This window comes from Mastomys coucha, unplaced genomic scaffold, assembly GCF_008632895.1.
Source record: "Mastomys coucha isolate ucsf_1 unplaced genomic scaffold, UCSF_Mcou_1 pScaffold16, whole genome shotgun sequence".
Classification (NCBI taxonomy): domain Eukaryota; kingdom Metazoa; phylum Chordata; class Mammalia; order Rodentia; family Muridae; genus Mastomys; species Mastomys coucha.
Genome location: NW_022196898.1, coordinates 44,710,867 through 44,782,955, shown reverse-complemented (window position 1 = coordinate 44,782,955; position 72,089 = coordinate 44,710,867). Strand labels below are relative to the sequence as shown.

Here is a 72,089-nt window from a genome sequence, read left to right as displayed (position 1 = left end):
ATTTTTAAAATTGTATCCATGAATAAAGCATGCTAATGTTTTATTGATAAGGTAAATTCTGATTTATACGTTCACGATAAAAAGTCTATAGGAAGTCGGTGAGGACTAGATATGATATTGGAGAGAGCACGCACTTGCACACTTGTGTGAACCGTAAGAAAGGAGGAGCTGCTGTGCGAGGGGAGCCTGCATGAGAAAGCTCCCAGGAGAAATAGGAAGTAAAGAGCTAAAGCAGGAAAGGTAAAAAGCTAATAAGACAAGCATGGATTGGGGAAATGTCACAGGTCCCACTTCTAGATGAAGAGCTACAGGCAGCTAAGGATTGCTGACAGAGGGGGAGTTGGAATCCCCAGGGAAGAGTCTCTAAATGCTCATCTGATCCAAGTGGTCAGCCTTAGAAACATGTATACAAACGACATGAAACGAACTCAGCAGGTTGCATTTATGCATTAATTCACACACACACACACACACACAGATACAGATAGATACATACTCTCTCTTTCCTTCTAACACACACACACACACACACACACACACACACACACACATACACACACACACACACACACACACACACACACACACACACACGCACCAAGAATAATTAAAGAAACCCTGAATCTGAGAGGGCGGGGAAGGGACACTAGTTAAGAAAGCTGCAATCAGTATTTACAGATAAAGCACACGGAAGAGAGTGTGTCCGCAGTGCAATGGTTTACAAAATATGCACAGCAGAAACTGGGTGCAATTAATCTTTGTTGGGTGTTTGCCACAAGTCAGGCACTCCAATAGTTATTTCTTCCTTTCTTGGCTTCTTTACTGCATTTCCATTTATTTAACAGAAGAAAAATTACAGCATCTTTCTGCCATGAGTCCAACCTTCTCCCATTGTATTATACATAATTGCATAAAAGTATATTTTTTAAATATATCAAGGCCCAGCCAGGATGTGAATGTGGGTGCTTTCTCAAAATAACTGAAAGTTATTTTTTGAATGAGTGGTACCAACTTTTTGTCTCAGCCCAGAGCATTTTCTCTGAATTTAATTCTGGAAGGCACTGCTTTCTTCATTTTTAAATGTTCAGGTGACCCTTGGGTGAGCTCTGAGAATCGAGGTAATCACATTCCCTTGTCCGCACCTCCCAGGATTAGTACAATTTTGTCAGCCTGTGTTGTAGGCCGTGTTCTTTCAACTCACTTTCCATGAGTTCATTTGAACGGGCACGGTCAGGATTGAAAGCTTTAAACTGTGACCCCAGAAGAGGTCAAACTGTGGACTCACTTGCTTTTGTCTCCTTGCGATCTTGAGGATCAAAGACCAGAGATTAAGTTGTTTAAAAGAGCAAAGGTTTGGAGATAAGGTTGTTTGAGACACATTCAGCCCCATCTGTAGATGGCACCACCACCTAAGGCAGCCTTAAGTCACAGGGAGGTCGGTCAAGGGGGGGGGCGGGGGCAGCATGTACTTTCTCTTTGATGTGAAAGCGTCCCGTGTGGTGGTTGGCAACAATAGTCTTTCCAGATTTCTGTCGTCACAGGGTTTTATCATGATGTCCCCAGAGAAAATGAGCTTTTGTGGCTTAATATTTAATAAGACTCAAAGCTTGGCAGAAGCCCCAGAATCCATGTGATATGGACCTGTGACTTCCGGGGCTTATCTGTCTGTCTGACACACACAGTGCCTGAAGAACAGCCATGATGTTATCTTTGAGTTTGTTTCATTCTTCTCTGAATCCAGTACATCACTAGAACCCGGATTCTGTAATCCACAGACACAAAAATGGAACGGGATGGGCCCGAGAGAGGCACAGTCTTGTGGTTCTGGCTCAGACAATTTTCTATTGAGTCATTTTCTGTCTGTTTCAACTCTGTCAACACACCAGGGCCACTGGGGACAGCCACTTGACTCTTGGAACCTGGGCTAAGGGTGTGGTTGCTGTGGCAGCTGCTGCCAGAGTGGGACTAGATGGGGCACAGCCTCAGCTCTGGTGGAGGTGACCGGCAACTGCTGTGGCCCCGCCCACCTTCCTATTCTTTGAGCATTCTAGCAAAAGATCCCGTGTGTGTGTGTGTGTGTGTGTGTGTGTGTGTGTGTGTGTGTGTGTGTGTGTGAGGGAAATGCAGAGATGAGGCGCTGGCTGGGACCTCCTGTTAATTCTTCTCATTTCTTCTGTTCAGAGTAATTTGCTCCTGAGAAGGGGTCCAGCCAGCGGCGGAGCCTTGGAGCAGTACCTCATATAGCTTACCAGGATGATTTACAATCATGAGAAGTCATCCCTGGATCGAAGGAGACTTGTGGCTGATGACAGTAAATCCTTCAGACCTGGAACAAGAGTTAAGAGGACATTTCCATTTTAGTCACTCCAGAGCCTATTTCATAGACTATACGACCAAGTGTGCATTTATTTTTAAAGTCCTTTTTGGAGAACTTCACACGCAGTCCCATTGTCCCAGATGAGTATCATCATACCCCGTATTTTTTTACCTGTCTGCCACGGACTGGGATTTCTTACAGGGTCCCTTGCTCCGTGGGACAATGGGTTCTGGCCAGGTGTGCACGGGATTCTGCTTTGACAAACAAACTCGACACGAGTGGTGTAAGGTATGAGTGTATTTCTTTAAAAATGACATGAGGCTTTTACAATCACTGCAAAAGAGAGATGAAAAATCTGGCAGCTCAGTAGTCGAGGTACCTCTGAGGCCATCTAAAACACACTGGATCTAAAACATCAGCCATCTCCTCTGGACTGGCGCAGCACCCCCGGGCTCCAAGCACGCTCGGACCGCATGGGCCCGAGGAGGCTGCGGGTGCGCCAGCCAGGAGGGTAGAGGCTCGAATCTCGAATCTTCAATGCTGGATGCAGAATCTCGAATGCTCAATTTCTCGAATCTCAACTGGTGCTGCCTTGTCCTGGGATAAGTCTCTCATTCTGTGAGCTTCAATGTCCTACCCACAATGCTGGAGGCAATTAGTTTGGATGGCTTAACATTCCAAGCCAGGGTTTACTAGGACTTTGGGACATTGGTGAAGGTCAGAGAGCAATGTCTGAATTTTCTCTTTCTAGCTGTTAAGAAATGATATTTTGGTGGGCCCCTAGCACACAAGTACGAGGACATATCTGGGCTACCTCTGAGTTTGGGGTGCCAGGCGACAATGCGGAGGCAGGAGACCAACTTTCCTTGAAGTTTACGCCTCAAATACCACTGTCATACATACAAAGTGTGCGTGGCACCTGCCAACAATGGGACCTTGGGCAAATAGTTTATCTAAAGGGTCGTTTCCTCACCTGGGAGGCATACACGTCAACCTGCCTCAGAATGTTGAGAGATTATCCCAATGGCGCATTCAGCAACACTGGGTGTGTTAGCTGCTATTATGATGTTTGCTTAAGAGTTTGTAACAAGTAATACACTTGTGTGATTTTACTGACAGAGAAGTAATCATTGTCTACATTTTTTTAAAAAAAAATGACTATTTTTATCATTTATAATTATATGAATCTGTATGGATCTGTGAGTGCAAGTGCCTTAGGGTTTCTATTGCTGTGAAGAGACACCATGACCACAACAACTCTTATAATGGACAACATTTAATTGGAGCTTGCATACAGATTCAGAGGTTCAGTCCGTTATCATTATGGCAGAAGCATGGCAGCGTCTAAGCAGACATAGTGCTAGAGGAGCTGAGAGTTCTACATATTCATCTGAAGGCTACTAGGAGAAGACTGGCTCCCATGTGGTTAGGAGGAGGGTCTCATTGCCCATCCCCACAGTGCCTTCCTCCAACAAAGTAACACTTACTCCAGCAAGGCCACACCTCCTAATAGTGCCATCCCTGGGCCAAGCATATTCAAACCACCACAGCAAGTATCAAAAGAATTCAGAAAATGGTGTCAGAGTTCCTGCATCTGGAGCCACAGGTAGTTGTGAACTGTCCACTGTGGATTCTGGGAACTGAACTTGGGCCCTCTGTAAGAACAGCGCCCGCTCTTAGCTCCCACTCTTAGCTCCCAAGCCATCTTTCCAGCCTCCACTCTCTACATTCTTATAAATGGGATAGACAGTAAATGTTAACCAATGGGATCCCAAAGAAAAAACATCAGTCAGAACTCACCAAGATCCTTCTCCTGAGTCATTTCCAACCAGACATCGTTCATATCAGATATCAGAACCCAACAACCAAGTCAGGGTAATAGAGGATGCTGAAAGTGGCACCAGGTGGTTGCAAAACAAATCACTCACGCATGGCTGGCGTATTGATTAACCTAATGTACTAGTATTCTTCAAGTGGCAATGTAGACAAATAGCCTAACCAGGAGAGGACAAAGGCAGCCACTAGAGTGAGCTGCATCATGACTACTCCCAAGATGACCCTTAGCTCTCTCCATCCCCCATGGGTAAAGAAAAAGCTTCTCTTTCCACTCTAACAGATACCTGAGGGTGTTTCTGGTGTGTTCCTTGATGCAATTTTCTTCTTTGAAGCTCAGAACCCCCCTGGAGATCAGCCCCTCTTACATGAATACAGAGAGCGCATGTTTTCTACTGCCTGTCTTAAAAGACATGACACAAAAGGCAGAAAAGACAGAGGATCAAATGTCAACAGTCTCTATGTTGGATTGGCAGCCATTTTGGCTCCAATATCCCATAATCATGCTAGTAAATTTGAAAAGAGGGATAAAAGGCAGTTGGAGTTGGGAGTAGAGGAAACAGAGTTCCCATTTATACAGTGTTTGCAGTTTATAAAGATTTTGTAAGTATATTCTCACTTGAACCTCCCAGAGGCCCTGGAAGTAGGGGAGCCATGGCCATTCCATCTCAGATGAGGAAACTAGAGTTGGGGACGTAGCTCAGAATGAGAGCGTTTGGGTGTCACGTGTGAGTCCTGGGCTCAACCCCAGCCCTACAAAAAACAAAGGCAAAATATGCCTGAACTCAGAGTAACCAGCTCCATGGCAGGTCTTCTGGGCTCCCAGCTGCACTGTGCTATTGAAAGGCTGGAGAATCTTAGAATTTAAAATGAGGGCATCTAATAGAAATGTATGGTATATAACCTTTACCTAAAAGGACATGGAGGCCACTGTAGCCAGCCAGGAATGTAGACTGGCTAGTTCCAGGAACCTGGCTAACTCAGAGCCTCAGGGCTCTGGTTCCCGATACCCACCCCTCCTGAATGATCCACAATGAGGGCAGAACTAAGAATGAAGGTCTACTGGTTTATGAGACTCTCCACCCTGTCGACCAGTAGATGAAGATTACATTCCTAGAATGAATATGTTTCCCTCCCTAACTGAATACCTTGGGTTGGGTCCCTCTGAATGTTTCCTTGGTAACCCTCTCTCCGCCCCCAGCTTGTGGATGTTCCCTTAAATACCCAACACTTCTTGTGTTTGGCGTCGAACTCCACTGGCCAGCATGGTCACGAGATCGACCCCGGGGTTGAACTCCTCTGACTGGCAAGGTCACGAGATCGACCCCGGTACCGGTATCCCCAATAAACCTCATGATTGCAGCAAGTTCGGTCTCTCGTGAGTCATTGGGTGGTCGCATCGTCCCGAGACTTGAGTAAGGATCTCCCCAGTTCTAGGGGTCTTTCACTGTGAGCTCTGTGCACTGTGCCGTGAGCTCTGTGTAACTGTGCATTGTGCTGTGAGCTCTGTGTAACTGTGCATTGTGCTGTGAGCTCTGTGTAACTGTGCCCTGTGCCGTGAGCTCTGTGTAACTGTGCTGTGAGCTCTGTGTAACTGTGCCCTGTGCCGTGAGCTCTGTGTAACTGTGCCGTGAGCTCTGTGTAACTGTGCCGTGAGCTCTGTGTAACTGCACACTGTGCCATGAGCTCTGTGTAACTGTGCACTGTGCTGTGAGCTCTGTGTAACTGTGCACTGTGCTGTGAGCTCTGTGTAACTGTGTACTGTGCTGTGAGCTCTGTGTAACTGTGCACTGTGCCATGAGCTCTGTGTAACTGTGCACTGTGCCGTGAGCTCTGTGTAACTGTGTACTGTGCCGTGAGCTCTGTGTAACTATGCACTGTGCTGTGAGCTCTGTGTAACTGTGCACTGTGCCATGAGCTCTGTGTAACTGCACAGGCAGGTATGGAACTTTTTGGTGTCCTTGCCTCCTGGATGGTTGGATTCATAGACTGCACGTGAATCTTAGTGCTTCCAATGATGTTAGGGACCTTTTCACCTCTAATACCATATAACTCCATCTAGTTAGACACAGGGATCAGCCCTCCCGTCAATGACTCCGGCCAAGGACCCTCATTTCTGAATGAAGATATTAACCCTCCTCCATTCTGCTGATACATCAGCACCCACTCCTAACACTGGAAACTCCAGGAACCCTCCATCCCATTTATACTGGTGGACAGAGCAAGAACATTTTTGTTCTTCACAGTACTTTTGCTGTGGGGTGGAGGGGCCTCATGCTTGGGGCTGTGGCTGTGGCTGAACTCAGAAGAGATGGATGGATACAGAATGCCTTTTCCTCCACGAGTTGGGTTTTAAAGGTGCCCGAGTCCTGTAAGGTTAATATACTGCAGTTAGGGGCACTCTGTGTTGAATGGGCACAGCCTGACTCTCTGTCTTAGTTGGAGTTTCTGTTGCTGTGATGAAACATCATGACCAAAATAAGCAAGTTGGGAAAGAAAGGGTTTATTCAGCTTACACTTCCATGTCATTGTTGATCGCCAAAGGAAGTCAGGACAGGAACTCAAACAGGGTAGGAACCTGGAGACGGGAGCTGATTGATACAGAATCCACGGGGGAGTGCTGCTGGCTGTGTTGTTTCCCACATCTTGCTCAGTCTGCTTTCTTATAGAACCCCAGAACCCCCAGCCCAGGGGTGACCCCACCCATAATGGGCTGGGTCCTCTTGCAGTGATCACTAACTGAGAAAATGCCTTACAGCTGGATCTCATGAAGGCATTTCCTCAGCTGAGGCTCCTTCCTTTCTGATGACTCCAGCTTGTGGTCAAGTTGACTCACAAACCCAGCCTGTACACTCTCCGATTCTTTGGTTCCTCCAAAGCAGGAGTTTTAAGTTTCGTCAGATGTAGGTTAAAGAACACAAGCTCACTTTAGCTGCAGACTGTCTCCTCTTGGCCATCATTCCTAACTCTGCACTCACAGTCCTTAGCCCAGAGGCTGGCTATAGCATTGCTCAATCAGTTACTGCAGATAGCTGCTCTTTGGACTTATTTCCATTTTCCTCCAACATCTTCACAGGCTTAGCAGCTTCAGCCTCCAATACTGGGGCCAGAGCAGCAGTAAATGGCGTAAAGTGTCAGTTGTGGTGGATAAAGTCCTGGTGTTTTGATGCTGACACAAAACTGCCAGCCCAGCTCTGGTATTAGACACAACACTGGACTGGGAGGGGTGTGGGAGATTTTGGCTACTCAGGGTGGCATTTCTTATCTGGTGCTGACCTCACTAATAGAGCGAGGGGGGGATTGTGTGGAACTTGAAAGATCAGCACACCCTGGCCTCAGGACTGTTTGGTTTTTGAACATTTGTAGAACCATTTAAGAAAAAAGTTCCATAAACTCAACTAGCAAGTATGGGAAATTCACCAAGTTCTTATTTTTTTGTTAATTCTGTGTTTGCTTTCTGTGAGCTCACACCATACTGGGAGAAAAAGGCATTTATAAATAGCTTGTATAGTAGGCAGACAGATAAGTGCCAGAGGAGACACATCACATACAAATGTGTTGCCTCAAGAGACAGTTTCATTGGGAAGTCTCGAAGAGCATTTTGGAAGGGGTATGAGATTAGACCTGGGTTGTCTTTTTTAAAATGTAGGTTTTCCACATAGGCTCAGAGAAAGGGAAGGAGTTCTGAAGAGGGGGAGAAACCAGGTACAGGTGCAGCTTGGGTCAGCCAGAGGTGGGGAATGGTAGAAACATCCAGTGTAGTGTGTTAGCTTCACTCTCCATTGCTGTGACCAAGTGCCTGACATAAGCGACCTGAAGGAGGGTTTACAGTCTTGAGAAGATGCAGTTAGCCATGGCAGGGGGAACGAGGTAGCTGGTCGGTGTGCCTCCTGTGTGAGAAAGCAGAACACAGATGCTGGGGCTCAACTCAGTTTCTCCTACACATTCCTTCTGGGACTCATAGACTAGTGCCATGGACATTCAGGGTGGGTCTTCCATCCTAGACATACCCAAAGGCTTACCTCCTACATGATCTTAGATCTTGTCAAATTACTGCTATTAACCATCTAGTGTAATGAAGGACAAAGCTAGGGTGAAATCCATAGGGCAGTGTGGGGAAAGCAAGCTTAGGTCTCTGCCTTTCCTTCATCCGTCCTCCCTTTCTCTTTTAGACAGGGTCTTGAGTAACCCAAGCTGGTCTTGAACTCCTCCTGCAGCCAAGGATGACCATGAACTTCTGTTCTTCCTGCCTCCCCCTCCAGAGTGCCGAGCTTATAGAAGCGTACTACAGAGCTGGAGATCCAATTCAGGGCTTCCTGCAAGCAAGGCACACATTCTACCAACTGCGCTACATCCTCACCACACACTGTAGGAGTTTTGACTTTATTCCATGAAGATCCAGTGAGGGAGTTGGAGGAGAAGGTGGCAGGTTTGTGTTTCAGGAGGATCACAGGGACATCAGAGTATTGGATGGACTCATTTTTGGATGGTGAGAGATAGGTGCAAAAGCACTAGGCAGAATGCGCAGGCACCAAGACAGACAGGAGCAAGGGAAGCCTTCAGGAGCCAGCATGGAGTGCCTGCTAAAGATTCTTTATCTGACACACAGCTCTTTAGAGCTGACTCTATGTTAGTACAGATGCTTTTGCTGCTCTTGCAAGAGTTTTAGTGGTTCCCTGTGGCCTATTGGATCACACCCAAGCTTCCTGGACTGTCTTTCCAGGATCCATTAGCTCCCTCCTTTATGGTTCTCCCTACTGCAGTCGACAAACTCTCACACTGAAAACATTTAGGTCTTTTTTAGACCAAGTCAAACTGCTCACTGTCTCCGGCTTTGCCTTGGTTCCTGGTCCTGAAGGCCTCTCAGCTGAGGCGATCTGATAGAACGTCAGTCACTTGGTCACTCAGCCGCTCACATACAGGTAAACACTGTCTAGAATGCTCGCCCTGGCCTCCCCCTCTAAAGTTCAATAATGTTTCATCCTTTGAGGGCTCTGTGGGCCTCACACTGCTCCAAGCCATGACAGATTGTTATAAGCTTATGCAGGCTCCCAGGGGAGAGACCAAGATGAAACAGAATGGGTGAGGCTCAGCCACACTCCCCTCTCTGCCTCTAACTCAACCACTTCTGCTTAGCTTCAGGGGCTCTATATATGAGTTTATGGGAGAATTCATTTGAACAGTTTCAATGCTGCGAGAGAGGGCTGTGAAAGCAGTCACACACAGCAACTTCCTTTTGATGCTTTCTGGTCTATTTGTTTCTAGACCGGCACCTACAGGGGCACAGGGGCACGGCGGCGGGGGCTTAAGCAAAACTAGAGGGGAGAGGAACCTTGCCCTAGGGCCTCTCAATGCCTGTTCCCGGGTACAGCAGTTGCTCGGTGTTATTTATTTTGAAATTTTGGAATCCTTGAGTTGAAAGGTGGTGGCCCTGGGAATCTTTATTGGGCAGGAGATGGTGAGGAAACTCAAGAAAGCCACGATGGGGATGTGCCGTGGGTGAGGACGAAGACCGTGGGTGAGGACGAAGACCATGGGTGAGGATGAAGACCGTGCGTGAGGACGAAGACCACGGGTGAGGACGAAGACCACGGGGTGAGGACGAAGACCGTGCGTGAGGACGAAGACCGCGGGTGAGGACGAAGACCGCGGGTGAGGACAAAGACCGCGGGTGAGGACGAAGACCGCGGGTGAGGACGAAGACCGTGGGTGAGGACGAAGACTGCGGGTGAGGACGAAGACCGCGGGTGAGGACAAAGACCGTGGTTGAGGACGAAGACTGTATGGCTGGGAAGACTTCAAGGACCCACAACAGGAAAGCAACCTTCCCTACTACCACCCCGGACCCAATCTCCTTTTGAAAAGATCTAACGGAGGATTCGTTGCTCTCAGAAGTTGAACAGTACTTCTAAGACATCTGCCTGCTCCTGACAGACAATGCTGGCTTCAGTGTTCATTTTTAGCTTTAGATGGGGGCAAGCCTGCTCCATCCTTGGCACAAGTGGAAAGAGTCTATAAGCCAAAGCCGCAGTAGGAGTTTGCCTCATGGGAGGAAAACACCCAGAACTGCTATGCTCTCAACCTCTCCTCATCTCTAAGACGGTCTCCCTCATGCCAGGCTGAAAGAAAGCATGCCCAGGAGTGCAGAGGGGGTTCCCAGGAGTACAGAGGGGGTTCCCATGAGTATAGAGGAGGGTGCCCATGAGTATAGAGGAGGGTGCCCGTGAGTGCAGAGGGGTGCCCACTAGTGCAGAGGGGTTGACATCAGCCTAGAGAGCTTCCCTTCCTACTGATCTCAGTGATTGCTGAGGTTGCCTCACCCCAGGTGCATTCAGTCAGTCAGCTTCATCTTATCACACAAGCCACACTATATGACCCCTTCTTCTCCTGACCCGAGGCTCGCATCTGATATGCCAACCTGTAAGAGCAATGACATGAGATCGCCTGTGTCAGAATATCTATCAGGGGTAATGGAAGCCTGCTTTTCCCTCATCCACAAACCAAGTGTTTATTGGTGTCTTTCATTCATCCTGCGGGTACTTATTTATTGTCTTAAATTATTGTGTGCTAAGCACTGATCTCAGTGGTGAAATATGGTAATAAGAATGCCAATGCTACACAGTAGGATTTATATAGTAATGGGGAGACACACAGTATAAAAATCATAGCTGTTCCCTATGGATTGCTGAGGTGATCAGGATGCAGGGCTCCATTAACAAGTGAAAGGTGAGAGGGGCAGTAAATAAATACAGATATGGTGGAGTTGGAAGAATGACGAAAGTTAAGATGGAAATTATGTTTATCATGGCCTATTAAAATTTTAGTTGTGGGGCTGGAGAAATGACTCAGTGGTTAAGAGCCATTGCTGCTCTTCCAGAGGGCCTGGGTTCCATTCGCAGAACCTACATTGGGTGGCTCACAACTCCAGCTCCAGTGTATCTAATGCCCTCTTCTGGCCTCTGTTGGTACCTAAATGCATGTGTGCATGCTTACACACACACACAGAGACACACACACACACACACTAAAACTGAAAATAAATCTAAGAAACTACATTTTACTCACATGCAAGGATACAGGCTATGAAAAAGATCAACTTGAATTATTGTTTTCTCATTTGAGTTTGTGGGTATTCTGGTGGTCTTTGAGCAGTCTTCAGTATGTTGGGAGAAACATATGAATAAGAAAGGAAGGGAGGAAGGAAGGAAGGAAGGAAGGAAAGAAGAAAGGAAGGAAGGAAGGAAGGAAGGAAGGAAGGAAGGAAGGAAGGAAGGAAGAAAAAAATCAATCTGATGTCTAAGAAAAACTTGTGGGCTACTGATGAGGAACCAGGCATTTATTAAGTCTGTATGTGGTGTTTTTCACAGGATAGTGGGCAGAGAAGGGGAAAATCTATATCCAAGTGGACATCTACTCCAATAACCAAACTGTGTCCTCCATGATAAAGAATCCAACACAATCAGCCTCCTGGGCTGTGTTAAGAGTGGTGCCTTTAGTCTATAATACCGTATTCAAGGTTAGTTACTGTTCTGGGATGACCTGCTTAGCCCAGGGAGTGGCACTATAAGGAGGTGTGGTCTTGTTGGAGTAGGTATCTCACTGTGGGCGTGCACTTAAGACCCTCATCCTAGCTGCCTAGAAATCAGTCTTCCACTAGCAGCCTTCAGATGAAGGTGTAGAACTCTCAGCTCTGCCTGCACCATGCCTGCCTGGACACTGCCATGCTCCCACCTTAATGATAATGGACTGAATCTCTGAACCTCTGAGCCAGCCCCAATTAAATGTTTTCCTTTATAAGACTTGCCTTGGTCATGGTGTCTGTTCACAGCAGTAAAACCCTAACTAAGATATACTACGAGGATGCTGAGTTCTCAGCAGAGATGTGGTCAGGTCAACTTGGATATAGGGATGTTTGTGTCCTTGAACCTGTCAATCTTAATCTCAGATGAGCATAATTCCACTGAGAAGATATCATGGTGATGAGGAAGAAGATCACAACTCACAGAGCAAAACACTTTGTTCCCTGCTAGAGAAACTTGCACACTGTGGATACTTATGAGAGCATTCTCATGGAACAAATGGATTTGTACCTCCTGGACCCATTACAAGTATTCATAGACTGTTTTCCCACAAACCCTTCAGTTAATTCTTTCAAGTTTCCCCCATCCAAACCACTAGCTATTGTCAATGGATTGGCTTAGATCCACTTCGCAGGGCATTCTCTTTCTAGATAAGAGATGTATTTCACAAGTCCACTCCACGCTCTGACAATGGAAGGATTTCCCTTTCCCATAGTTCCTCAGGGCTGCCCTTTATGCAGGTCATAGTAGTTCATTCACTGCTGCTGTCTGCATACTGCATTGGATCTGTCTGTAGCCAGGGTTTTTAAGTTGAGACCGAGGGTAGGAGCTGCTGCAACTGAAATGGCCTACCTGGCCATCTATAGGATGTGATTAGGTCTAGATGCTATAGCAGTGCTTAGCCACCAGAGGCAGAGTGGGAACAGTAACCATGAAGGGCATCAGGGCCAGAGACAGAGTCAAGTTTGAGCCCTCAAGAGTCATTGAATTTGGGGCTAAAGATATGGATCAGTGGTTAAGAGCATTAGCTGCTCTTCCAGAGAACCTGGGTTTGATTCCTAGAACCCACATGGCAGCTAATAACCATCTGTAATTCCAATTCCAGAGGTTCCAATGCCCGTGGACACCAGGCATGAATGTGTTGCAGACATACGTGCAGACAAATGGTGATACATACTCACTTTTTAAAAAATTCAATCAATGGTTAAACTCAATATGGATCCCCCAGAGCAACCTATAAGAGCAGCTTGATAAATTCCTTCCTGACATCACCTCTGTTACACTCTCCTTTCCCTGCCCCTCCATCACTGGCTCCCTGCTCCCTTCCCAAGTAGTCACCTGTCTACTCTTATGTCTCATGTAAAAAGAGAAAACATGTAGTAGTTCTTTCTGAGTCTGGATTGCTTCACTGAATACAATGGTCTCCAGCTCCATCCATTTTTTTTACAAATGACAGAATTATACTCTTCTTAAAGGTTGAATTAAGTTTCATTGTGTCTTATATCACATTTTCTTTATCATGTAAAATGATAGTGGATACTGAGACTGACTCTATAGCTTGGCTGTTGTGACTATTGTCATAATAAACCTGGATGATCCAGCATCATCTTTAGCTGACTTAGATTCCTTTAGGAATATTCTCTGTTGTTACCTGGATCGTAAGATAATTCTATTTCTAGCTTTTTGAGGAACCATTGTACTGACTCCCACAAAGAATACTCCCACCAGCATTGCATAAGGACTTCACTTTCTCCACATCCTCACTGACCTCTGTAGCATTTTTTTTTCTTGATGGTAACTATATTAGTCAGAGTTCTCTGACAGAACAAAATTGATTGTGTGCTCATTCACACATGTGCACATGTGCAAGTGAATGTGTGTGTGTGTGTGTGTGTGTGAGTGGACACGAATGTGTGTTATTTTCTGGTTGGCAGGATGTGGTTCAAGTACTCCAACAATGGCTGCCTAATGATAAGTAAGCCAAAACTCTAATAGTTGTTCAGGCATGGGCTGGGTGTCTTCAGTCCCAGTCGGGTTCTGGAGTCTGGAAGATTCCTGGAGAACTGCTGGTCTTCAGTTTGAAGTGGAAGTTTCCGGATGTGTCATGTAATGCAGACTCACGTGGTGTTTTGCTGAGACAACACCCGTAGGAGGTCATGTGATGTCTGGATAGAGTATAATTAGGACTCAGTGGACAGTGATATCGCGCTTGCATAGCTAGTCTTGCAACGCTTTGCTGATCTTCACTTTGTTGAGAGAATTATGGCAGAGAACCTCTGGCATTCCAGACTGGTCCTGGTTTCTCCAGCGGACTTGTGCCAATTTGGCGGAGTCCTGGCAGTTTCTGCTGGATCGTGCCACTGCTGCTGTTTCGTGTTTGGTATCCTGACACTACTGAACTGGACTGCTGGTATTCTGACAAATGGAGATTGGAGTCGCCCCAAAGAACTACTTTTAAACAGGTCCACATGTTTGTCTCCCCTACCTTTGGACAGTGGGCTAAAAGGAGAGTCAAAGCATATGAGAACCCTTATTAAAAGTAGGTTTTTAAAAATCTAAGCCTACATCAGTCTCCATTAGAATTTTGAAGAAGTTGACTTCATGTTGGCTGAGGCAATAGGACAGACAAAATTGCCAGTGAGGATGAGGGCGTCAGGCAAAAGCATAGTTTTCTGTCTGCCACCAGAAGGTAAGGCCCAGATTTAGGGTGGGTTTTCATGCTTCTAATAGTTTTATTAAGAAAATCCCTCACAGGAGTACTTAGAAGCTTGGTTTTAATATATTCCAAATGCAGTCAAGTTGAAAACCAAGATTGACCATTTATTGATTGGATTTAAAGGGTATATTATTTTTTTGATCTCTTAATATAGTCTGCATACGAATCCCTTGTTTTGTTTCTGGCCAAGATGTCATCTCCATCTATAAGCTGTGTTTTCATTATGAAGACGTTCTCTCTCTTATGAAGGAATTTTTAAATTTCATGCAATCTCATGTGTCAGCTCCTGGTATTATTTCCTGTGTCCCTGAAATACTTTCCAGATAGTCCTTGGCTATGGTCGTGTTTTGTAGTATTTTTACCTATGTTTTCCTCTGGAAGTTTCAAACTTCTCAGTCTTGCAAGTAAGGTCTTTGATCTAGTTTGAGCTGCTTTTTATGCAGGGTTAGCCACTACACCACATGTACCCCTGGACTATGATGACTTCGTTGCACCAGTGTTCTTGTGTTTCAATGAAGTACCAAACACATGCTCTGTTTGATATTTTCTCAAGCTTTAGGTTCTAAGAATATAGACAGGCACAGGGCTCTGAACTCATTGCAAAAGTTTGTGTCTGAGTACTATCTCAGTGTCTTTTCTTCCTTGATGACTCTTAGGTACCCTGTTTCTGTATTCTGCTCCAGCAGCAGTTCCCCAGGAGGCTCCCACATGGGCAATCTGTGCTTCAGGCTACCATCCATCTCTCCAGGACAGGCTCTCAAGAGGCAGCTTATGTTTGTGGTGTTGATGCAGAATGTTATACAGAACCAGAGGATCAAACTTGTGTCCCCAGGACACTTGCTGGTCAGAGCCCTTCTGTGCCTTCTTCTTTAGCATATTAAGATGTCCGTAGGGAGATGGGGACAACTTACAGCAGGCCACTGCTTAGGTTCATCATCAAATCCCTCCCTCTCTGACCTGCTAAAATAGACAAAGCAGAGGGGACCTCATTAAAGCTGGACCTATCATAGGTCAGAACATCAGACTGGAAAGGGATGTGAGAGTCTAACTGCCTCTGCCTCGACCCTCAAATAGCTCTAAGGCTTTAGAAAACACACTTTGTCGTCTCAGTTTCTGAAAGGGGAGTAGCAGTCACAGCAGTTTACCCTGCTGTCATTTCATCCCTGCAGCATGTATGTCAGGGCACCTGGCCTGGGCAGTAATGAGGTTTCTGATTGCAGCTCTGCTGCCGACGCTAATGCACTGGGATGTTTCGGGCAACTCGTGCTGGGTGGAGACTCCAGGAGCAAAGGTCTCAACTGGGGGAAAACTGTTAACTAAAAATTAAAATAAGATAAAACAAACAAACTAGGAGGTGTGATACAAAAGCTTTATGCAGATGATCAGTGAAACAACCTGAGTGCCTGGACGCCGTTAGGCCACCATGGGGTCAGGGAACCAGGGTGACATAGATGCCTTCCCTAGAGGAGTTAGATACTGCTCCTCTGTCTTACAAAGAGACAAGAACTCTAAAAAGTCACATAAAGACCAAAGCTGGACTCTGCTACCAGGTCTGTGAAGCCAGGACAACTAAGCCTAAGCACCCTGCTGCTGTGAAGCCAGGACAACCAAGCGTAAGCACTCCACTGCTGTGAAGCCAGGACAACTAAGCCTAAGCCCCCCACTGCTGTGAAGCCAGGACAACTAAGCCTAAACACCCTGCTGCTGTGAAACTAGGACAACTAAGCCTAAGCACCCTGCTGCTGTAAAGCCAGGACAACTAAGCCTAAGCACCCCACTGCTGTAAAGCCAGGACAACTAAGCCTAAACACCCTGCTGCTGTGAAGCCAGGACAACTAAGCCTAAGCACCCCACTGCTGTGAAGCCAGGACAACTAAGCCTAAGTACCCTGCTGTGTTGGTGGGTAGAAATGCTCAGAAGCTGGACAACCACAAGGCAGAGGTTCCAGAAGTAAGTGGGAACTAAAACCAGATGATGGCTCAGCACCAGAGTTCTAGAAGTTTTGTTATTTCCTGGAAAATAAGTGTTCCATTTTTATTGCTAGTAGTCCTTCCCAGTTCCAGAAGTCTATGGCCCCTGGGTGAGGGAGAGAGGGTGACTGTAAGAAATGTCAGGCGTGCTGACTGTCCAGGGTTCACTTGGTGAGTCATGGCCATTTAACTCAGCTGCCTGGCTAGGTGGGAAAGGAAAGCCAGCCCATGGATGGAGAGTGCTGGAAGCAAGAGGGACTCAGATTGGCAGGGTCTAAGTAGGTGCCAAGGGAGAGGAAACAGAAAAGGCCTTGTTGGAAAAGCCAGAGGTGTTTCCCTTTGAAAGCCTAGCTGCCTCACAGAGCCGTTCTATCTACACCCTGACAGCTCCCAGACCAGCTGTCAGAGGGCACCTTTCACTCTCTCTCACCAGCTGAAGTGCCTTGGCCGTCCTGAACTCAACACCTCCACACTCTTAGCCCTCCTGCCAGAGCCAGAGGGGAGGGAAAAGCTACCATGACCTTGGCCACTTTCCACGGCCAGAAACCACTCCAGGTAAAAAGCTAATGCATGGCTCAGCCTGTAAAAGTCCTTACCATGAAGCCAACACCTGAGATGCCATCCCCAAGATCAGCATGGAAGGAAGGAACTATAGAAAGCCGACTCCCCCCCCACACACACATACACACACACACACACACACACACACACACACACATGCATGAACACAAAAAAGTAAATGCGTGCTTTAAATACCTAAAGGCTGATATAAATATTAAAATAGAGCCCCAATAAGTGGATGTGGATGTATGATTTTTAACTTAACTAAATTTTTGAGACTTTCAGGGGTGAAGCGGGAAGGGGAGAATCACTTCTTTTATACCTTTACCCCCTTTCCAACTGAAAATTAGAAAGGAAAAAGCAGCCACCGAGGGCTATCAGTATGGAAGGGGGTATGAGAGCACAGCATATCCCCCAAAGTCATGATAACAGCCACAGGCTTAGTCAGTCCCCAAGAAAGTTGATTGAAAAGTGGACCTGAAAGTCCAGGTCCGCTGCTAGGAACAGAAGCTCTTCAGAGGAACCATTGCACAACCCAAGTATGCTCTGGATCCTGCGCATACTCTGGGTTCTGTGGGAGTTTCCATCCATGCCACGTCAGTAGACATAAGCAGCCAGAGGCAGGAAGGACATGCCATTTTAAAAACGAGTCTGCTGGGACTCGGTAGATGGCTCAGTGGCTAACAGCTTGTACTGCTCTTACAGAGGACCCCAGGTCGGTTCCCAGCAGCACACCAGTGGCCCACAGCCACCTGTAACTCCAGCTTTCAAGGGACTCAGTGCCTCTGGCTTGCACAGACACCTGCACTCACATGTACATGCAGACATACCTCATACATGTAACTAAGTCTTTAAAAAGAACTAGCTTGTGTACAAAGTGAGGCAGCAGAGAAACAGAACCTAGGGAATTGAGGACAGCTTCAAGCTGACAGAGGTTTGCAGGCATCGCTTACCAGGCCCCTCTTGTCCTAAGTGCTGTGTAACACGGACTCCTATAAAGCTGCAGTCACGCGAACTAACACAAGACATCATGAGAGCCGGACAGATACTCCAAACATCAAAACTATGTTTTACCCGCACATATATACTTGTCGTTGAAGTGAGGTGATAATTTTCTGACCTTGGCCTGATGGCATACTGAGAAGAGCTAGATTCCAAAAAGGTCCAGCATTTGGGACAGAGACTGAGGCAGAGGCCGGTGTGTTCATTTATCATTAAGGTATGTAGTTCTAGAGACAAGGATGGGCTCAAGAGGAGAGAGGCCAAAGCAATAGGAAGATGCAGTTCAGCCAAGTATGTCCAAGTGGGGTTAGCTGATCAGTCCAAAGGCTCTGCACCCCAAAGAAACCCTATGGGCCAGAGTTAGTATTGCCAGGGCAGTGGGACCAGGGGTAGGATAGGGTTCTGTGCCCAAGTAGTTTGACCAAGATAGGTTTGACCCATCTTGCTTTGATTCCTAGACGTTTAGGTTGCTTGTGTGTAATACAAGCCCTGATCTGTGCCCTACCACCGTGACAAGGGAAAAGTTCTGGGTGAGGATAGGATCAATCCCATTGCTCCTGTGTGAGGTTGGATCAGGTAGCTAGAGCAGGAGCCGGGTAAGGTGGAAGGACAGGAAGTGAGACTGAAAGGGGTCTGTCATACTTATTACCCTCTTGATGCATAGTGAACAATTTGGCTTTTAGCTCTGAATCTCCATGACCTGGTGGTGCTCTGAGGCACAGAGCAAGCTCACATCTAGTTTTTGTTGAATAAGTGAGTGGATTCAGTTTTACTGAGTAAATGATCACAGACTCCTAAAAACTCCTTCTTGTCTCTGTCTGGCCTTCTTCTGCTCCCATTCCCACCCCATACCCAGCCAGCTCCTGGGTCTTTACAATTGGACCCCTGCCTTTGTCCCTAACTCTTCCAGCCTCCGGGTCTGAAAGGCTGTCACCTTAGTCTCTCTGAAGCATAGCTCCCTACAGCCCCCAGAGAAAGTCAGTTTCTAGTCTTTCAAAAGCACATTATCCTCCTGGCCTCAGAATCTCCTTTAGTTCCTTTCAAAATTTCTCTCAGATTCTGAAACAAACCATACCATTCTGTCATTTGTTCTGCTGGGGTGTTGTATGGCATGTGGCATGTGGTATGGCGTGGTGTGTGTGCTGTGTGGTGTGTAGTGTGGGGTGTGTTGTGGCATGTGAGGTGTGGGGTATGGGGTATGTGAGGTGTGGGGTGTGTGTGGTGTGGAGTGTGTGGTGTGTGAGGTGTGGGGTGGGGTGTGGTGTGTGTGGTGTGTGTGATGTGTATGGTGTGGGGTGTGTGGTGTGTGAGGTGTGGGGTGTGTGTGGTGTGTGGGGTGGGGTGTGTGGTATGGGGTATGGTGTGGTGTGGTGTGTGAGGTGTGGGGTGTGGGGTGTGGTGTAGTGTGTGTGATGTGTGAGGTGTGAGGTGGTGTGTGTAGTGTATGTGGTGTGGGGTTTGGTGAATGGTTTGGTGTGGTATGGTGTGGTGTGGTATGTGTGGTGTGTGAGGTGTGGGGTGTGGTGTAGTATGTGTGATGTGTGAGGTGTGTAGTGTGGGGTGTGGAGTGGTGTGTGGAGTGTGTGGTGTGTGAGGTGTATGGTGTGTGGTGTAGTGTGGAGTGTGGTGTGATTATGGCATGGTGTGAATGGTGTGTGGTGTGGTATGTATTGGGGCAGTGTGAAGAGATATACTTGTGTTATTTTCTCCAACTCAAAAGTCTCCTTTGATGTAACAAAATCGTATTCCTTTTTCCACCCAAGTACAACCCCCTCTTTAGAGCTCTTCCTGAATATGTGTCCTTCCCAGGTATCCCCCTTGCTCTGAGGACCAGCAGGTACCCTTTCCCCTCTGGCCCCCCTGGGCCCTTCTCCCTTGTAATGCAATCAATCCTGACAAGTCCTGAGTGGCTTAGGTCAGACTGCCATCCTCCCAGGTGATGGCTGCCCCCACACCCTGACCCATGGTAGAGTAGGGCGCTGTTCACACTCACCACATGGAAGGTGTGCAAGACCAAGGGGTGGAAGTCGGCTCCCACCCACTCCAGCGCACAGCCATTTCCAGAGTGCACAGCTGGTAGACCATCTGCTGCCACAGTCGCAGCCTGGATCCCGGATGGCGCCTCTTGCTAACCTTATTCCATTTAAGGGCGCGGTCAAAGCTCAAGCAAAGAAAAATGTTCTCTAGTCTAAGTTTGGTGGAAGTGAGGAGAGGCAGCTCCTGGCAGCCACCCCAGGGTGGCACCAAATATAGTCCAAAGGTTGAATATAAATATATGAAAATTTTATTTTAAAAATAACATTGGCAACACTAAAATAGCTCACAAAGGAAAGAGAATGAAAGCAACCTCCCCGTACAGACCCCATCACAGCTGCCTTCACTCGCGTGGCTCCAGAGCCTTTGTTGTTATAAGTGCATACTTTGACACTTGACACATGCTGGACACATAATGTTCTGGCTTCCCTTCCCCCCTGAGAATATATGACGAACACTTAGGAGAAAGACAACGTAGACAGAGATGTGGGCTGTGGTGTGGGCTGGCTACATAGGTTTGGATCTTCCTTGAGTCTCAGCTTTGCTCATCTGTGAAGGTTCAGTGAGCTCATGGGATTATGGTGAGGATGAAATGGTCACACGGAAAACCTCACCCCAGGCCCTAGCAAACCACAAGGGCTTAGCTGCAAGTTGCTTTCATTACCATTACCAAAATCAAGTTGACCGTCGCCCAGCCAGCTGTAGCCTGTACAGGTTTTTATGCTGGTTTTCAAGTGCCTACCTTCAAATCAAATACTTACAAGCTTAAGGCTCTCCAGACTCTGTCCCAGCCCACTTAAAGGACAATCTCAGGAAGGTGTGACGTAACTCCCCACCCGGTCCTGAGCCCCTCATTGCTTGGTAGCACCTTGAGGGCCTTGGCTAGGCTATAGAGCTCGATAAGACATTCCCAAAAGCCTTCAGACACGAGTCTTCTCTCTGGGGAAACCCTTGTTATCAAGTGTCATGACCACAAGGGCCTTGAGTTGGGGTAATGGAAACGGCCAGGTAAGGGTGTGAACAGAGGAACCTGTGCCTTGTTACCAAACTGTGACCTCCCCAGGGCTGTAGGTGAAGGAGTGAGTTCAGAGTAACATTGGGCTTCATGACAAAACGGTTTCCCCATCGGCTACCATGGCTTGTTGAGGTGCCCGTAGCTCTCTCACTATTGGTCCCCTGTTTAGTTTGAAGGCTCAGCAGCATATTACAGGCAATTCATCTGCATCTTGCCAACATCCCCACCTTGTAACTGCACTGAGGCTCTGAACTGGTGCCCTTTTGAATGACCTAGCTAGCCCTCAGGAGGATGCTTAGCTTTGCCCACATCAGTCTTCCTCCACTGAATCTGGAGATGAGCCTACAAACCCAGATCAGGGGCTGTGGTCCCCGGCTGCTGAGGTATATTCCAGACGTGCCTGCCTGCCTGGTGTCATGTACAGCTCCTATAGCGTGACTTCCCTGATGCACCCACATCCCCACTGCCCACTGTGTGCTTGAGGTCTCATGCTTTGACTTCTCTGATGCCAAGGCTACTCTGGAGCACACAGTAGGTTCTTTCCCATCTCCTTTCTGCCAATCGGTCCTGGCATCACCCTGGGCCTGTAGCTATGTTTGCCTTGGAGCAACCCCATCTCCCCTCCTATGCCCACTCCAGGGAACAAGCCTAGCTTTGAAGACCCAAGGATGTAGTAAAACACCGGTAGAAATAACCATCACAGCCTTGCGCGAGATGAATACCAACCTGATGTTGGTATTTAGTTGCTTTCATTCAAATCTTTTCTAAAGGTTCCTTTATTTGCTTCAGTGAAACGCTGTCTGTCCCTTGAGGTTTTTCCAGGAAAAGGAACGTGTATTTTGCAGGAATGGAGGCCAGACAGCTCTGGTGTCGGTGCCACTTGAATTGTGTGTCTTTCAAAAACAGTAGGCTTAACTGAAATAAAACACAACTTTATTTTGGAATTTCCTAGAAGGAATTTGGATTCCCTACCCGGCTTGTCAGCAGCTGGCTTTTTCAGCTGCCAGATGTGAGTTTTCACACTACTTCTTCAGAAAGGACTCCCCACCCCTTCTGTCTACGCCAACTCCACAGCCTTGGTCTACCAGCAGTTTGTTTCCTTCGTGGTATTTAACATGATTGGAAATTCTGCAATCTCTCTGTTCACTTGCGTTACAGGGCCTTCCCTTGTTACAAGCTAGAAAAGGCGTGGGCCATGTTTGCCTTGTGAAGCTGTATTTGTAGATCCTGGTACAAGGCCTGGTCAGAGCAACTGTGAGCTCAGCACTCAGGTGGTAGAAGGAGGAGGAGGAGGATCAGGAATTTAAGTTTGAAGCTAGCTAGTGTGAGCTCCATGAGACCCTGCTTCCAATGAGTGGACAGCCATACATTGTTAAATGTAAGTTTTTCTCCTTCACAACTAAAATAGTGATACAAATTTGTAGTTTCTACCAATGTCTGATGACTATCAAGTGACCAGCAAGAAAAACCTCACCCCCACTCCTGCTTATCTTTCATTTTCAAGTTCTGCTAACTATCAAGGGCCACTCTGACCACAGGGCTTGCAGGGCCTTCTACAAGGGGCACTCATTTTGGAAGCTTCCCCCAGGCTCACTATTGTTCTCATGTGCATATGATGAAAATAATTCTTCAAAGAATCTCCAAAGTGTCTCTGGCCTCGTTCATCTCTCTGCTATCACATCTGCTGTCACCAAAACCAAAACCAAACCAAAAACCCCTGAGACTCATCACACTGTGACTCATAGGAGTGAGGCTACCATCTAATCACCAAGTACTCACTGGCCAGTGAAATGAAACACCAGAGCTAGGAATTATTATTTTAAAGATATTTTATTATTTATTTCTGTGTGTATTGTGTGTGTGTATGTGCACACATGTGTGATTGCCTGAAAAGACCAGAAGAGGACATCATATCCCCTGGAGCTGGAGTTACAGATGGTTGCAGCCACTCAGTGTGGGAACCAAACTTAGCAGCAGTCACTCTTAACTGCCGAGCCATTGCTCCAGCCCAGGTAGGAACTCTGACATTCAAGGAAGAAATTAAGGAAAGGGACCTGAAGCACTTGAACTCAGAATGTGTTTGCTGTGTTATTAACCAGCTTGTACTCCTGCTGATGAACCACTGGAAGCTGCTGAGAAACTTAAGAATAGCCAACCACAAGGTTGAGATTTTACAAAAGCCACCCAAGCTTTTGTGGTCTGAGTACCATCTAAACCATTCTGTGCAATAGTCACGATTATAGCGCTAGGAGGTATATTATAGATCCTTTTCTGTGGGAACTGTCCCTCATCCATGGACAGGTGTCAGCCAATACTAAGTCTCAGTATGCACGTGATAAGGACGTATCTGCAACATCTCTTCAAAGAGCTTGACTGCGATCCGTGGACGATGACGATGATGGCACTTCAGTTTGTTTTCCCTAGCCCTTGTTTCTTTCTTTCAGAAACAGTAGCCTATCTGGTGACAAAGGGCTAGGATGGCCTTTGACCCTTGTTAGGAGCATGAATTATTTCACCATTTTCAGAGACGTCCACTTCACGGTTAGAGACACCTCCCTGTACCCCAGTTTCCATGACTACAAAATGGTGGGAGGAGGTGTTAAAACTGTTCACAAAGTTACCTTTCAGGTCCGTGCTTTTCTCCTTTCCTTCTTTTTCTCTCCTCTGTGGGGTGTGTGTGCAGGTACACATGCACACGTGTAGAGAGAGGACAATCTCAGATGTCATTCTCCAGGAACTGTTCACCCTGTTTTGTGAGACACAGTCGCTCACCGGCCTGGAGCTGGCCAACAGCCTAGGCTGTCTGGTGGGTGAGCCCCAGGGGTCTGCTTATCTTCACTGCTCCAGCACGTGGATTACAAGCACTTGCCACCGTGTACCATTTTTCTTTACAATAGAGGATATATGGTCCTCTCAGGTCCTCACACTTGCAAGGGAAGCACTTTACCTGAGCCAAACTATGTGCCCCGCTCAGGCCCTTGAGAGCAGGTCTAGTCTCTTCCGTGGACATTTGTTTGTTTGTATTACTCTCTGGAGACTTACGGTTCTTAGAATCAATAGAAGTTAATATTCTAATTGTATCAGTGTGTGAGTGTGTGGTGTATGTGTATTATATTTGGTATACATGTATGAGTGAGTGTGTATGTGTGAGTCTATGTGTTTGGTATATGTACATGAATGTTTGGTATATGAGTGTGTGTATATGTGTTTTGTGTATGTGTGATATATGTGCGTTGAATGTGTGTGGTGTATGTGTTGTATTTGTGTGGTGTGTGTATTATATGTGAATGACTATGCAGTATGTGTGTGTGTGTAACTATGTGGTTGGTATGTGTGGTATATGGTATATGGTACAGGATACACATACATACACTCAGGCGAACATAAGGAGAACATAAGGTATCCTGCCCTATCACCCTCCGTCCCCTAAACCCAGAGCTAGGCTTAGCAATCTTTGTTTCTACCCCTTCGCTCCCCCTACCCCCCCCCCCCCCCCCCGGACTAAGTGCTAGGTTTACATACCAGTAATGGCCATGCCTAGCTTTTTATGCAGGTGCTAGGATTTGAACTCAAGTCCTCATGCTTGCATATCAAATGCTCTTATCCACTGAGCCATCTCCTGGGTGCACCCTAATTGTGTCCTTTATGTGAGGTCATTTGTTCCCTTCAGGAAGATGTTGTGAGCTCCAAAAGAGGAAGGTCTAGAATTATCCCACAATATTTTGGGTTCTCCATCAATCTGTATTGAAAATAATAATTGCTCCTCGATTGCAAACTCTTCTGCCTGAGAGAACCTGCTCTCCTCTCCCTTCGGAGCCTAGTGGAGTGGACATCACTAGACATCACCATTTACAGGTGAGTAACACAACTTCAGATGTGAAGTAACACAACTTCACTGCTGGCCAGGAGGAGCCCAGCAGCTGGGATCTGAACCCTTGTGTGTCTGGCGCCATGCTCTCTCTTCCCCATCAAGTCTGCCACCCTCCGAAGGAAACACAAACCAGGGCCAACATGTAGAGACAGATTTTATTTAAAACCAGTCACACATAGTATTTCCTCTTTCTCTTCCGAAAACCTCACCATCAGATTTTCTAATTTAAAAAACCCCACTTCAGAAAACAAACACACATTCCATAACTGGAAGAAGAGAGAATCGATCTTAGTGCCGTTGTTGGGAGTTGATGAAATGCATCGAGTCTTCCTTTCCCAGGTATCCCCAGCCATTTCTTTCTTTCAGATACCAGCAGAGGGACTCAGAGATAGGTCACCGGGGCAGGGATTGACCTCTAAACCTTCACCCTCCTCCACTGACTTCTCATGCCTGACCTTTAGGCTGATTGGGAAGCAAGCTCAGCCCTCACGCCAGACAACTGAGAAGAACGCAGAAAGACCCAAGTTTCTCTACATGTTTCCTTACCATTCTTCAGGGCTCCTTTTCACCATTCTCTCTGCATGCACACATGGGCACACACATAGATGGTTAACATGCACACATGCGTGCGCGCGCACACACACACACACACACACACAGATGGATGAGCATGCACACACACACACAGATGGGTGAGCATGCGCACACACACACACACACACAGAAATGGGTGAGCATGCACACACACACACAGAAATGGGTGAGCATGCACACACACACGTAGCATTGTGTTTATGAGTCTTGGTATCTGATGCTGAACATCTTTCATCCTCATAAGGAGAAAGACACACACCTATTATGGATCCACTCAGTAGATACCCCAGGATAGACCCTGAGGAAGGTAGGAATTTTCTACAGTCCTCCTCTGTTGTATCTAGGGGTACCAAGGAAACAGGAATATCTGCACTAAATATGGGCCTTGCCAAAACCAACTGGAGATTCCTTTCTGCTTCCATGTCTCCTTTGATGCCTCTAAGAGAGAGATCTCAGGCCTCAATTGCTATCACCACACCTCTTGGCATTCAAACCTGGCAGACAGTGGGAGGCATACACAGAAGGGAAAATAGTTTCTCAGTGTCCTCCCCCCACCTTTTCATCTTCACAGTAGAATTATTCTCCCCCAGAAGAACCTGAGAAGCACAATGCTCTCTTTGTTTTGATTAAATCCTGGGAAAATTCCACTGGACTTGGTGGCTGGTAATCTGGCCAGGGTCCAAGAGAGGATGGTGACTTTGGACATTCCTGTTAATAAAGATTTTAGAAGAGCGTTGGATGAGCCTGCCAGGGTGGCTTCTATCATTAGGTGGAACTGTAAAGGACCTCAGGATGACAGCTGGTGGCAATTGCAGTGGTGCTTGTATGCACGGTGACTTTTAGAGGTCTTGGCAGCCTGATGAGCTGGGTGTCTAGCCTGGCACTAAGGCTGTGACATCATCAACGTGAAATGTTTGCCAAAGGCACATACCAAGGCAAGCATACCAAAGGGGATGCTGGCCAAGGACCAAGGATACCCCTTTAAGACTGGGAAGAGGGAGATGCAGCCAAGAGCAGCCCACAGTTACCTCACCAGCACTTCGAGGTATGGCACATGGAAACAACGGACTCAAAGGAATGATACGAGGCAGATTATTTGATGAATACTCTCATCCTTGGGCTCTTAAAAAAAAAAAAAGAGGATGGGCGTAGTACCAAAGAAGACAAGACTTGGGGTGGGGGTCTATCTGGTATGTAGCTGGTATTGAATCTTCTTTTTTTTTTTTTTTTTTTTTTTTTTTTTTTTTTTTTTGGTTTTTTGAGACAGGGTTTCTCTGTATAACCCTGGCTGTCCTGGAACTCACTCTGTAGACCAGAATGGCCTCGAACTCAGAAATCTGCCTGCCTCTGCCTCCCAAGTGCTGGGATTAAAGGCGTGCGCCACCACCGCAGTGGTGTTGAATCTTTATGTCTGTCCTCCCCAGACCAGATTTTGCCATGGTTCCTGCCTCTACTATATTCAATAAATCACTTGAAAGGCTTCACTGTGAATACTGGTAGAGGATAAGGAGGGATGGGACTTGAGAAGTAACCCAGTCTTTGAGAATACTCAGAACTGTAATTTTGAGGATAATGAGCGATGCCATCCAGACCCAGGACAGAAGGAGCAGAGCAGAACCAAGGAGAGTACACAGTCTCGCGCGAGAGACTGCTTCTTTCCTGCCTCACACTCCTTAGATCCCTCCTGGGACTGGCCCTCCCTAAGAGGAGGGTCACACTGACAGGTCGTCTGACCTTGCTTTGCTGCTGGCCTTACTAAGGCGGCGCTTGTCACTAGGGTAGCCCTGAGGAAGGCGGTGGCCCGCAGAGGCTCCACTGGGCTGCTCCGGTTTCTGGCTATAGTGCATGTGGATGAAACCTTCCCCAGGAATCTGCTCCTGGCTTGGCACTTCCTCAGTGGCCAGAGCATCTGGATTCTTCTGGGAGCCCATGTTACTACTGAAGTCACTGAAGAATTTCTCACCACCGGGGCTGTTCTTCAGACATTGATTGAAGTCAGGGGGAGGAGTGAGACTCTGGACAAGGCTTGGGGAAGGGCCAAGAAGCCGGTGCTTGTCAACACCCTGCCGAGACTTGACAAAGCGCTGTCGGATCTTCTTCCAGCCCAGGTGGTAGAGTTCAGCCAGGCTGAGAAAAAGGGACAGCCCAGCCACAGCCATCATAAAGACAATGAAGACGTTCTTCTCTGTGGGCCTCGAAACATAACAGTTGACTGGGTGGGGACAGGGACTCCTGCGGCAGACATGCAGGGTGTCCAGGAAGACCCCATAGAGGAGGTACTGGCCTACAATGAAGGCCACCTCCATGGTAGTGCGGATCAGAATGGTGCAGACGTAGGTGTTGAGGAGGGTGCCCTGGAGGACGATCTTCCCGTCCACTTCCTTCCAGCAGGACAGCTCGGCCTTCTCGGCTACCGGGTACTCATAGGCACCAGTGCCGTGAGCCTCTTTGGCTTTCTCAGCATCCCGCAACTTCTGCTTTTCCTGCATGCGCACAGTGTGCATGGCGTGGCCCATGTACACTAGAGATGGTGTGGACACAAAGATGATCTGCAGTACCCAATAACGAATGTGGGAGATGGGGAAGGCTTGGTCGTAGCAGACATTTTGGCAACCAGGCTGAATGGTATCGCACCGGAAGTCAGCCTGCTCATCTCCCCAGGAGGACTCAGCAGCGGTGCCCAGGACCAGCATGCGGAAAATGAACAGGACAGTGAGCCAGACCTTGCCGATGACTGTGGAGTGCTTGTGGACCTCCTCCAGGAACTCCCCCAGGAAGCTCCAGTCACCCATCTTGCCAAGAGTAGGAGGCTGATGCCGAGCCTTCTGCAAACAGAGCAGAAACACAAAGATGTTCACGAGGCACGCTTCAAGAGGTTAAGAAAGTCCCATCATGCTCTGAGCCACTGACCCACAGCAATGTGTTCTTTAAGAACGTGTAACTTTTGCTGGGTATGGTGGTGCACCCCTGTAATCCCAACACTTGGGAAAGGGAAGCAGAGAATGAGGAGTTCAAGTTTCCCGTGGGCTCACAGGGAGTTAGTTGGCGGCTAGCTGGGCTCCACATGAGCCTGTCTCAAAAAACAAAAATGATTTGTGGATGGTTTAAAATAAAATTACATGTCTAAAAAAGACCCTCTACTTTCTAGAGGCTGTTTGTGTCTTTTGTGATGTGACCTGGGCCTCTGGACTTAGAGTCAACCCGACTCCCTTTTGTACATATGAACGGGCAGAGGAGGTGATTGCAAACTCAAGCCAGGCAAAGTCCAGGCCTGGATGGGGATGGGAGTCATGAAGTCCCATCCCTAGCTGAGGCGCTGGCAACTGATGGTCTCTGGGTAAGAAAGAGACAGTTTTCTTCAGAGATTTACCTCAAGAGCTACCCATGCTGCCATGGATGGCTTTGCCCATGCTCCTGGTGGCAGTACTAAATGCGCTAAGTGTGGGGGGTGGGGGTGGGGGAAGAGCAGATGAAGTAGGAAATAGTCGTGGAAGAAATTAAAGGGAAGGGATTGGGGTCGTTGGGTTTAGTAATTTACTTTTTTTAAAACATAAATTGAATGAGGACAGGGGCTAGAGAGATGGCTCAACAGTTAAGAACACTTGCTGCTCTTGCGGGCCGCTGTGGGGCTCAGGTTTGGTTTCTAGTACCCACATAGCAGCTCACAACCTCCTGCTCCTCCAGTGCTGGGGAATTTAACGCCTTCCTCTGTCCTCATAGGGTGCTGCATATTTGCTGGGCACATGAACTCACACAAACACACACGGACACACACACATGTACGTGTGCAGGCACACACCAAACAATCAAATAACTAAAAATGAAGACGGTGCCATTTCCTTAAAGTCAAGAGTCCTGAAAAGTACTCTCCCATTCAAAAACTAGAGAGGAGGCTCTAAGCCAAGTCCAAAGCATGACATCCCCATGAAGGATCTAGAAATCATGTATAAGGTGTGTGTTATAATATATAAAGGCCCTGCCTCATCCCCAGACACTCTACTTCAGAAGGTGATCGATCATAGCCTGCCCCTTTAAGACGTCAGTCTCTCTAAGAGGCCAGATCCCACACCCACTACCCCCAATCTCTGGGATGGAGAGGTAAAAAGACTTATGATGTAGCCTAGCAACAGGCCCTAATTAATGGTCTTAACCAGGACCTGGCTCCTCCACATTCTTGGTCATGTGCATTATGCTGAATTAAACCAAGGACTATGAAAAGTCCCCTGTTAAGGATATAAAAACCAGCTGTTTCCTTAGTTTAGGGATTTCTCTGAGGACATTCCCTTCTGGGTCTCCCTCACTCTCATTCTATCATAATGGCTACCTCACATATTTTTCTTTAAAAAAAAACCTTATTTTGTTTTACATCTAGGAGTGTTTTGCCTACAAATATGTATGTGTACCATATATGCTCATGATACCCAGGGAGGCAAGAAGAGGGCAGTGGATTACCAGGAACTGGAGTTATGAGCTTTCACGTGTGTGCTGAGAACCAAACCTGGGTCCTCTGTAAGAACAGGAAGTGTTCTTAGCCAGTGAACCATCCCTCCAGCCCCTCTCTTCTTTAAGCTAACCCTCTTAGCGAAGCTCTTAGTTCAGTTGTATCCTTTGAGGCCTTGTTATGCTGTTGTCAGTATAATTGTCTTGTTCTTTTCCTTCCTTCCTTCCTTCTTTCCTTCTTTCCTTCTTTCTGTTTTTCTATTTTTGTGTTTGGGTGTTTTACCTACATGTCTGTGTACCATGTGCATGCAATGCCTGCAGAGGCCAGAAGAGGGCTCCATATCCCCTGGGACTGGTGCTACAGAGAGTGGTAACACCATAGGGGTGCTGGAAATTGAATCTGGGTCCTCTGGAAGAGCAGCCAGTGCTCTTATCTGCTGAGGCATCTCTCCAGCCCTGTACTGCTCCTTTCTAAGGCTTCCTTACCTCAAGGCCCAATCACAGTTTCAAGAACCTTTCTCCTAATAAAGCTAATTTCTGAAAAGTAAGTATGTGTCAGCTCTTTCCCCAAAGTAACCGCTTCTACTCCATTCTTATATCTAATGGGGTGGCCTCTTAGGAATCTGGGTTTGCAGCAAGCATTGCAGATGATTCTGGTGCCAGCAGGCCAGGCACTATGCGTGGAGTTGGGGAACCAGGCTTGGACTCTGCCATGTGCCTCTGAGCACTTGATTCACTGAATCTGTTTCCTTTCATTCAAGTAGATCTTGGAGGAGCTGGAACAGAGGAGCTGGAGGATCGAATGAGGTGAAGGCGTGATGTTCTGAAATTTGTGCCATAAATGTTCCATGTGTTTTGAATGGCTGTCAGTCAGAAAATAAATTTCTTTCTCTGACCCCAAAAGGCAAGATAGAGTGGAGGAGGACAGAAGGACCGAGGGCGGGGATCGCAAGCTTGGCTTCTCCAGAGGCAGTTCCTACTGATCAGAGCCACCTGGAAAGCACCAGCTGTGCAGAAAGACAGCAAACAAAAGCACATCTTGGTCACTCTAAAGGTGCCACAGTTTCTCAGTAGGTCCCCGCCTTCAATGTCCACAGTCAACAGGCAATATGGCAATGTTCTTCTTCACGTTGGTGCCATGGTACAGCCATGGCAACTGTGGCTCCACTGGCTAAGAATTCTGCTTATAAAAGGTCATATGAATTTCCTTTGTTCATCTATTCCAAGTCCTACCAAGTTCCCAGAGGCTCTGTGGTGGTTTGAATGAGAATGGCCCCTGTAGGCTCATATGTATGAATGCTTGGTCCCCAGTTAATAGAGTCATTTAGGAAAGATTAGGAGGTGTGGCCTTATTGGAGGAGGTGTGTCACTGGGAATAGTCTTTGTTTGTGGTTTCAAAAGCCCTCACCAGGCCTAGTCTCTCTCTCTCTCCCTCTCTCTCTCTCTCTCTCTCTCTCTCTCCCTCTCTCTCTCTCTCTCTCCTACTCTCTCTCCCCTGCCTGTGATGTGGATCGGAATGGAAAGCTCTCAGCTAGTATGTAGAAAGCTCTAGGACCGTGCCTGTTATTCTTCCCACCATGATGATCATGGATTAATCCTCTACAATGGTAAACAAGCCTCCAATTAAATGCTTTTGTTTATAAGAGTTGCCTTGGTTATGGTGTCTCTTCACAGCAATAGAGCAGTGACTAAGACACCATCCTTCCAGTTGTCTCACACAGCCCTGTGCCCAGAGCTGATCCCATTAGGCTTTCTCTAGGATCCCTTGTTCCCTCCTCAGTTACCTTGGTGATGCTCAGGATGCTCATCTCCTACCCAGCACTTGTGAGCTCCCTCCTCCCCCACCCCACCCCACCCCACCCCACCCCCGCAAGCAGGGAGATTTTTGAGAACAGATAACATCTTCTGTCTTCCAGAGATCAGCCCAGAGTAGGTGCTTAATAGATCTTAGCTGAGCAAAAGAGGAATAAGAGGCACTGGAGTTTCCTGCCCAAGAGTAGGCCAACTGCTTGTTCCTTGCCTGTGTCCTTTAGCACGCTGAACAATCCAGACAGATGGAGTCAGAAAGTCGGCTAGTGGTTAAGAGCATTTGTCGCTCCCACAGAGGATGCAGATTCAGCTCTGGGACCCTCATGGTAGCTTAAAACCATCTATCAGTCTCAAGGGATCTGAGACCTTCTCCTGACCCCTGTGAGCACAAGGCGAGTATACAGTGCACATACACATACATGCAAGTTAAACACTCACACACCAAATAAAAGAAATAATAAATCTTAAATGAAAAAAGCCAGATGGCATTTTCTCAGTCTCTAACAAAGTTGGTGCAAGCCACAGAGGCATGGGGCAGCCACATGTAGAAGGAGTGCTCTGGAAAAGAATTTTTCAGCCCTCTCATGGTCTTTCTTGTTTCTGCTACTTCCTGCCTGTGGATGGAGTGATGTGAGCCTGAAGCTGCCCAGAGAATCTCAGAAATTCTGCCCAGTGGCCTGAGGCCTCTGGACCAATTCTTATCTACCTCCAGGCTTCTTCTGTGGATAACAAACGCCCTTACAGTAGAAACCCCTAACTATTTCTAATTCACAGATATGAGAGAGGGGGGCAGAGAGAGAGAGAGAGAGAGAAAGAGAGAGAGAGAGAGAGAGAGAGAGAGAGAGAGAGAGAGAGAGAGAGAGAGAGAAAGGCTCTTATAGTAATGAAACAACTTGGAATGAGACCATAGAGGTTTCACAATTTCAATATTCATATTTTGCAACTATTCTGGTCCCAATAGAACATTCTTTTTGTTTTAATCGTGTGTGTGTGTGTGTGTGTGTGTGTGTGTGTGTGTGCACCATGGGTATGTGGGTATCTGTGAAAGCCAGAGCCATCTAGTTCCCCTGGAACTGGAGTTACAGGCAGTTCTAAATCTCCTGATGTAGGTGCTGGGAACTGAACTCTGGTCTTTATGGAAGAATAAGGTCCTAACCATAGCACCATCTTCCAGCCCCTATAAGAAGTCCTTTGTGCTGTCTTCCATGGTCCTGGTTTCCCTGACCACAGCCGATGACCAGCCATGGCTCTGACTACTCCTTCCACTTGTGTCCCCAACTCTGGGAATGAAAAGGGCCTTATTTCTGCTCCTTTACATATCATGCACCTGTGTCTTGAGGCTTTCCTTCTGGGTTGTAATTAGACATCTGCCCCTCAGGTGGTGAAGGGCCCATTCCTTCGGCCTCCAAGTACCGGAAACTAGAGTATTTTTTCTCAAAAAGAAAAGAGCATAGTAGATAAGTGTTTGAGTAATCTGTCATCTCTTCTGGGCATAGTGTGTGGTGCTGAGCACCTTCAATGGCAGCCATAGCTGTGTACCAATCAGGCATGATGAGCGAAAGAAAGGGGAGTGGAGCTGGGCAGAAGCTGAGATGAGAAAATGCCAATGAAGGCTGGAGAGACGGTCGGTCGGCAGTTAGAGCATGTACAGCTTCTGAGGAAGACTGGAGTTTGGTTCCCAACACTCTCAGCCACCAGCAACTTCAGCTCCCAAGGGACCCAATGCTTTCTTCACGTGCCGTGGGCGTCTGCGTTCACTTGCACACAGAATTAAAAATAAATAATCTTTAAGAAATGAAAAGGAGAAGGGCAAATTGGAAATGGAGGAGAAGAAACCATATAATTACGAGTTAAGAGAACACAGATGTAGGAGTTATTCAGCCTTCGAGTTCCTGTGGGTCCGTGCTGAGCTTGCTGCCCTCGCCTGTAAAGCTAATGGAGAGGCAGGACTCGGCTGATGGAGTGCTACGGATGACATAGAAACAGTGCTGAGCGCAGAGCTCAGCATATGAGAAAGAAGCCATTACTAACAAGACTCTAGTTAGGACAAAGGAAAGGACAACGTGTGTTACAATAGAGAAAAGAGAATGGAAGGGAGGACCAGAAGGGGAGGGGCAGGAGAAGGGAGGACCGGAAGGGGAGGGGCAAGAGAAGGAAGGACCGGACGGGGAGGGGCACGAGAAGAAGCCAGACATTCAAAGGAAATAAAAATAAGTGACACATTCTTCCAGGATTTGGAACAAGTATCCCACACTTAATCCCTGAGGAATTTTCTCTTGATCTTTTCTCCCTGTCACTCATTCCAGGCAAGTCCCCAAGGAAGTATAAAAATAATTCCAGACAACCACTGTGACGCTTTGGTTGGGTCCATCAAGGGGTTTGACTGCTGGGTTCCTGGCTGGGGTCAAGGGGCGGCACCTGGAAGAAGCAATGCCCAGGTTGAAAGATAAAATATTTGGAAAACCAGAGACATGGTATTGGGAAGGACGTCTCATTAGGAGGGAATAATAGACGTTATCTAGGGAGGTATGGGGTGAGGCAGACCCCGGCAAAGGAAATAAGATGAAGAGCCTTTTGCTTATGACTTCCTCTGACCTCCAGACTATGTCAGGACAACTTTAAATTGCTCCCATGTCCCAGCTGCTCAGGTTTTAATGTGAAATGTCCATGGCCAGAGCCAATTTTGTAGCTATATTGAGTCCCTCAGGAGCCCAGATTACCTCAGCCAAAGAAATTTGTAGATTAGCTACTAAGTGAGTTGGCTGGGCATAGAGCACATGAAATGCCTTCTAGATATGATCTGTTTCTTGACAGGAAGTGTGTTGGGGGAGGGGGCTGAAGGAAGTTGCCCATGCCATGAGTAAATCCAGTGGGCACGATGCTAACTTCCCTCACTGCTTCAGCTGTGGGCCTCACCAGCCTCCTACCACTTTGAACTTTAAACTCAAATCTACCCTATGAGAGCCTTCACAGCACTGTCTGATTCGATTCTTTCCCCATTGTTTGCCTCACACGCTCACTATTTAAGATAGATACCCAATTCTCCAAATTCTCTGGGCATGCCTAAATATAGATAGATCTAGATCTATCTCACTTCTTAACATCTTTGCCTCAGCATCTATTGTTTCTGCCACTTAGAATATCTCCTTCCCATTCATGTAATGGTTTCTTTCTTTCTTTCTTTTCTTTTTTTTTTTTTTTTTTTTTTTTTTGGTGGTGCTTGCAAGTGCCATGTCATCTAGGCACTGAGAATTCAACATGAAGGAGAGACAAGCAAAGATTGTTTGCTTTTGCTTAGCGTAATTGCCTTTATTTCCCCTACGGAGAGAGCGGAATGCATACTTTGAGCAAAACGTGTTGTGTGGTACCATGTTAATACATCAATGTTAAGGTTAATACATTAAGAAAGAGCAAGAAGCTATTGGGGCATTTGTTGGGCACCTGAATCTGGTTTACTGGGTCTGCATAGGGTCTTGTTGGAGCGGGGCCATTCAAATAGCCATGGATAATGTGTTTCATAGCTCTCTACAACTGAGCCAAACTGTGAAATCTCTGAATTAGAAAGAGGTGATCCACAGGACACTGAAGAAAACGTACCTCTCTCAACTGTAAACTATCTTCAGTCTAAATATCTTCAACATCCTGTTTCAATGCTTATATATTAGGACAAATACATTTTAAATGGGTCACAAGGTAACTTGTCTGGCAATATTTTTATGATGGTACTGAGTGTTTGTTGTGTGTAATTGTTTCCTCCAACATAAAACCTACCATCTTGTCAGGAGGCTCCTTAAGACACAGTATGCTCTAAAGAAAGGTGGAATACTCCATCCTGCACAGAAGTCCATTAATAGATAGGAAATAAACAACTCAAAGGCTTTAGGAGATCCCTGAAACTGACAAGACACACTATGTCCCTCCCCTCCAAGTGTACATAAGCAGGGAGGAACAGCTAAGAGATACTCTCAGACTGAGACACCAGAAGGTTCTCAGATCATCCACACTGCCTGGGAAAGGCAGAGACTAGCTGAGCTTCATGCAAGAGGTTCCAACTACCTGTTGCTCAAAACAGACATTTTCTAAATTGTCATGCTTCCTACAAATTATGTAGTGAGCTCTAGGTTCCCAACTTGTATGAGCTATCACCCATGCTGACCTGAGCTTTGGGCAATGGGACTGTCTTTGAGTCATTGCTATTCCTGTTAAGTAACCCTTCACCATATTTCTGTAAGTAACCCCAATATAATCCATCAGTTTGTCAAGTTGGATTCTGGTGGTATCTATCTGAACTTTGATATGTCCTTGGTCCCTAGGTTAGGTGAGCAGACATCTACTCATGCACTACCAGGAGTAGGGTCACACAGCAGTGTTGGAATTTGGAAATAAACTGTCTTCCCTCCAAAACTCATGCTTCACTGAAGGCCTGGTCCCCAACTGGTGGAGTTATTGGGAGGTACTAGGATGTGAACCTCATCAATGAATTAGTCCATTTATGAGATCATAGCAGAATGTGCTTGGCCTGAGTTGGAGGAAATAGGTCGCTTCAAGTATAGGTCACTTCGAGTGTGACACTAAAGTCACTCTTGTCCCTAGATGCCTTCTGCACACTCCCTCACTTCTTATTTCTCTTCCCTCCCTCCCTCCCTGGATGCCAGAAGGTGAGCACCTTTCCTCTGCCACATCCTAATAACACAATGTCCCTGTCTTGTCACAGATCTAATAGCAACAAAGCCAAGCATGGACTGAAATCTCTGAAACCTTGAGCCAGAACAATTTTTTTTTTTAATGTGAGTTGTTTAACTCGGGTATCTTGTCATAGCAACAGAGCATTACTAACACTTGGCTAGAAGTGAAGGGGCCAAGGATTTTAGGTAGAGCTAGAATGGATCATTTTAGGCCCTGGCTTCATGAATGGCATGGCTCACACTGAAGCTCAGGTATCTGCTCTGATCCAATGGAGTGTCTGGAGGACCAGACACTACATTATTGTGCCCTATAAAGCTAATAGTTTTATTAAAAGGAAATTCAAAATGACAACTAGATAAGTCATAAACTCATAATCAGGGCCTCTTTCTTTTGTCCCACAGATGAAGGATGAAATGGAGAAGTATTCTAAATTGACCCCATCTCTTTGATGTCTCCCAGTCTCTAAATTACCACCCAGCATGTTGGGTACATTCTTGTACTTAAATTCTCCAAACTGTTCGTGTCAACCAGCCAACCCACATCCACTTTTCTCTCTCTGTATCCACTGCTGCTCTGAGTACGGGGAGCAATATTTGGGCAGCTCCAGGCCCTACATGATTTCTTTCCTTGTAGATTTAATAGCTCTTCCTCCTTGAATGCTCAGTAAATTCCTTTAAAATAAAAGGCTCCTCTCCTTATTCATATTGCGTTAGAGTCTCTAGTCAGAAATGCAACAAATGCTTTTTTAGCTAAAGAAACAAACTTTTCTGGCAGTGCGTGGTTTAGAATCACCTAGGAGATGTGCCAATAGGTATATTTTCGGGGATTTTCCAGTGAAACCAGAGAGCTTTAGCTAAGGAAGGGCTGGAGAGATGGATCGGGTGTGAAGTGGTGTGCAGTACCTGAGTTTGGATGAAACTCACATGAAAGCTCGGGGTTGACAAGATGGCCCAGCAGTCAAGAGCATGTACCTGCTCTTGTAGTAGACCTAGAGTCTGTTCCCAGCACCCATACTGGGCAAATTCCTAGACCTGGAATCAGACACAGTCTTCTGGATTTTAAGGGAACCTGCAACTCACTTGAGTGTGCGCGCGCGCACACACACATACACACACACACACACACACAAGGGAGGGGAAGGAGGGGAAGGGGAGGAGGGCGAGGAGAAAGAAGGGGAGGGGGAAGAGGAGGAGGATGATGGTGATTATAGATAGATAGATACATAGATACATAGATAGATAGATAGTATATATATGTATATATATATGTATATATATATATGTATATATATATATATTTTGGTTTTTCAAGACAGGGTTTCTCTGTGTAGCCCTCACTGTCCTGGAACTCACTCTGTAGCCCAGGTTGGCCTTGAACTCAGAAATCTACCTGCCTCTGCCTCCCAAGTGTGCCACCACCACCCGGCTTAGTATAAAATATTTTTAATCAAGGAAGGGAGATGTGTCTTCAGTATGCACGGCTCTATCCTGTGGACAGAGGCTCTAGGACGAATGCAAAGGGAAGAGGAAGATGGGAGTTGAGCACCAGCATCCATCTCTCTCTACTTCTTGACTGTCCTTAACATGACCAGCCACCCTCTCCACCCTCTCTGTGCTGCTTAGTTTTGTCAGGTTGACACAAACTAGAGACACCTTGGGAAAGGGAACACCAGTTCAGGAATGAGCTTCATCAGAGTGGCCTGCAGGCATGTCTGTGGGGTGTTTTCTTGACTAATGATTGATGTGGGCAGGTGGTCCTGGATTGTGTAAGAAAGCAGGCTGATGGAGCCATGGAGAGTAAGCCAGCAAGCAGTATTTATTTCTCTGTGCTCTCAGCTTCAGTGCCTGACTCTAGCTTCCTATCTTGGCTTCCTTCAATAATGGACGATCATTTGGAAGTGTGTGCCAAGTAGACCCTTTCCTTCCTAAGACACTTTTTAGTCGGGGTTTATCACAGTCACAGAGTGTCTAACTAGAACATTCTCATTCCTACCTCCTCACCACCACACCTTCCATAACTACGTCTCTTCTTAAGCCAAGAACCAAAACAAGTCTTTAATAAATTACTTTTGTGAAGTATTTTGTCATGGCAGAAAATACAAATAACGACAGCATAGAGTGGTTCTAAGGAGGTTCGAGTCTCTTTTTGGAAACCCAGTTATAACAACTAGAGCCTTTCCATGCTCAGAATGTGCCTCTCTGTCATCTCCTGCCAGCTCAGTGAGCAATGGCCACATTATCTCCATCCAAGACTGAATTTCCCCTCAGGGTTGCAGACATTCAGTTTTTGCTGTAGATGGATGAATCCTCAGGACCACTCTATTCAGGGATTACTATTGCCTGTTTGCAGAGGGAGAACACAGAGCTGAGGTGATCAAAGAAACAAAGATGAACTAAAGAAGCAGACTCAGGGCTTTAGTCTCTGATCAGTTTAGAGCAGTGGTTCTCAACCTTCCTAATGCTGTGACACTTCAGTACAGTTCCTTATGCTGTGGTGTCTCCTAGCATAAAATTTTTCATTGCTACTTCATAACTGTAATTTTGCTACTGTTATGACTCATAATGTAAACATCTGGTATGTGGGATATCTGATATCTAAATCCCTGAAAGGGGTCGAGACCCACAGGTTGAGAACCACTGATGGAACATGCCGTCTGTAAGTCTTCCAGCTTCCCTCCAAGCATGGAACCCATCACTTCTCAGGTCTCTGCCCTTGGAGCTGGACAAATCCCCATGAATGCTGAGCCAATGAGTGATTCCAGACACGAATCTGCTGCTTGGTGATAACGTCTAGGGTCAGCTTTTATGCAATCAAGCAAATATTTATTATGCTCCCTTGACGTAACCTATGCTATATATAGTGTCAGGGAAAGTATGTAGGAAAGCATAACTCATTTCATCTTCATAAACATTTCCTGAGGGCCTCTTACACTAGCCCAGTGCTAGAACCCAGAGACCCAATGGTCAATATATCTCTATGTTAATGAGACACTGTCCTGTGGAGGAATACATATAAAGCCAGAGACAGATCAGAAATGAAGTGTGATGTGGCATACGAATGAGTAAATTAGCATTGCCCTTAGCTACAAGGGAGAAGTGGAGGAGGTGGGTGGGTAAGAGGACTTCCTGGAGGAGACAACCCCAGGAGGTATGAAGTTTGTCAGGGCACAGAGTGGGTGAATGAGATGCAGGGCATTTCAGACAAAGAGAGCTGCAGGAAGGAACTCAGTGGATGAGAAGTGGCATGGCTTTGGGGTACGAAGAGAGCAAAACAAGGGTCTGCCTAAGAGGACAGGGTCAGATCAAGGAAGACTTTAAGGGGCTGAAGCAATTCTCAGTCCACAGAGTTTACTATGCCCAGGACATGCCTTGCTTCTGAGCGCAGACCCTGAGAAGGTGGCACTCCAAGGATGCTCGCTTGGGGTCTTAAGAACTTCATGATTCGTAATCTCCATCACTCCTTTAGTAATGGCCGCAGCATAAACCATGTAGGAGGCAGATGTCCCCCAACATGCTTCCGACCACAGCATCCTCATCTCCCCTGTTCAAGAGTGCATATTACGAATGAACAAAGCAACTTCCAAAGGCATAGCTGAAATTGTTTATATTCTTGAGCAACAACTTCATTCTTTGGGGGGTCACATGTCACCAACTTTCTAACATAGTATCTGACAACAACTTCTGGGTGTTCAAGTTGGCAGCTGAGCCTTAGGGTGTACTGGAAAGCCTTCGGGGGGTCTCACAAACATGTGAGAGCCATTTGCTCCACCAGCCATGTGCTATCTCCCACTGCAGTCTCCTGGATGAATTCCCCTCCTGCGTCTTGCCATGCACCTGGTGGGACGCATGCCACACCATAACAATAAACGGCAGATAGCACTCACGTGACTCAAAACACCAAGTACCAAATGAGTTGAGGATGATCCTTCTCAGCTGCTGAAGAAGTTAGCTCCACTTAGGAGTCATTTTGCATGCCAGGAAGGCCAGTCTCCTGGAAAGCTGGCTTAGGGCCTCCTGCTCCATGACAGACACTGAGGACACGGAAGCCACTAGACCTTCTTTCTGCCTATTAGAGAGACCTCTGCTCGGCTCATCAGGACTAAATGTCTGCAGTGGACACTGTCACTACAGACTGTTCCTTCATTCCTCCTCCCATCAGATTACTGGGAGACTCTACATTTGTCAAAATTAGATAAGAAAACCACCCCGCAGAGGCTAATTCTGGACAGTGACACATGTCCTGGACAGTATCTTATAGATCTCTGTTTCTCCATAAAGGCTGTTGTTATTCATAGTAATAGTAACAGTCCCCTGGGCCCCGCTGCAATTCAGCTTGTCGTACAGTGGAATGCAGCCTGGGAAGGGTTGACTTGCTTCCCAATTAAGAGAATTCTGCCGTAAAGGGACTCAATGGGCCTCCTCAGAGAATGCCTCAGGCATAGCATTGTGCCAGTTCCGATTAGTGCAGAAAGTGTTTACTGAGTGACTGTGCTACGGCAGACAGTAAAGGTGGCTGTAAAGCGCCAGGAGGGACAACGTCCCAGGGCTCTGGTAGACTTACTCACTCGTGTGCAGTTTTCTGATTTCTTCTTGCCTACGAGTAGTTTCCCCCTAAAGACACAGGGGAAGAATTACATGCGAAACTAGTCTAAGTACTCAGCCGTCTCAATCATCTTTACTATCCTTGAAATTGTCAACTACATCTTCTAATTTGCTTAGTGTTATGCACATGTGCACATGTACTTGCACACACATACACACACACAGAATGATGATGATGATGATGATGATGATAACACATATTGAGAGATATTCCCGTGCACTGAATACCCCATAAACATTATAGACTCTTTTCCTTAGAGCCTCATGACAAGCTAAGGAAATAGAAGCCATTCTCACCCCACTTTTAGAGCTCAGAGCAAGGTCGAAGTTGAAGCCAAACTTGATCCTGGAACACCTGAAGCAAAGCCCCGTGTTAACAACTGTGCTCATTTCCATTTTCATCTAAATTGCCCACCCTTCCTTTCTTTAGCAAAACCTCACAGGAGAAGTTGGTCACTTTTGTATGAGGTGACTGGATGCTCCTGGGACAATTGTCATGTTGGGAGTTGATTTAATTCTTACTTTTCAGATTTAAATTCTCAAGGGTATGTGACCAAGCACCTGACAGTAGCTGCCACCACTGAGCATGCTCTGTGAGCTTCTTCCGCAGCATCCCTGAACCTTGATCACTGTATAAAGGAGAGGAAGATGGAGGTGAGGGAGGAGGAAAGAGACAGATGGATGACATTCCGGATGCAAAGCAGCTCTCCTCCCACTCAAGCCCATGGCAGATAATTGACTCTTTTAAAAATCTAATTACTTTATTCTGGCAAGGGCAGATTGGACGAGTCAGAGACACCTGCTGGCACATTGTTGTTTTGAAGCCAAGAGGGTGGAGGGAACAGAGAGAGTAAGGGAAGAATTATGTTAGGAAACACAATCATTTTCTTCTTGAAATGTTAAAAGAAGAGGTTAGACATGGGTAGTGTATAGAACTGGTAATGTACAATAAAACATCAGGAGGTCCTTATTAATTACCCCACAGGAGTTGATTAGTTCCTATGCAATTAGTAATGAAAACTTTAGTTATGATAATACTCGAATTTCTTTATTGTTCCTATGGTTTTGTAATAGACTCATAGAACCTTACAGCTGAAAGACACAGGGATGGCTCAGACTCAACCCTTATTTTTACATAAGACGTCTGTAGAATGGGGACCGTAAGAACATATAGCACTATTGAGAGCATGATGTGTTAACATGTGCACAGTCTTTACAAACCATGATTTAAAACCCATCCATTGACTCTGTTGGGGAAGTCATATTGTTCCATTTCATAGAAAAGAAAATGGAGGTCCAAGGGTTTGGTAACTGGTCCAAAGTCCCATGATTAGAAAATGCTGCAAACAGACCTGAATCTTATCAATCTGATTGATTCCAAAGCCCACGCTCCCCTATGTCTCTATGCAAGGGAATCAGGAAAGCTCCTACAACTGACAAAGTACGATGAACCTGTGTCCAGAGTGCCTCAATGTCTCAACCCGTGAATGGGCCTTTGCTCATTTTATCCAGGTCCACAAGAAGCTGGGGGTTTCTTCTGTGTGTTATTGGCAGACCAGCTCTTACTTAAGCTGTCCCTGGCATTAGTCACTGCCTCAGGGCCCTCAGCCTACAGTGGTCAGGACACCCAGACTCTTCAGCATCTGCCATCATTTGGCCGGAATTCACATATAGAAAGTTATTTCCTTTTTTAGCCAGTACGTGCTCTTTTTGGCTGTGGCGGTGTCTACTGATGGCCTTCTAGCTAGCCAAACAGCAGGTTCCGGCATCTTGTGGCTGTCATATCATAACAAGAACAATCAGAACAGTCATAGCCAGATGATGGAATCATGGTTTCTGAGAATTAGTAGAGCCAGGACTCTGATTTCATTGCTCTTTAGTCAAGTGATCTCAGTCTCTAGATCAAAAATCAAGTGGGAATGTTTAATCATGGCGCTAATGGATTTATGAATATGTGGTAGCTTCTAGAACACTACTTGGCACCTCTGAGGCCCCGGTAAAACCCCTCAACCCTGACCCAATTACCCAATTACACCCAATCACAGTGAACTGAAAGAGACAAGACACAGGCTAGTGGCACTGCAAGTTTCTCCTGGTACTAGGTACAGGAAGGCAGCTGTCAGAGATGAGGAAAACGTGGGAGGTTGGAAAGACCCTCATGTATCTATCTGTAAGACAAATGGATGTTTCACTGGGCATCAAGACCCTCTGAGCAAGACTGGAAAAGAGGGGGTGCTGAGGCCTGATCAGATCAAGTTCCTCTTGTTCCTAAGGCAGGCCCAGCCTGCCCAATATATACTTTAGCACAAGAGCATGCACTGTGGGATTGAGGAACTAAAGCCCTTTGAACGTGTTCATAGCATAGCAGGCTAGGTGTACTGGAGAGGGAAAGGGGAACTTATCTCCTCTAAGCTGGTCACCAGAGACATCTTGGCTGGCCACTTCTGCCTTCTCCTGAAGTTCTGAACCAAGAACTTTTCAGGTTGGCATGGGATTCTGGAAGCCTTTTATGGACACCCAGTGTTACCACCTCCTGAAGGAGGCTTTTTCCAGCTCCGGCTATTTTTCTGTGGCTTTAGACAGATGCATTTCTTTCCCTGAACCACAGTGCATTGGTATAACAAAAGCAGTTGGGTGGAATGGTTGCCAAGGCCTGACAGCCCCAAGGTGGTGCATCTGGAGAGCCTGGAACTTGTGAGAAGTTGTGAGAAGTTTGACAGATGAGTGGCAAAGTTAAAAGATAAGTCAGATTTCCTAACCCTCAGCTTAGGGGGCGGCAAGAATAGTCCTAGGGGGAAGAATGCATCTGTAAATCATGAAAGCAAGCAGCACCTTCTCAGAATGGGAGGCCATGCTGGCCTTCACTGAGAAAGGTGTTTGTGTCACATGAGGTGTAAACCATAGAGCCTGGGACTGAGGACCAGGTCTGCTGGACTTGGCCTTACTGCTTTGTCCCTGGTTGAACAACTATTGTGATAGCCATTTAAGATACCAGGCTGGGGTGTAGCTCAGCCATTGGGTGCCTGTACTCCTCTGTACCTGGACCCCAGTGTTCAATGTGAGATAGGAAACAGGCTTTACATGAGGCTGGCTAAGCCTTACGGAAGACCTTCTCTTCCTGTAGCTGTGGATCAGAGACATTAAGTAATTTGCCTCAGTCACATAGTTAATTTCCAGACCCACACCCAGCTTCTTCCTTGTGCCCTACATCTGGGACACTGACTTGTCTCTCTCTGCGATCTCAATCCCTCTGGTTCTGAATCCTCAAAACTCCATTTATTTATCAAGGTGAATGAATCGCTGGATTTTTCTTGCCAGTTATGCCAGGAAACAATTGATTCAGAAAGTAGTATTAAGCTGTCATTTACAAGTCAACCTCTTCCCACAATGGGAAGGAAGTCTGCTTTTCTTACAGAAACCTCCAGGCCTTCTAGGAAAATGAGCATCTCCCTTCTCTGGCTACCTCAATCAACCCTTGAGGCCAGAGCCAGGCCTATGACACTCATTCCTACAGAAAGCTGCTGAAATCCCCTGTGGGACAGTCCTTCCCTGGGAGGCAGAGAACTTGACCTCAGTGACATCAGATCCCCTGGCTCAGGGGGTTGCAGGTCTCCCACTTCAGTCCTGAGTGATAGACGGGCAGCGCACCTGTCCCACTCTAACTGGCACTCCCCAGAGATGTGTTCAACCAGTACTCGAGAGGCCAGGTAGCACTTTGGCGGCTTTGGTGACTGCTGGAGTCTATGACTGGCTACTGTCTATAACCCCTACCAGCCAATGGAGGTGAGGAGGGGCAGGCAGGCAGGCGGTGTCTGCCAGAGCTCAGGACTGCATCAATGCTTACATGGAAACATCAGGGAAAGATGAGAGACACATAGCAAAGAATAAGGGGCAGAGAGGGTGCTGTCCCTGGCAAGTCATATTTGACTGGCCGCTTTGAGACTTCCTCCGGTTTTAATGACCTAAGACTTTAAGGCCAGGACTTTAGGTTGGAAGGGGCCTAGGAGTGAGGCAGCTAAGAGATGAAAACAGAGACCAGTGTCAGGAGCCCAGCCAGCCACTACAGGAGTTCCAAGACAGTAGCAAGGAGGAACACCTTGACTTGGTGAGTACCACGGATCTACGAACATCACATGTGTAGGGAAGACAGGGCCCAGAAAACATCCCTCTTGGGGTTTTCCACTCTGCACTCCGGATTCCTCGCTGGCAGCTGCTGAGTGAGGAAAGGTCCCGGAGGGGCAGCTAGGGGTTACAAGTTCCAAACAGCTCTGCTGCCCCAGGGGTGGGTGGAGACCTGGCAGGAAGGTAGAGAGTCCAGCGCTGTCCCTAGAGAGCAGTGAATCAGACTCTGGGCTGGGCCGTGCCTCTGGGGACAAAGGGTAGAGAAGAAGTTGGAACCCACTTAACCTGCTACTATGAAAGTCAGGCTGGTATGCCTGCTAGCTTCAGGGTGAGGCCAGTTACGAAGCTTCCTGCGCACCAGGGTCTTGTCTCCACTTTGGTGAGCATCTCTCGGTTTCAGGTCTCTCTCTGTCCACTGCCCTTTCTTCTCTAAGGCCAGCCCGGTCATGCCATCTCTAAACCTTGACCAGGAAACACCCATCTTAGCAATGAGCTGAGACGTGACCAGGAGTCCCTACCATGGGCACTGGGAGGGGGAGGAGGTACAGGAATCAGGGGAGCAAAGCAGGTAAACCTAAACCATCGTGTCAAGTGTTGCTTTTTAAGTGGTTCTGAGTCGCACTGGAGCCTATGGAGTCACAGTTTTGCACGGTGTCGCTGCAAATTGGACCAGAGAAGGTCCTTCTACTTCCAACATTTCATGGGAGAACAATGAGAACCAGAGAAGGAAGTGTTACACCCAAGGTCACATAGCTACCCAAGGGACCAGCCCCAGGTTTGCCATCCCCAAGTCTATTGCCACATGATCAGAGGAGAGGTAAGGAGTTCACAGCAGCCTCTGTCTCACACTGCCGTCAGGTAGGATGGAGCCCTTCAGGCCTCCTCTCTCTGGTTACCTCTCTGGGTCTCATTAGCCTCTTTACCTAACCTGAGGGGTATCTGGGATTCTTGTGTATGGCCACTGCACAGTGGGGACATGAGACGCAGCAGGAAGCCAAGCAGAGAATATTTTTAAACCATCCAACATGCCTTATGAAGAAAAAAAAAACAAAACTCCAAAAACTCAAGGCACTCTCCTAGATGCTGTGGAAAGCATTTTACGGGAGATTTCATGCCTAGAGAAAACATTGGTTTTGTTGTTGTTGTTGTTGTTTTTAAAGGGCCAATTCCCACTTAACAAAAGTTCCTGGAAATGGACTAGTGACCCACTTCTTAAGATGCCCCCAGAGCCCTGCATTTGCACGGGGGCAGATTGTCACCCAACCCCACTCACGTTTTCTACAGCCCCTGTAGATCACCACTAAACCTCCCTACTTAATTTAGCCAAGCTTCCCTATGGCAGGAATCGAGAGGGGCAGGGACTCCCCTCATGGGTACGGAGGGAGATTGCTTCTTACTCAGCCTCTGGAGAGGCGAGTCTCAGACTCTGAGTTCCTTCCCGCTGATGTGTAGTTTTAGCTTTTAGAGTTCAAGTCCACCCTTACCTGCTTCCTTTCCTCCTCCCTGGAGTTGGCTTCTTCAGGCTCTGGCTGCTGTTCAACTGCCCACTGTTATTTGCTCTTGAGCCTGGTGGTTGCTCCCGCCCACCCTCTTTTTTAACCGGTATCCCATCGCCCTCCCTCCTCCCACTTCTTCCTCCTCTTTCTCTCTCCACCCCTTTCCCCCTCTGGGTCCCTCCCTCCCTTCTCTTTTGTGCTTAGAATTTTGCACTCATTTTAAAAGTCCTCTCCCCTCCCTTCTCCTCACCAGTCGAGAAAGACACCCCACCCCCACCCTGCTGCCTTCCACTGTCGTCGCTGTCCCTGTCCCTGTGGCTGTCCTTGTCTTGGCAATCGCAATCAGCAATCCGGCAGTCCATGCACTTGCTAGCTGGCTCAGCTGGCTCCGGCAAAACCTTTCTGGGTCTTTTTCTGCCTATCCCTCTGCTGCTGAGGCTACAGAATTCTGCTTTCCTGAAGCACCCGAGGAAAATCGCTCTTCCCAGTCCTTTTTCTGTCACCGTAAAAGAAAGTGTCTGTCCACACAGCAAACCCCCAGGGAGCCCAGGAAAAGGTCATTCTCCCTAGCCACAGCCATTAGGCACCCAGAATGGACACAAGGTTTAACCTGAATGGTCAAAACCCCTTAAACTGGGGTTCCCAATGTGGAGCTGCATTCCCCACCATCCAGAGTGTTTTCCATCCCTCTTCCTCTCCCTCTTCTCCTCTAACCAGAATACAGCATTTTATGTGTGCCTGGGCACTAAGCTAGGGTGCTTCACACATGTGGCCTGTTTTATTCCACTTCATCATTCCAGTTTCTGATTTCACATTCTGCAACACCTTAGGAAACGGAGGGTCAAGAGCATTGAATAACAGGATCATGGTGACTCAGTTGCACAGCAAGTTAGGTTTTAGCCAATGCCAATATTCACCTTCTTGGGCAATCTGAAGAAGTCTGTAGATGTCCCTAGTAGAGCCGAACCAGGGAAAGGTCTTAGAACATTATTTGTCACAGGACAGCAAATTCAGAAATCATCGCTTCAGACCACCTCCTTGTCCACCTTGTACCAATTCCTCTGTTGAAGCATTAAGCCAGGGGCCCAGAGGGGCTGTGACAAATGTCAGAGGTGGGAGTTGCTGAAGTCAGACAAACCAATGACTAAGAGCCACAGCTATGACAACTGGGGAAGGGAATCTCAGACATCATTTGCAACAGCCAGGGAAACTGAGGGACAGTCTAGACTCCTTAATAGTGTCATATACCACAGTGGGTAGCAGGTGCCAGCCCAGCGCACAGGTCTGCCTCTTGTCCCACAGTCATCCACTTGGTGTCCTCCCCAGCCAGAGCTCATCACAGACAGACTCTGTTTTCCATCAGCGAACAAGCTGAGGGCCAGAGGGAGAGGACAGAATGTGGGACTTCTTTTACGGGACCGGGAGAAGGGAAACAGTTCTGGTAAACAAACAAACAAACAAACACAGGAATCTTGATTCCTTAGCCAGAGTGTCCTATGCCAGCCTATCTGGGTTCAAATCCTGGCCCTGCTACTCTGTAGCTGAGAACTACACTGGGCAAGCCCATCCTCCATGAAACTCAGGTTCTTCCGCTGTAAGCTGGGGCTAATAATGTCTGCTTTTCAGGGCTGTCACTAGAACTGATGAAGACATGTGAGGATTTAGATTAGTGGCTAGTGCGAGGAGGGGCAGTGGGCATGGCTTCAAAAGACAGCACAGAGTAATGCTGCCTAGAGCCTGTTCGCTCTCCACCTGTGCCTACTACTGCTGGGATAGAGTTCAGCCCTGAAGCCAGCATAGAGCCCTGGGTCCCCGGGGGTCCCTGTCCCCATGCTGTGACTTTGTCCCTACTTTATAGCCATTCCACAAAACAAGGCACTTGGGGACACCTTATTACCTCTAGCCAGAGATAGCCAGTTAAGATCCCAGGAAGTGTCACCTGGGGGTGATCTGAAAGTGGGGAAGGTTTAGTGGAATATTAATTCGTGGATCATGGGACTGCCAAAGGAGAAATTAAAGGCCAGATCATCAGGGATACAGAGAGAGAGTGATTTTCTAAAGGGACCCAGTACGGCTGTTACCACAGAAGGATATCATAAGCAGATGCCTAATGCCCTAGGACAAGAGCTGGGAACAAAACAGAGATTCTGCTGTGCTTTCTTCTTCTTCACGTTCAGTGTAAAAAGAGTCGTAGGGAGTGGCATTGAGGGTGTGCTCCACACATTAAAAATGGTGCCGCAAAGACTACGCAGCAGCATGCTGGGCACACTTCACAAGTTTTCCACTTTGAAATGAAAAGATAGAAAAATGATCTAAGGGGTGTTGTCGTTGTTTTAAGATTACTTTCTTTCAAATTATTTGTATGTGTGCTTGCTTATCTGTGAGTGGATATGTGTACATGAGTGCAGTACCCACCGAGGCCAGAAGAGGGTGCCAGATCCCCTGGATCTAGAGTTACAGGCAATGGTGGGCTGACAATCATGAGTGCTGGGAACCTAACTAGGGTCCCCTGCAAGATGGGCAATTGCTCTTAACCCCTGAACCATCTCTCTAACCCAGAGAAAAACAATTTCATGAAACCACCTCACTACATAAAGATTGTGGCCTTGACTAAGTCGCATTGACCACCTACAATGGGCTCAGTCAATGCTGAAAAACAAAGGGCCACAAGGAGCTGGCCTTCTGATTGCAAAAAGAGTTCCTAATTGTAAAACAATTAATACAGACTCAGTATTGCATGTACAGTAAATTGCTAAGTTACGGGAGGGAAAGATCATTCGAGTGGTTGCTTTCTTGTGTTATAGCAAAGTGGAAAGTTGAACATTCCAATTCACAGCACTAGCACTGCACGGTAAACAATATGTTATTGTTCCTATTTTAATGTAAAGAAAGTTCACACCCAGAGAGGTTGAGTAAGTTGCCCAGGGTTGTTTAGGACATGAAGAAAAGTTCTGCCTGATGCACAGGCTCATCACTTTGTCCCTCAGCTGCGAAGGAAATATGAACTCCTCTGACCTAGTAAGAAAAGGGCCCAGGGCACAGCAAGTCAGAGCACAAGAACGGACTCCGCCCCCAGCATGAGGCTGCAACGGACTCCGCCCCCAGCAAGAGGCTGCAATGGACTCCACCCCCAGCAAGAGGCTGCGCTTCTGGTAACTTCAAAGACGGCTAATGGTCTGAGATTTCCACCTTCTCCAAAGTCTTTTAAAGCTGGCACCTCAAAACTTGCTTCCTTCCCCACTTGTTTCTAGAAGCAAGGAGAGAAATGAGGAGACAGATTTTCCGTGTCCTCTTCACTCCCTGAGTCTCTGGCTCCTCAGGTTTCCCTCCCAAGACATTGTGGTGCAGATGTTTTAACAGCTACCTCCTTTGCAGCCTACATGGTAACACGTGCAAGTAATTTCTGTCAGCAGCTAATTGCAAGAGCAATGAGTCCCCAGCGCCTAATTGGAGGGTGTAAATGGGCAATTGGAGCTGTGGTTAGTGGGCTGAGGCCACACGTTTCTGCTGGTTGAGAAGCAAACACAGCAGGCTTAAGCCATTCCCTTTAGGACTTTTACTTTCTAGATAGTGGCAAAAACCAAACAAACTAACTAACAAAACAAACAAACAAACAAAGCCCACTTTGTTCTAAGAAGTAGAAAGCAAACAAAACTCAGCCTTTCTTGGTCCTGTTCCTGATGCTTCACTCTCTTCTCTCACCATGCTTCAAATTTTTAATCCCCAAAGGCAAGGCTAAAAGCTTATGCAGACCTAATCTTGGGTTTAGGGCATCCTCTGGGATCCCAGGCTTCAGAACTCTTTTGTGGCTGGTTGAGCCAAAGAAAGGGAGAGAGAGGAAGAGGAATGGCCACATCACCATCATGGTCATCATCACCGTCAACCTAATGCCAGGCAAGCCTGATTCTTTCCCACTAAAGTCAGAGTGTGGGGACAAATACTAGGACCCCAAGAGTCCAGGCCGGAGATTTCATTCAACAAAAATGTGGGATCTTTGCCTGGGACATCTTGGAAAGGCATTTGCTCTCTAAGTCTAGGAAATCCTTGAAACTAAACTATTGAGAGTCTTAAATGTTGGTCCTGATATAGACAAAGTCTAGAGATTCCAGCTGAATACCAACCTAGACTCTTTCCTTCCTTCCTCTCTTCCTTCCTCCCTCCATCCCTCCCTTCCTTCCTTTCCCCCCTCTCTTCTTCCTTCCTTCCCTCCCTCCTTCCTTTCTTTTTTCCTTCCTTCCGTCTAACAAGGTATGCAACCTTGCCTAACCTGTGCCTCACAAGGATGAAAGAGGGCTTGCTTCTCCTTTGAGTGCAAGGTCTGGTTCTCGGTAGCTGAACTGGTTAGCTTTTGTAAACTTGACACAAGCCAAGGTTATCCGTGAAGAGGAAATCAATTGAGAAGTTGCCCCCACCAGATTAGCCTGTGAACCCATTTTCTTGGTTACCGATTGACATGGGAAGGCCCAAGCCCACTTCGATACCACCCCTGGATTGGTGGTCCTGAGTTATATAGGAAAACAGACTAAGCAAGCCATGGGGAATAACAGCACTTCTTCTCCATGGTCCCCGTGTTTGTTCCCATCCCTAGCTCCTGCCTTGATTTCTCTCAATGATGAACTAGGACCCAAGAGGTGAAATGAACCCTTTCCTCCTCCGGTTGATGTTGGTCAGTTTTTTAACCACAGCAATACAAACCAAACTAGTATAGTAGTTTATTGACAAAAATCTTCAGGTACAAGATTGAAGAACTTTCTGCCAAATAAACTGTGTACTCAGACAACCTCTGAGAAGTCACATCAAAATAGAGGCAGACCCTTAAGTATAAACAGAGGTACAATACTCTTTGTCCATCTTGAAAAGTTAGCCACAGGTGTTCAAACCCAGACTCAAGGAGAGAAGTTTTATACGTTCATATCTGTCATTAGGTTACACTTGTGTTCCCAGGGTCAAGTTATTACAGGGAATGAGAAGAAGCATTCAGGAAGTTTAGATTTTCCTTCGTTTTCAAAGGTTAGTCTCACATCCAGTCAGCTAAACATTAGAGATAAAATGGGCAGAATGTGGGGAAAATAACTTGCAATTTAAGAGTACTGCCTTTGTCAGATGTGGTGATAGACACCAGTGGGATCTACGGAAAAGTGCTGGATTCTGGGGATCTGGGGGTGCTGCTAGCTGCACCAGCATGAGAATTCAAGCCCCCAACACCCATGTTAAAATCTGGGCATGACTGCATGCCTGTAATCCTAATATTAGGAAGGCAGAGACAAGAGGATCCTAGAGATAGAAGCTGGCTAGTCTCGCTGAATTGGGAAAATACAGGAACAACCTGACATTGAACTCTGGCCTCAACACACATGAACACATATATGTGCACACATATTTCCACATACAAACACAAGACTACTGACTGCGAAGCAGATGTTTAATTCAGTAGTATAGCAACTGCCTAGACTGTGCAGGGTGCTGGATTCAAACTTCAGCAATGCAAAAATGATAAAAGTACTGGCTTGAACTCAGATTTTGGCTGTACCACTCAGCATCTATGGGATCCCCTTTTTCACTTTAAAATGAAGATAATGTTAATAACCATCAAATCTCTGGACTGGCTGTTGAGTGGGATATATCTTATGTAAAATGGAGTGAGAACTATATGAATATTCTCTTTTATGTATGTATATATAATATACTATATACACAAATAACATATAAATGAGTCAATAATAAAACATTAAAGTCTGTTTATATTACACTTTTTCAAAATCAAGAAAAAAAATCAAAGAGGTTCAATCTACTTCCAGAGAAAGCCTAGGGGACTCTTTCCTAGCAGAAAGGGACTGGGCTATTCATCTGAAAACACCACCTGAGCCCCTGTGCACCTGTGCCCCTGCACACCTGCACACCTGCATACTTGTGCACCTGTGCCCCTACACGCCTGCACACCTGCATACTTGTGCACTGTGCCCCTGCACACCTGCACACCTGCATACTTGTGCACCTGTGCAATACACACCTGCACTCCTGCCCACCTGCACACCTGTAACAGAAAAAAGCTTCAAACATGGTTTCCCTATGTGGTTGCTCATGTAATCCCAGCCCTTAGAGAAGTGGACAAAGAAGTATCAGGAGATTAAAGTCATCCTTGGTCAAACCTTAGCTGTGAACGACTGTGTGAAAGAAAAGTTCCCAACCTGAGACCCCAGCCTACCCCAGCTCTGGGGAATGAGGGGAGAGTGGGGGATCTTGTGCCTCAACTTCACAGCCGGTGCAGCTGAATGTACATTATATTCCAGCTGGAAGAGTTGATCGTCAGGGGACAGACCAAAGCCTGCTGGCTCAGGACAGTCTCCCTGCTCAGATCTGAGACAGAATCCTACCTACCCTCAGCCTTTGCTAATTGTATGGTTTCGGGCAAGGTCATCCGGCCTCAATGTTTACATCTGTGGAATGGTCATAACATTACATAGTTTTTCACAAATTCGTTCTTTGTACTTTATGCAGCTTAATTGTTATTATAGGCTCTTGGACAGGGGTGAGATTTCAAGAGACGAGCAGAGTCACAAAGGTCCTTTCCATTCATAGAGTCTTGCCTGCTCAACAAACTTTCAGGTGCCTTTAAAGGTCTTAAGAAAGGGGCCCTTAGAGTGAGGGCATTGTGCTCTGGAGCTGGCCAGCTCAGCCCTGCCCTGGTTCCAGCACCCCAATTTGTAAAGAAGGAATTGCAAGACTATCTAAAAGGAAGTCAAATTGTTTTCGGAAAACAATAGCCAAGTAACTACAAGTCATTAGTTTCCTCCCAGGGGCCTAAAATCAAGCTTGTCTGGAGAGCTGAAAGGGCTGTTAGCACTGTTTACTTAAAGGCCTCTGGACAGAACCCATAAATTAATTCCTGTGCCTGGCTTTCTGGAAGAGGGAGGGGGTGAGTCATGGAAGTGAGACCATGCCCAAGATTCAAGTGATTCCTGTTTCTTTAGCCGAGTCCCTGTGGCTGGACCTGCCTCTTCTAGTCTTCTCCATGGAAGTTTTTCATTCAGAAGAGCGTGGGGTGTAAACCCCACAGACCGCCGCGCTATGAGTGGCTCTTGGCAAGTTTCTTCTCAAAGCAGAAAAAGAGGCAAAAAGGCTGGTTTCCTGCCCTCCTCCTAAAGGCTTCTGGGAAGCCAAATGCTTCTCAGCCAAATGCACAAATGCTCTAGAAATTCCTCTCTGAGTGCTCTCTCAGTGCTACACAGAAGTCATAAAACCACAGATACTGGGACGCCAGCGTGGAGTCGGGGAGCAAAGAAGAGTTGAGTGGACCAGAAAGCTGAAGCCCTGACGGGCTGAGCAACTTGTCTAGGAACAGAAGGCAGCTCTCTCAAGGAATCTAGGAAATCTGGGGACTTCCCTGAGGACTGAGCAGGGCGAGTAATTGGTAATAGATCCTCCTACATCTGTTAGAGGACTTAGCTGCAAGCCTCTGGGCTTAACCTACTAACACCAGAGAAAAGAGGTTCTTTCTTGATCTCTCTGTGTCTTGAATGTCTTGACTCTACACGAGAGAGAACTATAGTTTCTCAAAGAACCAAAGAGAGGTCATGACACCTTCGATCTAGAGCTGTCTGCTCACTCCAGGGAAAATCACGAGACCCTGAGCTTTGGAGGTGGTGTTTGCTTTGCAATCTGAGGGCCTGAGTTCAGATCCCTACAACCCATACAAAAAGCCAGGCACGGTGGCACATCCTCGTGATCCCAGGGCTGGGAAGGCAGACAAATAAATACATTTGTGGGTTTATTGGTCAGACAGTCTAGCCTAATCAGAGAGCCCCAGGTGTCAGGGAGAGACTAAGAAATGACGTCTGGCCTGTAGGTACACATGCACAGAAAATCACAAGAATCTGCTGCACTAAGATTTGGTACATAGGCCAGAGAGGCTTTGGTAGGCATCATGGAGTATAGAATTCTATCTAAAGCACACGTGTTCCTGATCCAGAAAAGGTCAAAGCTCACTGCTTCAAGTCTAACTAATCAAGGTTATCTCCCACAAACCTCCAGTTAGTGAAGTGGCTGCACAACCTACATGATAAATCTAGCAGAGGCCAGAATGTTCTGTCTCTTCCTTGACCTAGAGGCCTCTTAGCAAGTAGGCTGAAGTCAGCCTCCTAACATGAGGTGAGTCTTTCAGTCCAGTCTTCATGTGTCAGCCATGGAGAGAGCATCTCAGTCCATGGGATGATCCCTCGGGGGTAACTTTCCCAGACTTGTACAGCTCAATAAGACTAGCACCAGCTCTTATCACAACTAGATGTCTAGGTGATTCTGAGGCTGTCTCAAAGGCTAGGGAACTGCAGGATCACAGGCCCAGGGCCTGACCTCTACAAATCTGTAATATGTTGGGTCACTGAGTAAATATCTGCCGTACTCTGCACAGCTCCATTGACCTAATTGGAGAGGCAGAAGAATAAAGAAAGGACAGACAGACATATGGACACAGAAAAGCTGAGGTTGGGCGGTTCGGGCTCTCTCATGGGGAGCCATGGAAGCATAGTGTGTTTATTATATACAGTTGAACAGGGATCGGGACTATTGCATACAGCTGATCAAGGGGGTGGGGCTTATAGTATGGAGCTGAACAAGGTTGCATGCTTAGCTAATCTCAGTAGGCACCATTTCTGTAGGGGAGCAGTCTTCAGGCCCATAAACACCTCCAGGGAGAAAACTTCGATGGACATTTTCTGTAAGTGGACCAGAGGTCTGCCATCCCCCTGAGCATCACTTGCCCACAGGAGTGGCCTTGCCACTCCCACAGGTCTGAGGCACTGGATTGGTCGACAGGGTTGTGCTCCTGTCAACAGCACATGCCTCCTTAGGACTACACTTGATCACATAACCCCTGAAACAAAACCTCCTTTCCTTAAACGTTCTCCCAGCAACACCTGGAAAGGAAAGCCAGACTTAGGGGCAGTGGTAAGGAAGAGGAAAACCAGCAGTGGGAGCCACCAGGAACCAACTTCGAAGATCCCTGCAGCCTTGCAAACCCTTTGACTGTGTGATGGATTAAGAGATGAAGTATAAATCCAGTGAAGCACTCCGACATTTGCAACAGTATAAAATACTTAAAGGAAAAAAATTAAGTAGCTAATGAATAAAGTTTGGCCCAGGGAGGTCTCCAAACCAAAAATAGCCATATCCTAAAAGCTCCAGTGTAAACCGCTATAGTGAAATTCAGAGCACATTTGTTTTTTCTGCAGAAGTAATGTCGGGAAAGGTAATTCGCTTCCCAGGCTAGCCCATGCAAACTTACTTAAGGGATTATTTAACGGTAGGGCTAAGAGTATTGGAGATGCTAGCGGCTGGCACCTGCGCATTGGCTCTGAGAGCACTGCCATATTGATTGAGAGCTGTAGGGATCCACATCTCTCTTGCGTTTCAGAGGAAAGATCCTCCAGCTCACACCTGCAGCGAGGATGCCTGCTTCCTGCCTTCCTCTCTTCTAGAAAAGGGAAACATGTTTATTAGCCACCTGAACTTAATGCCAGGACTGACCCTCTCGGGCTGTTTCATAAAGCAGCCTCCAAGCTTGGTGACAGCAGAGTCGCTGTCATTGTTTTTAACTCAAAGAGCATTTTCCTATTACAGAAATAGCAGCAGGAGGCTCTTCAGAATGGCTCTGAGGGCAAAGTGCTTAATGTGCACACATGAGGACAATTCCCAGCACCCACAGGAAGGAAGGACAGAAGGAAGGAAGGAAGGAAGGAAGGAAGGAAGGAAGGAAGGAAGGGAGGGAGGGAGGGAGGGAGGGAGGAAGGAAGGAAGGAAGGAAGAGATGAGCAAGACAATCAAGGGACTGTAACCCCAGTGCTAGGAGCTATATACAGGAGGATCCTGGGGGCTCCCTGGGCAGTCAATCTAGCCCCAAAGGGTGAGCTCCCGGTTCACTGAGAGATCCTGTCTCAAACACTAAGGTGGATAATGATAGAGAAAGATGTTCACCATCCACCACTGGCATCCATAGTTGTACCTGCACATACATACTTGCATATAGAAAAACAATTAGCCAAAACGGAAGAACCCAAGTAAGAGAAAAACCACCCATCATCGCTGTTAAAAATACTGCTAGATAACCTTCCACCATATGTTTATGCTTATAACCTTGTTGTTACATATTTAGAAATGTATCATGAGGACTTTTTTTGTACCTTGCTTTTGTTTTTGGTCAGCAAGTGTCAGGGACATTTTCTTGGTCGGTAGTGACATCCCTTTTGCCTAATGATCACCATGGGCGTATACAGAGGACATAGCATTCAAAAGACGACAGCATAACATGTTTTTGCCTATTCTGTTTACTAGGGTGTTACTACCCCTGCATTAGAATTCTCAAATGCCCACATCTGAAGAAGAACACAGGAGCTAGATCCCATCCATCCTTTGATAAGCTGTTGGGCAACATAGTTTTATATCTGTGGATTTAACAAAATTCATTCCATCCTTCTTTAATAGTTCAGTTTTTAGTTTGCAAAATAAACTATTTTGGAAACAAGTAGTGCCTTGTTACTTTCTACTACAAAACAATTTCTCTCTCTGCCCCAAGTAAGTTACTCCATGGGATCTGAGCCCTCCTTTCAAAGCCTTGCCAACAGCTTGTGGGAAAAAGCAGAGTTTCTGAACAAAACCATTCAAAACAAAACAAAAATATTAGCTTCCCCCATTCAACAAACCCCTTCCCCATCACACATACGAGACGCAAAAGGAAGTGGGCTGGGTGAGAGGTGAAGCTCTGCAGAGATAAGCGCGGCCCTAGCGACCCTGGGAAAGATCTGCACGAGTCTGGGGGATGGGCGCCTATGGTAAGCAGAGGTGGGGACTTGAATCCTGAACAGCTAACAGGAAAGCTCCGCGTTGCCATGGAGCCCGCAGCCCAGAACAGCCACCACCAGGCCACATGTCTCCAGTTCCATCCAGGCTTCCAGGCTTCTATAAGCTCCCACATGACCCTGGGGTTAAAGCACCAGCTTTTCACACAATGGCTTAGCCACGTGTAAGAGACCATGGCTAATGGGACAATGTGAGGCCAGGAGGAAATGAATGAGCTGGGCAGACCAGGGCTCAGGGTCTAATTGACACATAGTCAAGGGACCTTGGCAGTCACTCTTAGGCCTTTAGTTTCCATCTTGGTGAAAGGGAGAGTTTGAGTTAAATTACTGCTCATTGCCATCCTAACACTGATTGTGATTCTAAGTTGTTAAGTGTATCGTCGCTCAGCCAAATCTTGGGAAAAAACGTGCAGGCTCATCTTAGGTTCCCAGTTTCATTTGCTCTTGCTCTGGGGAGCACATCGGAGGTTCTCGGGCTGCTTTTATTCCAGATGGTGGCACAGCTTTAAGACTGTGAGGATACACTGAAGAGGAGAACACAAATGAGCCAGCATCTGGAACCATGTTTCAATCAGCTTGCTCTCAGCTGTCCGTGAGGAAAACTGGAGTGGAGTCAACCAACCCCCCTGACCATCACCCTGTGGTGTATACAGATGAGTTCAAGCTAACAGTGATGCATGGTTCACTTAGATTTCATTAAGTTGTCCAGACTGGTCTTGAGTTTATTTTGTAGCTCAGGCAGTGCCTCAAACTTGTGGTCCTCCTCCCTCAAGTCTCCTCCATAGCCTTCTTTACAAGCCTGTCCCACTTGGTCTACCTAGTTGGTTGATTTTTTTTTTCCAGCCTGCCCTTCATTTTAAATGCCCACTGAATTTGGTATTGTCCTTTGACACAGATTTACTGCTGACTCCAACACAGCATCAGAACCAAAAGTCCCAAATCTAGAGCTGTCTTCAGCATTCTCCAAGAGCTAACTAAGCGATAGCACCAGTGAGCATCCCATAAGACTAGTTAGACAACTAGTTAGAACAAGAAAATCTGTCTTGGTTTAGAACACTGTGTCTACAGGAGCACTGCCATATCATTTGTTCTGTGGGGACAACTCATGATGCCAGGGACTGTAAAGATGTCAGTGAGGAGCTGTGAGCTCAGGGGAACATAGAATGGAAGGAACCACGTGTCTCTGCACCTGTTCACCTGGTCTATACACAAGGGGCTGTGGGACCCCTCAAAGCCTCCAGATCCAGCGTATCAACTGTGGATTACAATTGGCCTAGCCATGGCGAGTAAGCGCAGGATGGACTCACATTCATAAAGAACTCATAAAGACCATGAGTGTTAATGGCAAACATAATGATGATAATAATGGTGGCTATGAACCGGGCTATAGCCTAAGTACTTAACACATGCAAAACCCTTTTAGATAGATACTCGTAGCCCTGTTTAACATAGGAGGGAACTGGAAATGGAAACCTTGTCTGAGGGTGCACAGCTAGTCGGTGGTATAGCTGGGATTTGAACCCAGGCAGTCTGCTTTCAGTATGTATGTACTTAACTTCAAACTAAATAATATGGCTGTGTGATAATTACTGTAGTAAAGCAAGATCAGAATCTGTAGCAATGGAGGAAGAAACATGTAAGGAAGTGCTAGGACAGGCCCCACAGAGAAAATGACATTTGCGGTGTGCCTTGATGAACGAGTAGGAGTTATTTAGGCAGAAAGGGGGCGGGGGAGGATAACAGCTAAGCTCAGTGGGACAGCGTGAGCAAAAACCTGAAGACCAGAGAGTATTTCTGTCCAGATGGACCAACAGGTACGTGGGAGCGTGACTCACAGAGGAAGGAGAACTGAGGGGACAGTGTTAAGAGCTCTGTGCGCTATAAACCTCCTTGCAGGCGGCAGGGAGCCAACGAAGAGGTTGAGACAGGAGCTTCCTCCAACCTCCGGGGACCCCCAGGATGAGTTCTCATTTGCCCTATTCTGGATCACACACAATACAACATCACTTCTATAGTCAGCTTGCTTTGAACCCCTCCAGCACCACTATTAGAGCTCAGGACTGGGTAACCTCATATCTCCCTACTCAGTCAGTGACAGATGCACAGAGATAGAGCAGGATAGCCCCCACACTGTCCCCCTTAACACACTTGGCCTCCAAGATGAAAATGTTGGAACCCTGAATCTAGGAAAAGTCCAAATAGAAACCAACCATGAATTTTGTTTTTTTTTTTCTTTTCGTTTTGAAAAAGATATTATCTTTTTTCTACATAATATTCCAAATACACGTGTTTCAGATAAGAGTCACTATGAGTGTAACATCATAGGACTGTGGCACTTGCCAAAACTCAGATGTAATCAATCCAAACAAAAGAGAAGCATCCTCAGATCAGTGCCCAATCCACCCCATTGCTACGAGGGCTCCATGACACAGCCCAGGTCCTAGAGGAGGATGGGGAGCCCAGGTTCTGAGAAGAGGTCCTCCTGTAACCCCTGTCCAGTTCTTCATCCTGTCCTGGAGCTTCTTGTCCTGACACAGCTCAGCTTTACCAAAGGTAGGATTTCGACGACTGTCTAAGTTACGTCAAAAGAAAATGATTCCATGAGCAGTATTTGGCTTGAAGCCAAAGGGATAATCCCCTGACCCCCACCCCAGAAAGTTACAACAAATCCCTATTACCCCTTCCATCCCTGGAAAGTTCTATTTAAAAGTTCCCAACAACTAGCCCAGGTGCCAGTAAGTCACCAGAGGTGAGAAGGAGATATGTAATACTCAAAGCCCCCCACACAAATTTCATTTAAAGCCTAGAAAGTGCTAAAAGTAGGAATTATACAGGAAGCTGTGGAGCAGACAGGTTTGTCTCCTGCAGTCAGGCATGACTTTACCTGAGGTATGGAGCAGGGGAGAATTTGACTTGATGATCTAAGTTTATAGCAGACTTGCTTTGGTTCCCAAGTCTTGGAGTGCTCTTTCAGAGGTTGTATAATCTCTGGGATGGGGACTTGATAAAAGGCTCTTGGTACGCTGACAATCAGGTGTGGCATGGGCCCCAGTAAGCTCACTTTAGTCTGATCTCAATGGTCTTGGGTTTCCATTGTAATGCTGGGTTGGTCAACTTTCTCTTGTTCCACCATTGTGAACTGATGGCAGTATTCTTGGGGCAGAGAAGGCAGGCGCTCTCCCACCTTGAGCTGACACTTGTTGGGTCTAGAACAGGCACCGCATGGCGGCTATTGTAGAACCAAAGACTTGAGGTGGCAGCACCTTAGTGTTTGGACTCTGAGCCACTCTCTGCAAGTGAGTCCCGAGCGAGGCTAGTGTGTCCCTATCAGCCCCAAGCACACATGACCCCACTTGGCCAGAGGTGCTCACTCTCATACTGCACCCCATAAGAGCTACTGTCTACCAGCTGCAGGCACGCCTCACTAATGGTCAAGGCAAAAGTTTGTTTTTCTTAAAATTTACCTCCATAAGACTGGCCTGGATGAATGGTGAGGGGCAGGAAGAAGGTGGGGAAGTTTGTGAAAGGTAGGATACGGGTTTTTAAATACAGCCAAAATTCCAGATTCAGGAAGAACCAGGACAAAGGACTGCCTTGGATCAGGGAGCAGAAACCGATGGACCATTTCTTCAGAGCCAAATAAGTCAGCCCAGATGGACTCCCGTCTTCTAAGCACTTTGCTCAAGATCCAAGTTCCAGGGGGAGAACATTCCCTTGGCCCAGCCCTGGGAAAGAGTGACAATAAAAATCACTGATATTTACGGCATGTGTATTCTCCACCAGGCACTGTTTAAGTGCTGTGTGCATGGATTTTTCTTCTCGAAGCAACCCTACAAGGCCGATACTGAGAGAAGAAACTGAAACAGAGTGTTTGAAACACCTGCCCAGACTCACCTACACTGTTTAGACACAGAGCTGGAATTCAAGGCAAAGCTATGTGATGCCCCAGGTGACACTCGATCTAACATCCAAACGGAAGGGATTCAGGACACGTTGGTCCATTGAGGATGCTAAAGAGATGGTGTCCATGGATGATCTCTCCTGGCTTGGTCTTCTGAAGGGGACTTCTCAGGCAAAAATTCTATACTCAAGTTTCTAGCATTATGTTATGGCCATTACAGGCAGGTAGGAGAGAGGGGTGGGAGTGGGGGGGGGTAGCAGAAGACTGGATGAAGCTGGATGAAAGAGAAAAGAGTCAAGTAAGGCATGACTTAAAGCCAAGCATCGTAGCACACACCTGTCCTCCCAGCTCCGGAGAGGCTGAAGCAGAAGGATTCCAAGTCTAAGAGCAGGCTGGGGTTCCAGACCATAATGAGACCTTTTCTGCTTGTTTGTTTGTTTTCCTGAAAAAATCATTACTTGAAGAACAACAGAAAATGCAAATGCTAAAAATAATTTGATTGACCGCAACTAAATGAACCAAAGTAGAACCAAAGGCTGACCTTTCCCTGGCAGCACCTGATGGGAAGGAAGCTCTAGGCTCTACTGGGACCCACTGTGGTTCAGGGCAAGTTTGTAATCAGATTGGGAACTAAGTCCTACTCAGACCACCAATCAGAACAGTGTCATTTCCTGAAAATTACTTGACAGTTCTGAGTCTTGGTGTCCGTAGCCTGTCTTTGGCTATTTTATGGGTTCTTTTTTTTCTTCCACCCTTCACCCCTTTTCTTCCACTCTTTAATCCCCCTCACTAGATAGGAGAGAAAAAAATGGATAGCAAGAGTTGGAAAGGGGGAGACATTATCATTAGACAACTTCCTGTGGATTATAGGCATTGAGTTCGTTGGGGGTAAGTGTGAATCTCACCACCTGGATACCTAATTTTTTCTTTGTGCACAACTACTTAACAAACATCAACCAACATCACATCAACAACAACCATCAGCTCACCCTGCCTCTTGGGGCCCTAGCGTTTATAGACCCCCTGAAAAATCCCCAGAATGCTAAATGTCACTCAATCGCAGAAATTGTCTGCAGCTAGCAAAATCACAGCCCCACTAGAGCCCGAGGCAAATCAGTCAGCTTTATGGACAATCCGACGCAGCCCTATACCCCACACCTGGCGTTAAATAATAGTTCTGCATTTTTCAAAGAAACCAAAATTCTCACTACAGGTGTCCCTGTCTGTAGTTTTATCAAAGCCTACGTCAGAGGAGAGTCTAGCAGATAAAACAGATGACATGAAGTGTTAAGCCATGTACAGGCACACAAGCAAGTGCTTATTACATGCTGGGTAGTTGTCTGTTAGCTCCTACAAACCCAGCACGGTCTCGAGGTTAAGCAAACAGAGCCCTTTTCAGTATTGGGCGCCTAGAACAGCCCCTGTTGGGGAGCGATCAGCAGAGTCACAGGGCAGCAGAAATCTTACTACTGCCTAAGAGGTCCAGAAAAGGCACTGACAACAGATGAAGGCCTTCAATAGACAATGAGCAGGTGAGGAACGGAAAAGCATCCCGGAGCCTGACAGTCTGGGGAATGGAATGCCAGAAATGAATCTCTGGAAAAAAAACATTCTTCCTAAAATATAATTGTAAGAATTCCTTTTTGTAGAGCTCTCAGAACATCTCTTTGAGGTCTCTGAGGAAGGCGTGAGCAGGGTTCTGGGCAGGCAGTTGGGAGCCTGGGTTCTGGCTTTTGGTCTCTGGTGATATGATATCCTCAAGGCTCTGTGGCCTGTCTGAAATTTTTAAGGTCTCAACTTCTTTGTCTAGAAGAAGTAGAAATAACAATATTCACCTCTAACCACTGGAGGAAAGAGTAAATGAGACATTCATAAAGCACCCAGTGTTTAATGTACATTGAACAAAATGAAGACTTTCCCTCCTCTCTACCCTTGATAAGAAATACCAATAGAGCGATCAGAGAGTGAACCAAGGGCAGATGGAACAGGTGGAATGGTTTTGAGTTCCTCCACTCCCAGAATGCCTCATATGTTTTCAGAGTCTGGAATGAGCCCTCCATTCTACCCTGATCAAATCCTTATCTAGCAAGAATCTTTTATCCTGCAAGACAAGAGTTTAAATATCACGACCTCAAGGAATTGCTTCTGGGCTTTGCTCAGCATGGGACTTGCTCTTCATTTTTGAGCTGATTTCCCTCTTGCTTTGGGTTGTAATTAGCTCACCTTGGCTTGCTTTTATTCCATCTAGGCTATTATTGTACAATTTTTTTTCCTAGAACTTTACTTTTGTGGAGAATGGTAAGTATTCTGCCCCTCCTTCCCCAAACTCATATCTCCATCTGGGCAACACGTACTTCTGTCTTTGGGGTCACTCAATGTTTCCCAAGACAGGAGGAGGAAATTCTCTAGTTGGGAAAGCAGGAAACCAAACTGATCATAAAGGAACGATTTATCAATTAGGCGCAGTAGCTCGAGTCCCAGGTGCTTTATAAAGCACACAGAAAATGTTTTAATTTATTTAAATGTGTGTACAAAAGATCCCTTTAAGTCAACAAAGATGTTTTAAATAATAGTTTTAATAGTTTTAAATAATAGTTCTAATAACAGTCATGTAATTCACAGTACTTTGTGGAAGAGGCAACCCATGAAAGCCACAGTAGCCATGACCTACTTAGAAACATCTGCTGCCCTACCAGCAGGTGAGGGTCAGTCTGGTCCCTGCTCTTTTGCCCCAGGAGTTGGCTGTCTGTAGGAAGCAAGCATTTAACCTGCTCGACCTTACTTGGCATTAAGCAAGAGCACAGCCATGTCCACCATTTGCAAGGTGGCTGAGATGAAACACCCAGTGTTGTTGCATGCCCTAAGCCAGGCCTTTGAACTCAGTCCCATCAGTAAGCGAGGTAATATAATACACTGACCTCCTTCTGCCTGGCTCCCCTGCCTAGCCTTCTCACTTCTTCCTAACTTGGGCAGGGAATGGAGATACCATTTACTGAGCCCGTGAAATCACCATGTTGATCCTTTCATGATCCTTGATGGTTGAGTATGACCTTTATTTGACAGAAAGAGACATTGACAAACAGGCAGTTTAAATAACACCAGGCTGGGCAGCTCATGAGAGGGCTTTGAACCCACTTTTGGAGTCTGAGTGGAGCTCCTTTTCCACATCACAGTGTACAGTAAAGGCTCAGTAAATGTGTGTCGGAATGAACCAACACAGTAAGAAACATTGCTAGCCAGCACAACACTTGGGAAAACTTCCCAAACTTTTTGACCTAGCAATTAAAAGCTTCAGATGAGTGACTCGACATTTGTTATTCCTGCAAGAAGCTCTTTATAAAGCTTTAAATCCGTTTTCCTTCCTTGAAGAATTGCCGTCATTTGGAATATATTTTTACACCATCTTTTACTGTCTTTGTAGGAACTGTTAGGGCAGGAGCGAGCTCTTTATCTACCAAAGTACTTAGAATAAAAAATAAAATGTTTAACTTTCATGGAGACAGACTGAAATATGAATAATCATGTACTTTTTTGAAGTTCATTTCTATCCCAGAAGGCCGAGACTCGAGACTGGCCCTTTCTGCTGTCCTTGGCCTGCAAATCTCCCCCATAAGACTAGGAAAGTAAAGCTGCTTTGGGGGATGAACCTGATGAATGGATGTCTTTCTGCTATTATTCAGGAAGGTCTCTGTTTCCTCTCAAATAAAGGCCCAGGGGATCACTGGTCATGTTTAGAACCCTCAACTATTTGCCAGGAGAAATGTCTTGGAAAGAAATGACTCTCTCACTCTCCTTCCCAAATGGAGTTCTAAGATTGATGATCAAGATGAATTAAATGTTCTTTAGGGCAAAAATGGCCATTTCCCATATCAAATGGACAAGTATTTCCATACGGTCCTCAACTAATGTTAAACCTCAGGTCCTCCATATACCCACAGTACCTTGACAGCAATGAATCAAACAATTGGTAAGCAAGCTCCCATTCCAAGGCTAGACTGACTGACACCCCTAAAACATTCTAGAGGACAGTTTCCGTGGGCACCTGAGGTTGGCTGTCTTGGCTCTGACTGCCACTCAGCTTGCACTCTCATTGGTCAGCTGTGTCATACACGTGGAATTTTTTTTCTTCTTTCCTATTACAGCAGAACTTCCCTGCAGGGGGACCAAGTCTGTCAAGGTCATGGATTCAAGCAATCATGCGTGGTTCTGAAGAGCATATGGCCAAAGGATAAGACAGATCTGGAGTTTTGAAATCTACAGAGCCATTTCCTAAGAGTGTGAATTTTACTTAAGTCTTTCGCCTTTAAAGTAGAGGCAATAATATTTTCCCCCTCAAATTGTGAAAATTAAATGAGCTTGAATTTAACTTGACCCCAGGCACATTGTCAGTACTAAGTGTGGCAATATGAATAAGAATCATTCTCCCCAGGCTCAGGTATTTGAACACGTGTACCCTAGTTGATGGTGCTATTTGGGGAGGCAGGAAGTAAGTTACCAGGGGTGGGCTTCGAGAGTTCCAGCCTGCTCTCTCTGCTTCCCTTGTGGGGTTGAGGTGTGATCTCTCAGCTGCCCGCCCTGACACCATGCCACTAGCCACCATGATGGGCTCTAATCCCTCTGAACCCATAAGCCAAAATGAACTCTCTTATCTATAAGTTGCTTTGGTTTGGGGTATTGGTTCAGGGTACTTGACCACAGCAACCGAAAGCATAGAACGCTCAGTAAGTAGCCATCTGCTACTACGGTTGTACTAAGTGCTAAATGACCATTTTGGTGATTTTTTTTTTTTTTTCTATTGTGAGTGAACTCAAGCGAGAGTAAGGCACAGAGCCAACCTTATTTAGAATGATACACAAGAAGAGGCCACTTCCTCTTTTCTGTTTGCATTTTCCTCGGAGGGATTTGGTTTCCAATCTGAGCGAATGAAGACTTCTCTGGAGGTGAGGAGACCACTTTTTCTTTCCTTGACGAGGACTTGTGTTTATGACTGCTTGACCCTTCGACCACAAGTGCACAAAGCGCTGGTTCTAGCTAAGGATTGAGGCCACATTACATACATATGGGCCTCAATGAAGTGTTTTTAGGAGTTGGCTACCTCATGAACAGTGTGGCCACATGGCGTCTGTGATGTTACTGGCTGTCATTACCGGCTGTCATTACTCCCGTGACATCAGTACTCACTGCGCAATTCTACTTGAAACTGAAGCCAAGTATGGCTTTAGGAATCCAACTGTGCCATTTGAGGAGGTAGGTCTCCTGTTCTGCACAGTCAGCGTTCTCCTTTCCGTGCTGAAGCTGAAAGCAGAGGAGGTGTCTCCCCATTCTGAGTGGGAAGAGATATGAGAAGGCTGCTCCTGCAATGTGGCCTAACCCTCTGACATCACTGAAAAACACGTGCTTTCCAGGGAGCTCCAGCCTGCAGGAGCATCCTGGGCCTGCTGAGCATTTCCTACATTGTGGGCCAGCACCCAGCAGTCCACCTTCTTCTCTCCAGAGTGCAGATGGCTGAATGGTTTCTAGTCTCATCTATTCTTTTTTAAAAAGTCTAATTGGCAATTTTAAATAAAATGGCATGTGGCCTTCATATATTCTCATTTTGGAAAAGAATCTGTCCCTTCTTTTAGCTGCAAAGAATCTGATTAATGAATAAAATTTTCCTATGATAAAAAAATTCTGAGAAAAATGTAAGTAATGGACATGAACTATGAAAGAGGGTAAAGGTTGTTTTGGTAGTAGATGAGTGCATAAAATATATTCAATAGTAAAAGTATAAAATTTAATGTGAAACTTCACAGCTTCTAAATTGATACCAAGTCTACCTACATATAAAGTTATTAAGTTGCATAGATTTGGGGTTGGGTTAATTTTAGTGTGTGATGTTTTTATTTATTTGCAAGCGTTTTTTAATAGTAAAGTTTATAGTGTATATACTTTTAATACCAGCACTTGGGAATCTGAGGCAAGCTCACAAATAAAGAGGAAAAGAAGAAAGAGGAAGAAAGAGAAGAAGAGGAAGAGGAGAAATTCCAGGTAGGATATTGCTTCAGGGGTGTGGAGGAAGGGATTGGGAACCTCATCTGAATCTATAAGGGGTGAATGAACAGGTAGTTCCCCAAAGCCCTCTTCTCCTCCAGAACAATGGGAACTGAGTTATGCTGAGCTGTGACTCATTGTTCTCAAGAACGATTCAGGCAAAGTGCCCATGGAGGAAATGTGCCCAGGTCCCTCACCTGCTCCCAGCTGTGTGCTATCAGCCCAGAGCCCGCTCCAACTTCCACTGCTATTGTTTAACATTCACCCTCTCTGGGACCCACTGCCCAGAGGGCCGCAGGCAGGAGTGCGCTCTGTGAGGCTCTGTGGTCTGAAGGTATGGCAGTCTGCAGCAAGTCCAAACATGGGAGACTAAAGCAATGTGCTGAACAACTTTAAAGCAAAAGAAAATTAGCCCACGAAAACAGATGGTTAGGCTACCAGAAAACCAGTTATCCCAGCTCTGGACATTCAAGACTCTTCTAGCTGTGATCAGTTTAGGAAGATAAGCAACCAAGAAGTGCTAGGATGAAATCTCGGGGTAAAATAGTGTAAGCAATGGTTCATTGCGCTAAGAGACTGTGTTCTCAAGCACTTTGCAGTTTTTTCCTTTAAAAATTATATCCTTATACAAATATATGTCTATATACTTAATATGCCCTATGTATGTGTGTGCACACATGTGATGCTAAAATCGAACCCAGAACCTTGTGCATTCAAAGTTCTACCTAAGCCATATCCCAGACCTCTTAATATACTCATTTGTTTGTTTGTTTGTTTATTTAGACAATTCACTCTATATCCCAGGCTGGCTTTGAACTCACACTCCCCCTATCTCAGTCTCTCAAGAGCTAACATACAAGCATGCACCACCATCTCCAGACTTAATATATTCTTCTTTATGTCAGGAAGAGGGTTTTTCCTGATTACATAAGTAATAGATATTCAATGTAAAATGAAAAAAGCCACCCATATGTATCTGAGCATATAAGAATATATACATTTATATGCATAGAAATTTAATCATACGTGCACTTCAAAGTTGGCTGTGGAGCTCAGTGATAGAGCACTTGCCTAATACAAAGCAAGTTGTGGGTGTTCAACCTTCAGTACCACAAACCAAAAACCACAAAAAGAAAGAAGAAAGTAAAAGATCACCTTAAAGGACACGCTCTTAAAATAGCCACCATTTATATACCACAGTTACTGTCTACATAATCTATATATCACACCCATGGTGACAGTGTTTGAATCGCAAAACCCTAAGAACCTAATGTACAACCAAAATTCAGCTCTGCAAGGGGCTTGGGGGCCACTTGCTCTGAATCAGCACATGAGAAATGGCAGGCAGACCAGCTGAGGCAGGTGGACCAGCTGAGGCAGGTGACATGTGAGGGGTCACAGCCACCTGTACTCAAATGTCTTCTTAAACCTAACCTCACTTTACCCCCTTCTCTGTTTTCTGCCCCACGTAACAGAAGCTATTTCCCCCTTTTCTGAATCACACTTGCCCAGAGGAGACAGGCGCTATGAAATCCAGCCATTTTCAGAAACGGAGTCAAAGGTAGAAATGAGGGATGCAGAGTCCCCAAGAATTTAGACTGTATTATATCTAAGATGTTCAAAATGTTCCGCTAGTACACAAGAGTATACCTGTTTATGTGCTCCGAATACGTGCTCTGCATATGCCATTTGATGCTCAAATGGAGAAGCCAGCACTGGAGCATCCTTAACCCTTCCATACAGAGAAAACTTAGACACCCAGGCAGTAATTTCCAAGAGATAAGCCGCAGGAGACAGAGGTAGGTTTCAGAACAAGTGTATCTCTGAACTCCGTTGTCTGGACTGCACACTACCATCTCTTACAGAAGGAAGCTGGACAAGCTATGGTGCCCTTGCTGAAATCTCAGGAGCAGAGTTAAGCAAGCTCTTATCCTTGTCCCACAGGCTCTGGTGAGGCTAGCCATGAGAAGGAGCCTGTCCTAAGCAGCTTCCTGCTTATATTGCCTCATTTCAAGACTACTAGACAAAGCTCCCACATTTTGGGCCCTGACTTGGTTTTTTTTTTTTTTTTTTGAGATGGCATATGTAGGCCCCCTGGCCTGGAACTTGCTATAGAGGCCAGTCTGTCCTCAAACTCACAGAGATCCACCTGCCTCTGTCTCCAGAGTGCTGAGATTAGAGGTATGTGCCACCACCTTTAGCTGTTTAATACGTCCTTATGGAAAAATGTCAAACACTCACATCACATAGTAATCCCTCTGCACCCAGTTATCAGCCTTCACTATCAATGGATATTAGTCTATGTGACCTTTAAAAAATATATTCATCATTTTCTCGGTACTTCACTTTAGAAAAACCAGCGCTAAACCGAAGAACGAAAATGAGGAAATCAAAGCCTCCATGGTGGAATTCAAGTCAGAGCCAGAACCGTCCCTGTCCCTACAGATGAAGTCGAAGAAGGTCTCTCAGGCAGAGCTTAAGGTTGAATCTGGGGATAATAAGGCTGATGAAACAGAAGACTAATAAAGATTTGACCTGTTGTCTCAGTAAAAAATATATACATATATATATATGTATATATATATACATATATATATATTCAATTTTTCACCCTTCTAAAATGTAGGGTTTTTATACTCTATAATATGGCACACGCATCAAATATCGCCATGCATTTTTCTACTCTACATATGAGTGAAGGCATTGGCAAGCGTGCTCAAACATAAGACACCAAAGAAAGCACAGCTGCTGGTTGTTCCAGATATAACCAACGTGTAATGCTGGAAACACAGTCAGAAGGTCTGGGTTCGGGTCAGCTCCCTCGCTCACTGGCACCGTGACCTTACACAAGTAGTATCCCACCGCCGAGCCCCACTCTTCTCACCTGTGTCACAGAGGTAGTAAGTCTTACATCTACCTTCCTCTCAGAGTCAACATGTCAATCAAGTAAGACTAGGGATATAAAAGACAAACACCCGCTGGCATGTGCACAGAAAGCTGAAAGCCAAGGTCAGGTCAGTCAAAGGGTCACACCAAGAGTGAGTGGAGAATCCACTGACAACATTAATAATCAGGCAGGCTTATTTGCCCCTTTTGTCTCTCCCTGGGCACTTGCTACAGCTATAGCCTTTTATGTCAGTTGAGGTCCTAAGCATTTCTAAAGTCATGGGGTGACTAAGGAAGGTCTGGAACCTGGGCCTTACATTCTCCTCTTAACTCCACTGCTCTTTGCATCTTATTTAGGTTCCTTCTTTGGTTGGAATTTCCTCAAAGCTTTGGGTGGGGAATTCTTTCTGCCAACCCTAGCCCTTTAACTGGCTTTCCCAGGGACCTCTGGCCAGGCTAGGGGATTCTGAGATAGCACTTCTAAGTGTTCTCTTGTGTATACCAAGTATCTTCCCACAACTGTATGTCATTAGACAAGGCCTCCTTCCGTTCCCCCTCCAAAGACACGGCATAGACAACATCTACCACCAACGGTGGGTGGATCCAAGGTGGCCCCAGGGTTGGTAAGAACACCAGCACACATCTGTGGCATTCACAGTTACCTAGATACCACCTAGCCCTGGCCACTCTCGTCCCCTCCGCCTCTCAGGAAGGTCAGAAATCCCTTGGTCTCCATCACAGAGTACAAGAGTCCCAGCCTGCCCAACACTTCCTGGAGGTTGCTAGGTTCTAAGAGGTCCTTGTCACAGAGGAGACAGGGTGTGACAAATGCAGCCCCTCTGAGTAATCACAAGCCAGGAATAAATAAACACAGACACCCCACCTGCCACGACACACGCACGGAGACTGGAGTAACTTGTACACAATTTATAAACCGCCCAGGGAATATTTTTAAATTGCGGTATTTCTGCCCTTGAGTTACTCTGGGGACTTTGCTCATCAGCATGCCTGATGTCTGAGAATGGCAACTTTCCAAAGAGACTCATGTATCAGGGTCATAAAGGCCACATACTCTGCACATTTCCCCAGAAACCGGACTGGTGCCACAAAGCCCCAGGGGGCTGCTCAGTTGTATGGGTTTAGGGCTCTGGGTAGCCCATTCTTTGCCATATTGGGGCATGGGATTTCTCTCCAACTCCATAGGGGGATTGCATATACCCTGAAATATGAACACTATAGTCTGGCTATTTGATCCATGCTCCAAAATTACAGGTGTTATTCTTATCTGCACGGACTCATTGGATGCGCATTTATATCTCAATTCCTAGGAAATTATTAGGCTCAGTGTAGACATGGCATATGAGGGGTGAAGGGGCAGCCTTTTAAGACATATAGGATTAAAAGCTGTTTGTAGCATGTACTGTGGTTTTAAAATGTGTTTTTGTTTTTTTTTTAAAGTACCAAAGATGCTACTTGGAAGCACATTTATGGGACAACTTTGGTACTAAAAAAGGTTGGCCAAGGTTAGTGAAATGCAGTCTATCCTTTAAAAAGTCTATGGAGAAGTCTGGGAAGATTGCTCAGTGGTTAAGGGCATGTACTGCTCTTCCAGAGGGCCCAAGTTCTGTTCCAGAATCCATGTCAGGTGGCTCATAACCACCTGTGACGCCAGGAAATCTGATTCCTCCACAGACATCTCTCACATGTGGCATGTACTTACAAAGACGCAGACACATACTTAAAAAATAAATATTTAAAGAAATCTATAGGAT

The 72,089-nt window shown here is 46.4% G+C and overlaps 1 protein-coding gene across 1 annotated transcript; it reads right to left on the bottom strand.

Annotated features, from left to right (window-relative positions):
• Window positions 1-26,762: 26,762 nt before the first annotated feature.
• On the bottom strand, window positions 26,763-46,722 carry Gja5 (gap junction protein alpha 5). The gene is made up of 2 exons (XM_031376115.1): window positions 46,636-46,722; window positions 26,763-28,318 (listed from the first exon to the last, which is right to left on the bottom strand). Exon 2 carries the CDS (start codon window positions 28,283-28,285, stop codon window positions 27,206-27,208), a length of 1,080 nt encoding a protein of 359 aa, XP_031231975.1. The 5' UTR covers window positions 28,286-28,318; window positions 46,636-46,722; the 3' UTR covers window positions 26,763-27,205.
• Window positions 46,723-72,089: the final 25,367 nt, after the last annotated feature.

What these genes read in the sequence shown, in the direction of transcription:
- Gja5 (XM_031376115.1), bottom strand. Translation starts at nt 28,285, where the DNA reads ATGGGTGACTGGAGCTTCCTGGGGGAGTTCCTGGAGGAGGTCCACAAG.